Genomic DNA, 72089 nt, shown 5'->3' on the forward strand with positions numbered 1-72089 from the left:
TACTGCACACAGAGTGTTCCCACTTGAGCTGAGGGTGTAGAGGTGGCTTCCTGGGGTAAAGTGCTTGCTGCCACACTGATGACCTGAGTTTGGCCTGTGGGACCTGACATGGTGAAGGGAGATAACTGACTTCAAGGAATGCCCCTACTCTAGAAAATAAACAGAATAAACAAAGATTAAATATCTGCCACCTGTCTAGAATTATGACGTATGTATGCATATTAATGTCTTCCCTACTTTGCATGGTTATTGAATATAGCAATACCTATTGACCATTGTCCTTTACAAGTCACTCCTAGATGTCCAGGGCTTTCATGCTAAAACAGTATAGTATAGAAAATTTTCATTTAATGCTTGTGTGAAGTTTTGATGGTCTGAAATGAATGAGATGAGAATGAGTAAGGTGCTCATGGGATAGCATAGCTTTTCCCCACACTAGGGAAAACACACTGTACAAACCCTCGCACCCCATGAAGTGCTCCACTTCCTGGAACAAGGCAATATAGGCTTAATCAGTCATGATTTCAGAACCAAAATCTTTCAGTACCTGCATCTTAAGACCTCCCCTTTCTAAATTATTTTCTAAACCAATGCAAAAGGGACATTGAAAAGACTCAAGTGTTCTTATGAAAAGACAATTCTCCTGCCCAGGCTTCCAAACTGCAAGGAATTAATGCATTAATCCAAAGCATTATACAGATCTTGCGTCAAAAGAGAAGTTCAAAACAGAAATCCCTTCTCTTTGAATCATTTTAGTATAATAATAATTACTTGGCAGAGAGGAGTTAGTATAGTAAATTGTAGTTGAAGTCTTGTTGGGTAAACAATTCAACTCTTGTTTCTATTAGTAAAGTAAGATGACATGGTTTTCTACAGGTGATGGTTTAATATTAATTGGCTGTATATTATTAAATATTTCCTTTTATTACAAGGAATATTACAAAGAAATATGAGGTAGAAACACAGAGAGAACGAGAGAGATAAAGAGGGAGCGAAAGATAGAAAAAGAAAGAGAGAGGCAGAGATAGAGAGATCATATTATGCTACCCACACTGATTAAGTACAGAAGCTTGTATTTGAACCCATGTTTACCTATGGCCTGGAAATGCTAGTGAGAATGAAAAGAATCATTTGCTCACACTTATGAGACCTGAGAAATAGAGAGATAGACTTCAAGGAAGATGACAACATAACCTTCCTGACAGGAGGGAAGTATTTTCAAGTGTGGCATTTCTATGCCTCCCTTTGGTTAGCAGGTAAGTGAAAGAATGATTTTTTTCCAAAATTAGAAGTACTCTAAGACTCTCATGGTGATTGGAGGAAAAACCTGGAGCTTGGTGCCTTCTAAGGGAGAAACTTGTCTCCAATGAGAAGGAGATCTCATATAGTTATGACAACTTTTTTATTACTCTGCAGAAGAAAGCAGAAGAGAGAAAACGTGGGTCAATGATGATTATGGCCACTGATTTACCAGGACAGTTTACTTATGGACAGTTCTTGCCCTTTATTTAAACGTAGGGCTCACATCGGTATACAATAGGAGGCTTGGTGGTCATTGAATTGTGACATTTGTCCCTTTTCCCAATATGGCTACACTGAATAAATCTCTCTTCTCTGGTTTTCAAGGTCCTTGCCTGTAACTGGCCTATTGAAGAGAGAGAGAGAGAGAGAGAGAGAGAGAGAGAGAGAGAGAGAGAGAGCGCTGTCTAGATTAGGAGGGCTTCCAGGGCCCAGGCTCTGCCCTTAACAGCTTCAATAACAAGAATCAGATTCATTTGGCAACTTAAACATCCAGCACATTTCACTTCAACATTCATTGAAATAGCAGAAAATGGAATGTTAAAAATGACAGCTACTCATGGCAGTGCAGGTTTACTATCTCAATGCTTTGCCTTTTCTTGGGTACTTTTACTTCTGTTTTTATTGTCCAACTCCAACATGTTAGTTTTGGTTTTATCTCATTGTATTTTCTTCTATTCCATGATTATCACTTAGAATAGAGATAATAATGTTCCTTACCTCATAAGAGACAGAAAGTGGGTGGATCCAATAGGAGGAGACATGTATCTTGAGAACAAAGAGGAGTTAGAGGGAAGGGACCCATAATCAGGATATATTAGATAAAGGGAACAATAAATGGGAAAAAAGATTGTGAGTTCAAAACTAGCCTAAGCTATATCCTGAAATCATGTTTTAAAGCATACATATAAATAAACAAACAAATAAACAAAACTGTAAGATTATCAGAGTTCAATAGAACTTACAGGAGGAGCTCTGTGGACCAATAGCCAGGAGCTATCTATGTTTCTCATCTATTCCAAATGCAAGTTGAAGAAACTAAGTTCATAAGGAAGGATGTATAAGTGGGATGGCTCGTTTTCTACCCAACCCTCATCATAGATAAAATTTCTGCCTTTGGACTATAAGGTGAGGGTGATCTTGGTCCTTTTGTATTTAGCCTAGCTTGCAGAAGTTGCCAGGAATCTCAACCCAAAGGGAGCAGAAACCTCTCTCCTACCTAGGGTCCAGAGTGCTCTCAGTAAGAAAGAAGGAATTTAATATCATAGTGAGCTCTGTCTCTCAGAAAGAGGGAAGAACTGTCATTAATGATACAAAGTGTGGAAGGTCCAAGGTGAAGAGATCTTTCTGTAAATAGTCCTCTTAATAAGAGTAAAAACGGGAAGTTAATACATCAGCCATTTAGTTTACTATAAAAATCAGAAATGGTTCAAAAGAGTTCGGTGGGAAGGTAAAAATGCTCAAAGATGGGTTTTAGACATTTTCATCCTTCAGAGATTTCTGTGAGCAATTTATGCTGCTAGACACTAGGGAAAACAGTAGAGGAACCAGCTGGTATCAGAGGAATCTCCCAGGGTAAGACATAATAGTAAGGAAGCAAAAGATGTAGCAGAAAGACAAGGCGGACGTACTTAGAACCGTAGGAAAAATCACTGTGATCTTAGAGTGAGTATCCACATGCCCCAGCTTCATTCTGAAAACACACACCAAAGGCTTCACACTGTGAAGAAAACAGTTTGCCAAGGCAGGCTAGTTAAGTCAGAGAATGCATGTACTTGCAAACAACCACAAAATCAGTCCCCACGGAGAAGAAGAAACTGCTTCGGGGTATTGTACAAATGTCTCACACTTAAGAAAAGGAATCATGAGACATACATGGAGGATAAAAGCCAGCAACAAAAACTGCCTGGGAGCACTGAATAATTGATTCAACAAACATGTGAAAGGAACCATGGGAAGTTTGAGGAGCTACAGCAATCCATGTGCAAAAGGAAAAGGAAATGTGTGGAAATACAACTTCATGAAGCAACATGGTATTTATTCAAAAGACTAGTTGGGAATTCTGTATCTGAAAACTTCCATACCGAAAATGAGAAATGCATTAGATGACCTAACAGTTGTCTGAGCCCGGAGGAGGAATCTGAAGATGAATGGATGGAGACTGAAATTCAAATCCCAGGAGAGGAGGCACGAGAAATGATCACATGATGCACATGAAGAACCATTCTGGAGACTCTGAGTACTGGGGGAGATTTACTTTAGCATTCAGTAGAGCACATGTCAGCCAGGCACAGCTCTGCGTGCTGTAGGAAGTGGAAAGATGGAGGACACAACTAAACTCAAAGAAAATCATAAAAGCAAAAATCTCAAAGATGATATATAAGACATTCCTCAACTCCCCCAAGCTCTTACAGTCAACCTAGCAGAAGCCGTAAAGTTTAGAAGGTGAGGATGACATACTTCAGAAGTTCAAAGGAAAAAGAAATTATTAGCTAAACATCTTATATACAAGAAACCCATCTTCAAAAACAGGAAAGGAGGAGAGAGAGAGGAGAGAGATGCAAAATCAAACAATTAAACAGAAATCCACCAGAGGGAATCTATTCCTAGCAGACAAATTTTCTAAGAAAAGAAAGGGGGCAGTATCAGAATGTAGTAAGCAAAAACAAAAATTGCTATGAATAAGAAAAACTGAAAGAGAAAAATTTTGGAGTATCAAATAGGAAAAACTGAGCAAGGTTCTAGGTAGTTAAGATGTACAGATATGCAGTGCAAGCCCTAGAATGGTAACCAAGAAAATAACAATATATCAAAAGTCACTGAAGGATTAAAGTGCTGTGGTTGGGACCTGATGCCCTTCTAAAGTCAAAATGACAGAGGCGTTCTCAGAGAGGAGGCAACAGGTAGAAGGGCTAGAACTTTGCATTGCGGTCTCAGTAGGAAGTGCTATGTCACTGGTGACACCCTTTATGAGATGACAGAGGAACTTAGAGCCTCTTTGTCTTCATCCTTTCTTTTCTTTCTTTTTTTTTATTAACTTGAGTATTTCTTATATACATTTCGAGTGTTATTCCCTTTCCCGGTTTCCGGGCAAACATCCCCCTCTCCCCTCCCCTTCTTTATGAGTGTTCCCCTCCCCATCCTCCCCCCATTGCCGCCCTCCCCCCAACAATCTAGTTCACTGGGGGTTCAGTCTTAGCAGGACCCAGGGCTTCCCCTTCCACTGGTGCTCTTACTAGGATATTCATTGCTACCTATGAGGTCAGAGTCCAGGGTCAGTCCATGTATAGTCTTTAGGTAGTGGCTTAGTCCCTGGAAGCTCTGGTTGCTTGGCATTGTTGTTCATATGAGGTCTCGAGCCCCTTCAAGCTCTTCCAGTTCTTTCTCTGATTCCTTCAACGGGGGTCCTATTCTCAGTTCAGTGGTTTGCTGCTGGCATTTGCCTCTGTATTTGCTGTATTCTGGCTGTGTCTCTCAGGAGAGATCTACATCCGGCTCCTGTCGGCCTGCACTTCTTTGCTTCATCCATCTTGTCTAATTGGGTGGCTGTATATGTATGGGCCACATGTGGGGCAGGCTCTGAATGGGTGTTCCTTCTGTGTCTGTTTTAATCTGTGCCTCTCTATTCCCTGCCAAGGGTATTCTTGTTCCCCTTTTAAAGAAGGAGTGAAGCATTCACATTTTGATCATCTGTCTTGAGTTTCATGTGTTCTGTACATCTAGGGTAATTCAAGCATTTGGGCTAATAGCCACTTATCAATGAATGCATACCATGTGTGTTTTTCTGTGATTGGGTTACCTCACTCAGGATGATATTTTCCAGTTCCAACCATTTGCCTATGAATTTCATAGTCATTGTTTTTGATAGCTGAGTAATATTCCATTGTGTAGATGCATCCTTTCTTTTCTAATGAGGAGATGAATAGTTTTTCTCGACCGCATTCCAAGCACAAGAGAACATTACAAATGGGGAAAACGAAGATGAAAATGAAAACAACAACAAAAAGTAATCATGGATGCAGGTCTCTGAAACTGTGGACCAAAACAGCCCTTTTGTCTTTAAATTGGTTCTCTCGGCATTTGTTGTAGTGAATTTAGGTTAACTAACACAGAAATTGCCATACTGACATATGGTTCATGGGAAAGACTCAGCTGAGGAGAACTAGTCTTATGGTCTGGATCTGAATTGCTTAACGCTTCTGTTTTAATGTTTGTCCCCAGCTGGTGACACAATTTTAAACAGACTTTGGGTACTTAGGGAGCTGAAGTCTAACTAGAAGTAGGTCACTGAGGGTGGAAGTTTGGGAACATGTGATTGCTGGCTGTTTCCGTTCACTCTCTCCGCTTCCTTCTTAGTTATGAGGTAATTCGTTTCCTTGGTCATGTTCTCCACCTGGCAAGATGTAGGAGGCCAAGACACAATGGACCAAATCTTCTGAAACTTGAAGTCAAAATAAACCTTTTATCTTAGATGCAGGTCCAATTGTGATCTTAGCTAGCTATAATTTCAACATTTGGGCTTTTTATCACCTTAACACAAAAGTAATCAATACACAAAAGAATCCCACCCCACAAAAATCCCTCTGTATCAGAGACTAGAAGATATAAAAGCACAGATGAATGCCAATGGGATGACTTCAAGCCTTAGACACCAGCAGAGTCTAAGACAATATTAGTACAGAAAAACAAAGAAACAGGATCTAACTCTGCTTTTTCTAGGGAAGGTAGCTTGTAGAGGTAAAATACTGAAATAATAGGGCCAAGCAGGCAGGAGAAACAACAAAGACAGAGCGCTTGTAGAATACTGGACAAGTCAGGCAGTTGAGGTCCACACCTTTAATCCCTACACTCAGAAGGCAGAGGCCGGTGGATCTCTGTGAGTTCTAGACTAGCCTGGTCTACAAAGTGAGTTCCAGGACACCCAAAGCTACACAGTGAAACCCTGTCTTGAAAAACCTGATAATGATAATAATAACAATAATAGTAATAGTAATAATAGTAATAGGCAAATAGCCTCAGAGAAAAATAATTTTGACTTGTTAGATTGATTCAATTGTTGGCTCAATATTTTCCTTTCTGAACTAAGATGCAGTTTACATCTGTAGCACTTTGTGGCTGTAATCCCAATACTCCAGAAGGTGACATAAGTGGGTTCCATGAGTTTCACACTAACCAATCTAATCATGTGAGTTTGAAGCCAACTTGGGCCACAGTGATATACTTTATAAAACAAAACAAAACAAACAAAAAAAAAACAAGAAAAAGAATTGAAGAGAGGGAGAGGAGAGGAGAGAGAAGAGAGAAAGGGAGAGGAGAGAGGGAAAGGAAGAATGAGAGGGAGAGCGAGAGAGAGGGAGAGCGAGAGAGAGAGAGAGAGAGAGAGAGAGAGAGAGAGAGAGAGAGAGAGAGACTGCCCTCCAGAGGGGCATGAATTTCCAAGTAATGAGCTTTGTTTTGTTTGTTTGTTTGTTTGTTTGTTTTAAGGGAGGAAATGGTTTATTCAGTTCATACTTTCAGGTCACTGTCCATCACTGAAGGAACCGAGAGTAAGAACTCAAGTAAGAGCTGAAGCAGAAACCATAAGGGAGTACTGCTTCCCGACTGGCTTCTTCTCTAGCTTCCTCCCAGACTTTCTTACACAACCCAGGACCACTTGCTCAAGGATATCATTGTTGGGCCCTGCCCTCCTACATCGATTACCAATCAAGAAAATACTCGAAGATATGCTGTCAGGCCAATCTGATGAGAGGTAATTCCTTAATTGAGGTTCCTTCTTACAAAGGTGATTTTAGCTTTTGTCAAACTCACAAATACCAAGTAGTTAGTACAAGGCCCAAGGCAGGAAGCATATAACCCCAGTAGTCTCCAGAGAATGTTGAGTGTTGAGGCCTGTGAGGTTGAAGGCCAGCAAACTGGAAAAGGTAGCTCTCATGGAGTCAAACCAAGATCTGGCTATGAGAAGAGTCTGGTGTGCTTTAGGTTGCCTCCATGACTTGAACCCTGGGCTGCTCAGAGGGCACGCAATTAGATGCTACTTGCAGTCTGAAAGCCGTAGCCTGGGGTATTAGATCACAGTTTTTGACTGTGGTCAATCCAAAGAGCAGGGACCTCTCGGCTCTTTAGACACAGACTCACAGGCATAGTTGACCTCTACTCACTTGAGGACTAGTTACTCTCAGTCCATAGGCAAATAGCTGGTGCTGCTGGTGTGCATAGCATTTGCAGGTTTGCAGGGAGCCCACACTCTTTCTTTCCATAATACCGCTCAGGCTGAGGTAAAACTTGTGTCTCAACAGAGTCTAGTAGGCATTGCTGAAGGACACTCAGAGAGGAGGTCAGGGAGGCAGCCAGGTTGCTGAGAGGTACTGGCGGAAGTCATGGGTAGCGTATTAGTCCTAGTGAATTTGATATGCAGCACTTACCAAAGCCTGTAACCTACAAACCCAATGATCAGCTGCACTGGCTGGTTTTGTGTGTCAACTTAACACAGCTGAAGTTATCACAAAAAGGTGCCTCAGTTGAGGAAATGCCTCCATGAGACCCAGCTGTAAGGCATTTTTTCAACTAGTGATCAAGTGGTAGAGGGTAGGGGGAGGACCCAGCCCATTGTGAGTGGTGTGGTCTCTGGGCTGTTAGTCTTGGGTTCTATAAGAAAGCAAACAAGCCAGTAAGTAACATCTCTCCATGGCCTATGCATCAGTTCTTGCTTCCTGCCCTATGTGAATTCCAGTCCTGACTTCCTTTGGTGATGAACAACAGTGTGAAAGTCTAAGCTGAATAAACCCTTTCCTCCCCAACTTGCTTCTTGGTCATGTTGTTTGGGCAGGAATACAAACCTTGACTAAGACACCAGCCCTGGCTGAGAGGTCCGTGAGTTCAATGGCACAACTTTGGGGGTCTGTGCTACCCATTACAATGGAAGGTCCAGGGGTGATCTCAGCATAGAAGGCAGCTCTGGGAGCCAATTATCCTTTGCCTAGAGCCTCTTGCTTCTAAACCTGAAGTCCCGAGACACCCACATGGATCAGCAGCCAGGTCAGAGAGTGCATTAATGAAGTACAGTTGGGGGTTAACTAGAAGGCATTTCAGCAAGGCCCAGGGGGAGTGGTCAGTGTAATGTGCCAACCTGGCCATGGGCATAGAACTATTTACTCGGGTTCCTGGAATGATCAACTGCCCATGGGTCTGGGTCTCCAAGGCTTGGAGTCCTCTGATGGGTAGAAACCTGCCCTAGCTACTCCACAAAGTGCTGCACAAAACATCCACAGGTTCATTCAGGCCTGACTATAAAAGAAGTCTGAAGCTTTTTGTCAGTCATGGAGGCTAGGTCCTGTGTGAGGGGTGTGCATGTAGCAGACCCGGGGGTTGGTGTGCTTGTAGGTATCTGCAGCCCATCAGCTGGGGTCTTGAGAGCTCTGCATTTGGGCAGAGCATGCTGCAAATGGTGTATAACTGCTCTGCAGGGCATGATCTGTATATTTGCTGGCTGTCCTGCTTACAAGGTGCTGTAGGGGACATGGCTAGGAACCGGCCTTTGGGAGAAAGACTGGTCAAATTCTCTGTAACTCTGCAAAGCTTTCTGTTTCTTGACCCAGTGTTTGGTAGGTGCTTCATTGGCCATCTTCAGTCCCAGACCCTCCCTGCATCCTGGCTCCAAGATCTTGAATGTGGGTCTCAGTGTCCTGTCTACCTAGGGGCTCTCAGACCCTTTGATTAGGATGGGTGTGTTCTCGACTTCTCTCCATACCATATGTGAGGACTCATTCACACCAGGAGCAGGAGAAGGAGTGGCAACAAATCCAAAGCCACTCACTCTGGGGGACTCCTGGGGAATAAGTTCTTTGCCATCAGGGCCTACCTGGACAATGCTCAAATAGCCAAGAGACTAAGACTAGATAGCCCAGGGACCTGAAGAAAAACTAGTACTTCTGTCCTACTAAAAAATGTAGTAATAGAATGATTCATTAATATTCTGTTATAGATCAGTGCATTGCTCAAACATCACCAGAGACACTTCCTCCTATATCAGATGGGAACAATGCAGAGACATACAGCTGGGTAATGTCAAGAGCATGAAACCTTGGAACACTCATTTCCTCATGGACATGTCTCCATCAGTCTCCCTGTGAAGCAGGGTGTTGGAAGGGGCGTGTTATCAGGGAACCATGTAGAAAAGGAGGCAGCAAGTATATAAGAGCTGGAAGGGACGGGGAGCAAACTGGAAACAAGGCCTTCTCTATCTATATGAGTTTCTTGGCACTTTCCTTTGGCCCATCTTCTTTTATTTCTTTGTTTTTTTTTTTTTTTTGTCCTATTCTGTCTTTTTTAAAAATCTAGTTTCAGCTATTATTATTATTATTTTAGATCTTATTTTGTATCTTAATGAGAAAGAGAAAGAAATGGTATGAATGAATTTGGGCCAGTGGGAATATGGAGGGCATCTGGGAGGTGTTTGGGAAGGGGTAACCAAAATCAGCTCATATTGTATTTAAATGCTTCTTTTGAAATTGCAGAAGATTATTCAGATGATTTCTGATTACAAAGATATTTTAGTGGATAACAAATACTGTCATTTATTGAATCTCATTACTTACATTGCTTCTTGGAGAATGTAAGCTATGAACAATTAAAGTATCGCATAAATGCCGTAACTAAAAGAAATAAGGAAGTCACATTTTGACACACCAAGTTTGGGCAGTGCATCACCATAGGCATCTATGGGTAAAGAGTTATCTGCAAAGGCATTTAATTAGAGAGGTAAGTTGAACTTCTGCTTTGCTCCAATGAAGGCATTTTTAATCATTAACAACACTGTTGAATCTGCCCTCAATTTCTTCATGTATACCAGATGCATTTATTATCAAAGTTTTACTCAACTTTCCAAAGATTTATTCCAATGTCCAAAGAAAACAGTTACCTTTGTGTGCTTTTGCTATATATTTTCATACAATCCTGCACTTTTAGATATACTGGAGCAAAACATCTGACGTTTAGTCTAGTTTAGTAAAATAATGTGTATGTAATGAATTAATCAGCCCTGTTACATAATCCTTAATGTACATAAATGTCTTAACTGGTTAAAGTTCCATACTTATTTTGTTCTGAAGCAGAAACCAGGTCTAGAGGGATATGATGTGTAATGAAAGATATGGTAGATATTTAAACATGGTGTATTCCGAAATTTCTATGGATTTTACTGATGAGATGTGCTATGGACTTCTGGCCAGGAGAAACAAGAGTGGCCTTGCTTTAGAGTTTAAAAATCATATGATTGCTGCCTTCATTATTTTCTTTTTATTCCTTTATCTCAACAGAACCCATCAGTCCTCTCTGGTTAATACAAACATAATATAATTCTTCCTGGTGCTGGAAATGTTCCTGATATCTGGTGACCATGAGATGGCAGATCAGATATTCGGTCCTTTGTAACCTTTTCCTACAAGAAGATTTTGTCTTGTATGTAAGCTCCCTACCATTTACTTTTTCCTTTATTTTGATTTTCCTACTCGTGTGTGTTTTAATTGCATAGCATAGCATTTTATAGAAAAATACATACATATTAAGTAGTTCGAAAACAATGGTGCTAAAACACAGAAGAATGTGCCCATGTCAATGAAAAAATGTCCAACATTTTTGATGACATTGCACGCAACTGTAAACCATCTTAAGCTTCCAACCCCAGTACCAAACTTTCCTGACTACTGTGGGAATAAATTTATTATTTGGTGATTCAGAATGATTTACATATGCATACACATTTAATTCTTCTCCCTTGCCTTTTATTTATGCACATGAAATTATAATTTAAGTAAATAATTGTACTTGCTTTTCTTGGTTAAAATACTATCTGGAGAATTCAACCATGCTTTTGCAAATAGTTCTATCTAAGTTTTGCCTTTCTTCTTGCATTATATCCATTGCTCATATGTTTCCAATACATCTTTAAAGTTATTCTATGCTTCATTTTATGAATATATCCAACTTACTTTTACTTTTCAAGAGGGTACCTTTTAATTATTCTGCCCAGTTCAAATGATCCACAGAGCCCTTATAAACATTACAGGGTGTTGCAATTTTGCTCTGGTTACATTCCAGTATTTAATAGTAAGGATCCAGTATTTAATAGTAAGAACTTATTGCTGAATATTCAAGATACTTGAGACACAAAGAAATCAAGCTGGCACTGACTGGAAATTACATCCCTTATGACTATATTCAATACTGTGTTAATGTTCCATATACACAGTCAGAAGAGAAAAATAATAAACATTCTTACCAAGTCGTAAACCATGGGAGGCAGAATAATGACTAGGCTTGGAAGTTATGGCCAGTGGCACAACACTGGTATAGGTGTTAAAGGAGGAATCAATCCTTTCTGGTACGAATGCCATCACTAGGTCATAGGCGCTAAGGAGAACCGAACATTAATATTGTTGGCATCTGAAGTGGCCCTACAGCCTCCAAATCCAGCTATAATGACAGGGACCTGAGTCTGTTGCCATGGAAACCGCTACACATTCCCAGTGTTCACTTTACCTGTATGAGGTAGTGGGTGCGATTACGTCATGGCCTGAATAAAAAGCATAACCCACTGACCCCTCCCCCCTTTTTTCTTCTTCATCTCCTCTTCTCCTGTCCCTTCGTGCTTTTCTCCCTTTCATCCTCAATAAAACCTCCCCTCGGAGGTGTGCTGGCCTGGTGTGATCTGTCCAGGTATGAGCTGCTTTTAACATAAAAACTATTCTACTGAATAAACATTGTATTAGACTTTCCTTAAGTTTTATCCTTGTATCCATAGACTAGTGCATCCTCATAAATCATCAGAGTAGCTCTTCTTTCCCCAGTAGATTAATACAGAGATCCTCAACTGGTCAACCTTCAGTTATAGGAGACTAAAGAATAGTCATTTATAAATGGGGCAACTGTACCGCGTCAATCCCCTCAAGGCTTGCAAATTATTAAAGAAGTTTAAGTGGAAAGAGTGTTAAGTGCCAAAGAAAGTAGACATCTGCAGTTAAACAGCCTTTGCCAAAAGTAATGATGCCGCCTTCAGGAACTCACGGTGTCTGTAACTACAGACGAAAGACCTGGAGAAGATCAGATCAGTCTAGCCAAAAGCCCAGTGTGGAGGAGAGACACTAGTGAAGTCTTGTGGTAAAAATATAAAAGTGGACTGACAGGTTTCTTCATGTACCCTGGCAGTTGCACACTCTGGCTAGTTCTGGCTCAGACAGGCCATTGGAACTAGCCCTAACCTATCTCAGCCACTCCATGCTGCCCCCATCTACTTTCTGACCCACTGTTCCTAGAGTCATTCCAACACGGCAACCTGTCAGACCACCCAGCTCTCACTCACAGCTCTCTTGGATGGTTTCCACAATGCCAGGCATACACATCCAAATCCCGTGGCAGGCCAATTCATCCTGTCGCTGTACACTCTCCTGAACACAATTAAGTTGCCACATGAAAGACCAAACACATCACATAATATCCTCTGATCCAATTGATAAGATATAATTTGCCCATCTAGATAACACCAAATCCTTACACACCCATCCCTTTAAAATAGTCATAACAACCTGTAACTATGGGCAGAGAAGAATCTTAACATCTGCCATGTTCTCTCAGCTGCTTTCCTTCTCACTCCAGCCTCCTGTGCATCTCTAAAAATTTTGGCCAACCCATCCTTCCTTCTCATTCAATGACAGGCCTCATTCTATCCTGTAGCTGCCTTCACCTGCATAATGATATCAACCTTCAAAGTTTCATCTCTAGATAATGAGCTGTTGGTATTTGATGGCTCCAAGGGCAAGGAGAGTTGGTTTCCTTCAGCGTTCTGGTCCCTGTAAAGCTACACGTGGTCCATTAGATGGGTTTACACCCATACACATACAAGGAGCACTAAGTAGACCGCATGAGTTTAGAAACAGAAAAGCACAAAGTGTTGTGAGGGAAAAGTGGTATGGGCAGTAAAAAGGAGAATTTGAATATGAAGGAAAGGGGTTCAATTTGATCAAAATATGTTATATGCATGTACAACTACTCAAGAAAAAATAATACATTGCCATTCTGAAATGAGGATAAATCCATAAAACATCTGTCTCATTATTTGTATGTAATTGTTAGATTGACATATATAACAGGGTTAGAATTAAGGCATTCTATAAAAATGTGTATGATTTAGGAGACTGCTGTTAAAGTGGCTTTCAAGTCTAGAAAGTAACAAATTAAATTCATCTTCTCAGAGATTTGTCATGAAAACTGTACACTATGATAGTGTGACAACTACCAAGTTTTATTCTTTTCTCCATTGTCATCTGTGTCTCAAACCAAGTTTATCGTGAGCTAGTACTCTGGGATTTGGATTAACTGGAGGTGCAGTTTGGTGGACCAAAGTCCAGGCAGACCTCAGATTCAACTACCAACAGAAAGTGTTTTAATTTAAAGCAGATCAGATGTTCCATCGTTGGCTGAGCCAAGAACTCTGTACCTTACACACAGTGAAAAAAAAGCTTTTCTAGATTAGCTACTAGCAGGACTAAAACAAAGCACATCATAGCATGAGGAAAGAAGATGGAATTAAATATTCACCTCCACAATAATTTTGGAACCTAACCAATCATCAATATAATTAAAAAGATAAATTAAGTGGGATTATACAATAGCAGTTGCGATTGCATTGTAGGAAAAATTTAGTGTACATAGAGATATTAATAATTGATTTAAAAAAGCAGTGATAAACTGTACCATAGTGGGAAATCACCATTTGCGTAATATTCTGCCATATTTAACAAAGTTGCCTTTAATAAAATAACAAGAGTTGCCAACATGGAGCAATTAGGTCGGACAAACTAGGAATTAATTACTGTAGACAGGCCCATATGTCACAAAAACATTGTACTTGTTCTCTAAGCATGGAGAGAGAATGATTTATTCTGGGAAAGCTCTTGAGATACGAAGAGGAACATGACTACAGAAGTTAGAGTGGGGGGTGGCTTTAAAGAATCAAAACCATGAAGGCACAATGTAAACTTAAACATAATTTAGGCATAGTCCATCAGCTTTGTTTAAGCTACTAAAAGTAAATCAAATCATATCTAAATTATATGATTTCAATACCTACAATGGCTTTGTCATATACCATGAACCAACTGCAAAAGGTTCTCAGCAAATGAAACTCTCCATCACAGACCCATTCAAGCTATTCCAGGATTATTGTAATCTTTTGATTGTATAGTTGTTTCCTAGATTCAGAATTGGCTCCAGTTTAGTAAACAAAATTTAAGCATCTGTTTTGCTTCCTGAATATTCTCCAGTGCCAGCGTTTTAGACCTAAGCAGTATCCCTATTCATTTTCAATTATCTATCCATCCACTCATCCACTCACATCCATCTATCTATCTATCCATCTATCTATCTATCTATCTATCTATCTATCTATCTATCTATCTATCTATCCATCCATCTATCTATCAATCATTCATCTATCTGTTTGTGCATATGTGCATACCTTTCTATCTTTCCTTGTGTTGCGTGTGTGTGTGTGTGTGTGTGATATGTATATGTGTGAGTGTTGGTGACATAGAGTAAGTGTGAAAATTGAGAGAACAAACTTTTATTGTCTGTTCTCTCTTTCCACCTTTCTGTGGTTCTGTGATTAAACTGTGGTCCCCAAGCTTACACAACTGGCATCTTTATTCACTCAGACATTTCACAGTGTCCTCTTAGGTTTTTTACATTTTTATCACTGTTTTATACCAATTTTATTTTCATCATTTAAACATATCACATTCAGAAAATGTATTTTCACCATGAGAATTTATAGCAGTGTTTTATACTTCAGTGTAACAAATCGAAGACAATATTTTTTGTCCAAGTTGTTGCTTGCATATTTTAAACATGGCTGCATAAATTGGACACTACTGTAACTCCAGTTAAATGCGCTCACGTTTAGGCATTGTAACTGACATGACATGCTATTCGTTTACTCTCTTCGAGATGTTTCATGTTTCAAAAGGTCTGAATTTGATGGAGGAACCTTCTAAAGAATCATTGGTGTTCTGTTTGAAGTTTTTGCTTATTGTTTCTAACATATATATTCTCATATTGCTAACAAATCAAGGGTAGGGTTATTTTCATAATAAAGAATTCATTTTTGCATTGGACTGAAAAGAACCCTCAGACCTCAATTGTTTCCAACACTATTCGGTAAGATTTCTGTCTGACACTTTTGTTTATCTAAGCATTTCAACATGTGAGTACACACTTTCAGGGGATGAATTCAACATGAGACATGAATGGGTTCCTTAAGAGAGTCAGCTGAGATGCAGGCTATCTGTGTACTATCATTATTCTAGGATAAAATGTAAATAAAATTTTTGTTATATTTTAAATGGCAATAATACCTTTATTACTTGGATAGTAAATATATTGATATAACAATGCCATGAATCAAAACTGTTCAAAGTGGTATCAGAATTCTAACTTTTTAACTCAATTTGAAAACTGTGTGCTTTACCCATCACTCTAAATTATACATGTGTTTTGTCATAATCTGCCTTGATTTTGGCAGCCACACACGTCATTCTAATCAGCTGTTTCTGCTGGCATCTATTCTGCTCAAGGCATTTTTAGCCCTTGGCAGGCAGGAAGAGGAACATTATACCCTGTTGCCTTGGAAAGCCCACTATCAGCATCACAGCACTTTGTGGCTCTTCCTCCTTACTTGTCACAACCCATCTTGCCAAATCATGAGCTAGATAGAGGATTTTGACTGTTCTCTGTGCTCCTCTTCTAATCTGCTGCCTGATATGAGACTTTTTCTCCATTTCCAGGTCTCTGTAATTATTTTCCTCCTTTCTCCCTGTGCCAAGCCCACAGCTGGAGTTATTTAGAGGCCACCTGCAGTACATCTTTAGTTTTCATTCTACAGCCTAGGAAGTCAATCCTGTCCCTAAGCCTGCAGCCTCAGAAATGATTGCCAAGTTCATCACACTACTACCACCTCTGTGTGAACCTCTCACTCCTGAGGTGATGAACCTGCTCTGCTCTATGCTTTCATCTGGATACCATGGTGCTTAAACATAGGATAGATACAGTGTAAATGAAAATAAGATGGCATCCTAGTTCTGATACCAAGGTGTTTTCACTATTTCCACCACTTGTCTTCCTTGTCAATTTAGTTGTCAGGTATCTTTAGGAGTCCTGTACTAAGCTCCTGTCTTCCTGACTTAGTGTTCTCTAGAGTCGCAGAACTTATAGAATGTTTCCATATGTTAAGGGAATTTATTTTAATAACTTACAGTATGTAGTCTAACTAACCCAATAATGGGCAGCTGTGAATAGGAAGTCCAGGAATCTAGTAGTTGCTCAGTTCAGGAAGGCTAGTTGTTTCACCTCGTCTTCTGTAGAAGTAGGTTCCAACAGATGTGCTGGCAAGTAAGTGCAAGCAGCTGAAGAAGACTGAATCTTCCTTCTTCCAATGACATTTTATGTATGCCTCCAGCAGATTAATGTGGTCAAGATTATAGGTGTGTACCACCATCCCTGGATCTCAAATTTGCTTTGCTCCAGGCTGACCTTGAACTCAGAGATTTGCTTGCCCTAGTATCTTGGAATTAAAGGCATTTACCAACTTGCCTGGGGCTAAGATTTTCAGGGCCACTATCCCTACCCTCAAGATGTCCATGTTAAGAAACCTGTCTTTGGCCTCAAGATCTGGATCACAGGTGTGCCCTCCATTTCTGAATTGTTCATTGCAGATGTAATCAAGTTGACAACCAAGAGTAGCCATCATAGGTCCTTTCCAGGTGCCACAAGTCCCACACATGTCAGATTTCTGATTTGCTCTCCTTTAAGTGCTGCAAGACACCAATATGGATGTGGAATCATAATCTGAAAATTCACAACAAAGCTTTCATGTAAGTCTTAGTGTACTTCTCTACCCTTTATCAAAAGACTATAGAGAGAGTAAAATGGTGATGTAAGAGAATTAGGAGGGTTCCCACTCTGTACTTGTCACTCTTAGACTTTGTACTGGTTTTTCAGGCTTCCTGCCAACTTAAGTATCATGCACTGGATATCTTCAGCAGGAGTATTTTGTTCATGGAAGGTATCAGTTTAAGGTCAAACTAATCATAGGGTAGACACCATATAGGGATCAGAAGAAGAGTTGTTCTATCTCCTATCTTTGGTAATTTGCAACTTATGTATGTCTCCCTACTGCTGAGAATAAAGGTACCCTCGGTTGCCTTCTGCTTTTTTTAGGAGGATGTGCATAATATTGAATTGGCCTCTAGTATGACCTTTCTTAACTAATTACATCTTCAATGACCCTATTTCCAAATGAAGTCATATTTTGTGGAATGTGGAGTTAACACTCCCATATATGGATTTGAGCATAATGTACTTTATCTCATATGAGGTAGTGTATACATAGTTTATCTTATCTAATACTCCCAATTGTTCTATAAGTATTTTTCTCTTCCATAAAATTGTTCGTAGGTTCTATCTCGTCAGAAATCGCAGACAACTTAGCCAAACATGTGCTTATAGAACGCGTTTTTTCCCACTCAATGCATTATAAAATTCTATTTCTTAATAGAACTCTTCCCTGTGAATCACTGTGATGGTATTTTTGTCCTATATTAGTTTTCTTGGCTGCACAATTGCTTTTGGGGCCAGGACATTGGCAATGTCAACTAATTAAAGAGATAACAAGATATAAGAGTTCATAGGAATTCATACCAACTACTCTTAACCTTTGTTTGGAGGGTTGCTCTCTCTTTGTTAAATGCCCATTTTATTCTTTATACAGTCAATTTCCAGCTCCTCAGATATTCAAAAGGTTTAAAAATTATCAGGTAAATAGCATCTTCCTGATCAGTTTATATTTTGATGCATACATGTTATTGATTTTCTATCTCCTTTGTCACAAGGTCACTGTTCAGACAGATTTTGCTAAAGAACACTCAGAGATACTTTATCATATCTATGTTAGTATTTCTTGGGGCTGAGTTAGATAATCCTTTATCAACAGATAATTTTTACAGAAGATTCTATTTTGAGCTTATCTTTGTTTTTATTTAATACTGATAATATATAAGACCAATATGGAACAGAAAATTACGTAGTAAGATAAGAGGTTACTAAAGTGGTTTAGAGAGAAAAAAATCTGAAAAGTGTATTATAAACAAAAAAAGCTTCTCTATGCAATTAGAACAAGATGTTCTGCTCAGAGATACAGTGTGTATTCATGTTCACTAATATGGAGTGATATGCTAATAAACCTATTAATTGTTGAAAATACTGCCAGGTATAAGCAGGAACAGAAATTAAAAGCATGCTAACCTTATTCAGAGCTTTGACAAAAGTTGAAGAAGATCATTTACAACATAAGCTATTATTTTAAATAAATTGCACAACAGCTCCTCTACCTTATTGAATACTGAAAGTGGCAATTGCAATATTTGTGTGTGTGTGTGTGTGCATTTGCAGCACCATAAGTACAAAACCCTTGACCAAGATCAAGTGCAAATTGGGAACCACCTATTATTGAAGTCTTCTCTGACTTAAGCTTAAAGATTACCATCTTACACACTTAACCATAAGGAAATGCATATTAAAACAACTCTACAATTCCACATTAGCCAAGTCAGAATGGATATCACCAAAAATTAATGACAAGTGCTGGGATGAAAATGGGGCAGAAGGAACACTTCCATTCTGGTGGAAGGAATGTTTTCTAGCATAATTAATGGTTTTAGAAATGACACTCTGTGTTCCTCAAAAAGCTAGAAGAGACTTATCATAGGGCATAGCCAAATCACCCTGGACATAACCTGAGAAATTAATATCTTACTACAGAGATATTTGCTCATATATGTTTAGTGTAGCTGTATTCATAATAACTAGGAAATGTATCACCGCAATGTTTATCAACTGATGAACAGATGATGACACCAACCAAATTTAGGAAAAGGGATGGAACTGGAAAGAACCATACTAATCAAAATATCCAAGCTAAGAAAGATAAATGCTACATATTTTCTCTCACATGTGCATGTTAATATTCAGTCTTCAGTTTTGGAGTACCTTAAGCATTCAAGAAACTATAATAGGCTAAAAAGGACTTGGGTTAAAGCAGAAGAGATAATATCACGTAAGTCAAATAATGCTGGAGGCAGAGTATATTGGGTACAGAAAAGCATAGGAAGAGAAACAAGTGCATGAGGGAAAAGTAACACAATATATATATTCATATATCAAACTTCTCAGAAATCTGCCATCTGGTAGCCTCACTACAAAGCTTAGAGTTTGAAAGCAGGTGCCTTACATTACTATACAACAAGTGTCTTAGAAGCAATGGTATAGGACACCTCCATGAGTCTTTGGTCAGAAAGATTCCAGAGGCTTCCCAATAAATATGGGCTCTTGACATTCCCTTTGATTACTCACTGGAATGAATTGATAAGATACTAGCTTTAGAGACCACACATGTTGAAAAGAAAAACTGGAATTGCAGAAGATTCCTTTCTGTTGGTTGGTTAGCATGGTCCTAGATGGCGCCATACTGGCTGCTGTGGGATAAGGACATTAGTGGCCTAACCCAGCTTTAAACTCTTCAACTGCAATATAAACTTGCCAGGCAAGATGTGCCTGTGATAGTTTGTATATGCTTGGTCTAGGGAGTGGCGCTATTAGGAGGTGTGGCCTTGTTAGAGTAGGTGTGCCTCTTTGGGTGTGGACTTTTATACCCTAGTCTTAGTTGCCTGGAAGCCAGTATTCTGCAAGCAGCCTTCAGATAAAGATGTAAACCTCTTAGTTTAGCCTGCACCAGGCCTACCTGGATGCTGTGATGCCTTGATGATACTGGACTTAATCTCTGAACCTGTAAGCCAGGCCCAGTTAACTGTTGTCCTTATAAGAGTTGCCTTGGTCATAGTCTCTGTTCACAGCAGTAAAACCCTAACAATGTATTGAAGATATATTTGTACTAGGGGTTACTAACTGCTCTCTAATTGAACTTTGGGCTTGTTCTATAAAAGGGAATTTGTGATTAATATTATACACATAATATAAAACCTTGGACTGAAGGTAAATTACGTTTGAGAGGAGAGTAGATGGTGGCCTTGCTGATGACCTGGCACCAAATCATGCCCTAAATATGTGTTTCACACCTACAAATAAACAGCTATGTGTCTTCAAAAGAGAACACTCTTTGTAGTGAATGGAAAAACAATCCATGCCACACAAGATAATTAAATATAGGGCAGTTGTAGGTGCAGCTCTAGACAAAATATTTATACTAGCTCCTCCAAGGCTCAGGAGAAGAGCTGATGGAAAGAAGAGAGGTAAGTAATAGAGAGAGGGCCTCAGACCATCCATGGAAGTCCAGCCATCCTAGCAGTTATCTACAGAGTGGGAAGGGACTCATGGTCCCTACTGCATAATGCTGACCTATTGGCACCCTACAGGTGCTGGAAGGGAAGAGGCATGGGACACAGCTTTATTTCCACATGTAAGCATACCAGGCTTTGACTGTTAGTTCTGAATTCATGATCATACAGCCAGCTAGCTTCTGTGACACTGAACAAAGCCCAAACTAGTAAATAGATGGAAGCAATTAATAAAGAGGGAATGTTGGTAGAGAAGGGATGTTAAAGGTTAGGGGGAAATGGACTAGAATATACAATGTACATATGGGGAATTGGGAAAGAGCAAAGTTTCTGAATAAAAACAGTACTCTCTTAGAATAATCATACGTGGAGTTTGTGGTAACAGAAATCACGGGGAGTTCATTTTTGGCTTCCCTAGCAAATATGAGGATTAGAAATATTAAAGATACAGATAAATCTGTTTGGATAAAAATAAGGCAACATCAAGCTAACATGGGAAAATGCAGTCAAATAAATTAGTATTTCCTCTGTGCATTAGTTATATTTCCCTTTTAACCTCTCAGATTTAGCTGGATTTAAGTGCTTTTATTGAAGCTTTCATCTCTGTTTCTTTTCATTTTGTTTTTTTCTCTTCTCTCTCCTTCCAAGTTTCCTTCATTTTCTTTTTCCATTATGTCTTTATTGTTAACCTACTTTCTACAAAATTTGTTAACGGATGAACAACGTTTATAAAAGTAAAGTTAAAATACTTAATCCAAATCACAATATTATATTTTAATTTATTCTAAAAATAATGTTTAATTTGTTCTTTATGAATTTCAGATGATAAATGAGAAAACATTCTTTCTCCCACGATCACATATTTTGATGTCATGGAAATTTTGTTTGCCATTCTTCACAAGTGTAAGAGCAAGTAGGCCATAGTCCAAAAGAGAATCTATATTCATTTGTGCCAACCACTGTGATGCCCCGTCATTTACTCATTCATATGTTCAGTTGAATCCTCTTAGTACATTGCCAGGAATACAGGATGTCAACAAGTGGGGTGAGGCCCCTTTCCCATAATCATAAAGTCTATAAAAAACAGATGTATGCATGTCTGTATGAGAACTGTGTGTCAACATGTTGAGACCACAGGTAAAACTTGGGTATCTGTCTTCTGAGACTATCCCCCTTCTTTACCAAGGACTTGTCTTTCAGTGGTCTGAACTGTATGATTAGGCTATCCTAACTGGGTAGTAAACTCAGGGACTCTCTTGGATCTATCTTCCCAACACATGGATTACAAGTGCATGCCACCATACCTGTCTTCATTTTAAATAGGTTCTGGGAATTAAACTTAGGTCCTTTTGTTTCCTCAAGTAGTATTTTACTGACTGAGCAATCTCTCCAGCAGTTCCTTTAAAATTTAAGCAAATGTTATAAGGATAGTTTATAAGTTATTGAGAGTTTAGATATACAACATTCATAAATGCAGATTTTTTTCAGGCAGGACAGATTGTTTACAAGGAAATATCCAAAGTAAGAGCCAAAGCTGAGACACCAGACACTCAAGTAAGACATGTGGCTTCCTTGACTGCAGTGAGGAGGGCACAGGAGGCACAAAGAAAGATCAGAGACAGTGCTCTGGGGAACTGGAAAGAGGTCAGGAAAAGATAACCCATGTGCAAAGACGGCAGTCTTTCACAACTCCTACCTTGATGAATCTCTGGCAGTTGAGTCAAAGAAGTAAGCTAACTAATTCCACTTTTGTTCAAACCCCCTGACTCTTCATTCTTGTAATATCTCTTCTGCTCTGGTCTAGACCACTTTGAAGTAGCTTCTTGTTATTGTATCCAGCTTTTGGTTGGTTACCAGTGTTCCTTTTATTTGATTTCAGCACATCTCTTTTAACTATTACATTTTCTCCTTTAATCAACACTGGGTTCTATATTTCTATTTCTGCAAATAATAAAAGACCTTCAGAGGTATTAAGGTATCTCAGTCAATGATATATTGCTGTGAAGAGACACAGTGACCATGGTAACACTTATATAAGGAAAGCATTTAATTGGGGCTTGCTTACAATTTCAGACATTTAGTCTATTATCACCATGGTAGGAAATCAAAGTTACACACAGGTGACATGCTCCTTGAGAGGTAACTAGTCAATTCTGTATCTGGATAGGCAGGCAGCAGGAAGAGAGGGAGAGGGAGGAAGGGAGGGAGAGAGAGAAAGAGAGAGAGAGAGAGAGAGAGAGAGAGAGAGAGAGAGAGAGAGAGAGAGAGAGAGAGAGAGAGATTGGACCTGGCTTGAGCCTTTGAATGCTCAAAGCCCACCCAAAGTGACACACTTTGTTAAACAAACCACCCCTACTCCAGCAAGGCTATACCTTCTAATCCCTGTGAAGTAGTGTCACTCCCTGATGACCAACCATTCAAATATGTAAGCCTACAGAAGCTATTCTTACTCAAACTACCACATTAGAAGAGTCAGAATCATTCTGAAAACAGTAATGTTTCTGTATTTTAATCTATTGTGCACTTAGTACGTGTTGACCAGAGAGTCATCATGTTCACTGAAATCCGAGGAATAAGATAGAGTCTAAGACCTGAGGACTACTTAACAGACTCCTGTGAAGCCTGATATGGCTGTTCCCAGAGAGGTTCTACCAGCACCTGAGCAATACAGATGCAGATACTTACAGCCAACCATTGGACTGAGCCTGGAGACCCCGCAATGGAAGAGCTAGGGGAGGGACTGAAGGAGTTGAAGGAAACTGCAACCCCATAAGCAGAACAATATTAACTAACTGGATCACGCAGAGTTCCCAGGGACTGAACCATGAACCAAAGAGTATACATGGAGGAAGCCAGGACTCCAGATACATAGGTAGCAGAGGAAGGCCTTATCTGACATTAATGGGAGGGAAGGGAGGCATGGTGCCCCAGTGTAAGGGTATACTGGGGGGCGAAGCAGGTTTGGGTGAATGGGTGGAGGAGCACCCTCATAGAGGCAATGGGGGGGAGATGGAATGGGGAATTAGTGGAGGGCTAACTGGGAAGGGGATTATCATTTGAAATGTAAACAAATAAAATAATTAATAATAGTTAAAAAAGAGACTCCTATGAGCATCTCTGCACAAAAATAGGAAGGCTAAGGTGTAGTGTGTTTTGAGACTCAAAGTTGGATATGACTGTAAGGCAGGGGAGTTCTAGTTGTGACAACAATTAAAGGTATAAGAAGAAAAGGATATTCTGGAGTGATTCTCAGGGAGCTCATCTGAGCCAATCGTGGGGGATTATGCTATGAGATGGAAAATACAAGAGGCTCTGTCCAGAAGTAAGTAAAAGATGAACTCAGGGCCAGAGTGTCTGTCTAGTTCATGGTACAGCAGGTCGGAGATGTTCAGTGACACAGTTACTACTAGTCTACAGCGCAAGAGACAAGAAGGCAGATCTCTACTAGAGAGACAGACCCAGGAGTTAGCAACAGCACACACACACACACACACACACACACACACACACACACACACACACACACACACACATGCACACACACATGCACACACACACACAGAGTTTAAAGAAATATGCATAGACATTGCTTTTTGAGAGTTAGTCCTGAATTTAGTCAGATTTTGGGATCCTGTAAGTCTCAATATTAAGGCAGATAGGTGTGTATTGACTGTTATAAAATAAGAAGGGTAGGTTGGGATGGGGGCATCAAACCAAATTATAGGCAAATTTATAGTTCGACAAAAGCTAACCTACATTTCTTTCTTCAGTCTTGTGGCCATTTCTAAAAACTCATGACTCTTTTGTTTTCTTTTGTTTTGTTTTGTTTTGTTTTTCCTGACATTTATTTGCTGATGGTTCTGCTTATGGATAGAGATGGAGCTGACTATCAAGCTTCAGAGAACACAGGCAAAGAAGCCATATTCCCTTCTCGATGACCACTGCACCTCTGTTCCTTATGATTGGCTCTGGTTAAAGGTAAAGGGAGGGAGATGAGGTAAACCATTGCTAGCAGGGCTCCTGGGAAAGCTGTACTTCCCCTACTGTTTCTATGTACTCCCAGCAACCAGCATTTGGTGGATGGCAGAGAAAACAGAAGTGTCTTCTTTAGACTCAATATGCAGGAGGAATCCTGGTAGGCAGGATCTCGCACTGGGTCTGTTTGCCAGGACAAAACACAATGAATTATAGATGAGAACTAGTTTTGGTATAAAATTTAGAGAGTTCTGGCTCATATAAACCAAATACACTGCATTTTATGAGTCTCTTCATTGAACTCTCTTTTTGTGTTAAACTCCATTCTGAGTTGTCTAACTATGCATCTTTAATCGAATATGTCTTAAGGAAGAGCATCCAACTGTTTTTGTAAATTACCATCTGATAACTCACTCCATATTCCACTCTAAAGAAAGATGTCTCTGCCAATCACCTGGTCCCTCTTATGTTCAGCTGTGAAAGACTGCCTTAAGGTTGGTCACAGATTCTCGGAATAGATTTAATCCTAGAATAAGTGGGTCAAATGATTGTTGTCACTCTAAGTTTGTACTGCTTTTTATCTCTTTACCCAGAATAAAAGAAAACGCTTAGCCCACTTCCTGAGAAGGAAATCTAAACTGATACTCATTGACTTTTTTCTTTGTATAATATCTTTGAAACCCTCCCATTTTACTCAATAAAACAGACTCAAGTTACAGTATACTATATTAACATGTTATTTAATATACAGTCACAGGCCTCTCTTGGTGGCCAATTCTTTCCCTTATGTGAACCGAGTTTGTACATACAACACTCTGGTAGAGACAATTTCTAATTTAGTAAGTCAATTTTTTTCTGAACATTTCTCAATATATCCAACTTTGTTTTGATGCTGTTTTTCAGATTAGCTTTGTTTCCCTTTAGCCTGGCTACACCCCTCTGGAGACTCTGAATGTCTAGCTACCTGTCAATGATCTCCTTTTCCTAGTAATAACTACTTGGCTTTTCTTGGGAAACTACTTACCAATGTGTTAGGTCACGTAATATCATTTCCATTTTCTCCTTGAAATTGACCAAATGCTGGCCATAGACTCAGAATTCTCTGGTCAACCAGTCCAGTAAGATTTCTACTCATAACAAAATCATAACTAATTGTTGGCTCCTATGAGGTCTTTTGAAACAATAACAGAGAAGGTAACCTCTCTAAGAAGGAGGTAGAGAAAGACAAGAAGATAGAAGAGGGGGGGATGGGGAGACAAAGATTTTAAGATCTCTAATACCATATCTAAATGTAAGTCCTGATCCAAACTGTTTCGGCTTTTCAGTATCATGTAACAAATTCATTCATGTGCTATGTAACCACTTATAAAAATGTTGCTAACACACACTTCTGCTATTGCTCAGGGTATTTGGTCAAATGAAAGTTTCCATTTCTCTCTGTTCCAAAGTCATCTTCCTTATTTTGGGACTATACTAAAACTTCTCATTTATATTCAGATATCATTTTCTTACCAACCCCATGGCACTCTAATAAGTCATTTCCCATGATGACATTTGCCTTTATTTATAGGTTCAAGTAGAAATCAATAGATCCCTGTGATTGTTTTTATTTTCTTTTACTTTGGCCACCTGCTTTCCTTTCAGGTAAAAATAATACCCATTTCTGCATCCTGTAGACCATAGCCTTTCTAGTGATTTTAACAACTGCGTCAACCAGCCTACTGCTGGTGGATATGAGAGATCTTTCATTTGGACATGACAGAAAATTAACATCTACCAAGCTTATTGAGGAAGAATCTGTTCACCTGTTAATTGGAGAACGATGGAAGAAACTTAAAATGAGACTGGAATCAGGGTTCAAATGGCTGCTTGGTCACTCTTCTTTTGCTCTCCTCATCTTTCCCACTCTCTTTGTTTCCATGTCACAAATGGTCTCAAGTAAGATACACAGCTGTGACCATCCCTTTAGTTTAACCATTAAATGCAGTACTGCAAGGTAATTGACACAGACCAGTCCAGAGGGAAACACTGGCCATGCTTGACTTGCGCCTGTCTATGAAAGAGTCACAGAGGAAAGGGGGATGGCGTTGCCCCATTGGCAGGACCTTCAGTAGTCCATATGGCTCCTGAACTGTTGTACAAATGAGCAAATGATCTCCCCACTAGGTAGAGGCAGCCCTGCAGGTGAACAGCTTGGCAAGCAGATGGAGCTTCTATGAAAATTAGAAAAAAGGTGACCTTTCTCTGGGCACATACACTCCATGCCAAAGTACACAGCTTGGGGAGCAAAGCATGGCTGTCTTTCAGTTGCCACTCTCTTGTCTTGGCTAGATACCCTTGACTAAAACAAACAGCATAAGAGAGCCCTGTACATTGGCCAGTGTAAATCACATGATTTGCCTTATTGGAGGCAGGGGATGAGGCGAAGGCGCAGACACAGTTAAAGGACAGTCACCATGACTCCAGACCTCAGGTCCAGATGTTCAAAGCAATGGAGTAGCTTCCCAAAGTGGTAAAAGGACAGCGAAAATGAACAACTATACATTTTCACCTAGCCGGCAGGATATACCTTTCCAAATTCTGTACGAATTTTAAGACCCAGGATAGAAATTAGAATGTAGATAGTATCTGGCAGTTTACTACACAAAAATATAATTAAAGATGATCTTTAAAAGTTAGATACATTTTTCTCCAACTTAAAGTTCACTAGTTCATTTTATCATCTAATTGTCTTAAATTATTTTTGCCTCAGTTGCACAATGGGAGGCTAACTGCATTACGCCATAGCAGTCCATTCCTGCTCCCTGATTTTCCTTTTTACTTTGAGATCTTTTCAGTGGATAGGGTGCATCCTGATAATTTACCCAATAAGACCAAGTTCTCAATAGTTTGTTTAAGAGACCTCTGCTTCTCACTAAAGCTATCTACTTCAGAGTTTGGTACTATTGATAGTTTCTTGTTTTTAGTAACTAGTCTCATCTTCTGTACCAAGATAATAATAACAATAATAATGATGTTTAGTCAAGGTCTGCCTACCTATGTCTCCCAAGTCCTAGGATAAAAGGCATGTAGCATCACACCCAGCATGTATGCACTTTTGACTATTTTTTTTATTAAGTTGATTTTTTTCTATGGTTATATGATCCAGAAATGAAGATATTTATACAGGACAAACTGAGTAAATGGGCAGTAAATTTTGTATTAGTTCTGTAAGTTAAATCCATCTAATAAATTCATTGTAAATCTTGGAAGAACATTAATAAAATCAAGAATACTGTTTTGAAAGGAGCTACTGTTAAAAAACTAGATCACATTTTTTTATTTATTTTCTGCAGCCAGGACTAGGATAATATAAAGGAAACAACTGAATTTTCCAATTATTTGCCTGCTACAGTGAGAGCTAAACTTTGTGGATAAATTAGAAAGTATTCAGTAATGCTATTGTTCAATGCCTGACTACAGGAAAAAGTCCTATTTCTGTAACATAAAATTCAAAAGATTATGTGTTGACCTACTTAAGACTTTCTAGAGTTTGCATTTCCAGTTTGTCTATTCTGGTATTAGCTAAACAGGGTACCAGTTCTTTCTTCTATTTTGATGGTTGGTTTATAAATTCATTTTGAATGAGTGATGCATTTAGGTACAGTACGGTCAAGTATCAACTACATCCATAGTGATATTTTCACTTTTCTTCTCTCTATTTTCCAAGTAGGATTAAATTTTATTTTAGTCAATCTATTTTAAAGTATGGTTTTCTCTATCCTAAGGCATTTATAAAATCACCTAATAGTATTTTTAGACATCGTGCTAAGATGACATACTGAGCTTAAAATTTATGCTGTCTCTTGACTGGAAGGCGCTCCCCGCACCTCAGAAAATAAATAAAATTTACCAATTTAGAAAAACAAGGAATAATTGATCAGCTTGTGTGTGAGAGGTCAGGAGCAGCAGCTGGACAATAAAAATACTTCGAGCAAAGCCTCAGCTGTCTCCGTAGCTACCACTGGATTATTCGCTCCCAGAGGCAAGTGAAATAGGAACCATTACGTCTCCAACATTTTGAAAGGTGAAAGTTTACTTTTTCTGATTTTTCTGAGATATAAACAGTCATTGAACAACACTGACTGTGTCAGAGATTCAGTCTGAGACAAGAATGAAGGATAAAATTCTTTAAGATGGCTACTGAAAGCAGAAAACTCCAGGAAGAACATGGCTGATGCTCCTCTAAAAACTGAAGTGCTACTCTAAAAATGACTACAGTGGGGTTGGGGATGTAGCTCAGTGGTAGAGCGCTTGCCTAACAAGCACGAGGCCCTGGGTTCGGTCCCCAGCTCCAAAAGAAAAGAAAAAAAAATTACTACAGTAAGACACACCCAAATTTTCTGATTTCCAAGTACTTCAGGCCAGGTCTCTCGGTTCCTGAAAACACGAGTGGCTGCACACATTCTTTTTACTTTATTTATGTCCTTCAAGACACATTTCATTGTGTTTGTTTATAGCAGATTAATTTTCATACCTATGTTTAGGTTCCATGCTTTGGGGCATGGTACAGTTTCTATGTTAAGTAGAGGCAGTGAGTATTTGGGATATAACAATGTATTTTTAAAAGCAATACTCAGGTTGGAGATTTAGCTCAGTGGTAGAGCGCTTGCCTAGCATGCGCAAGGCCCTGGGTTCGGTCCCCAGCTCCGAAAAAAAAAATTTAAAAGAAATACTCAAGACCTAAAATTTTCTACTTTTGGCTCTTGGGGTTGTACCTAAAAAGGAAGCAGCTAGGGAGGGGAAGTGTATCTTTGTAAAGAATTAGTCTCATATTCTACTCAGTGATATGGGGAAGGGGACATATAGTCAGGCCAATACAGGAAAATGTATAAGCTTGCTTATAAATTAAAACATGATAATAAAATGTATGTAATGTTGTCCTATATATTGTATTATCAAATGTTATTTGAAATTAAAATTAAATGAGGCACTATTTTGTTTGATAATTTGAGACTACCTAATTGTGTATGCACTCTACTTTTTAACCATTAGAGAGAAAGGCCTTGAAGAGTAACTGGAGAGAGTATGATATATCCCATGACTAGAGAAGACTGGCCTAACACAGGCTGAGAGTCAGAGGGGTCTGAAATTCAGGTTGTTGGACTGGGTTTTTAGAAGAGAGAAGAAACCAAGAGTATTGAACAGGAAGAGTATGGAATTTCGGAATTTTTTGAATATTTTTGAACACCAAGATCTTCGTCAAATTCAGTCCCAGAAAGGAATAGGCTTTAAAGCACAAGTATTTAGTAATGAATGTGGAAACGTTTATAATCGACGTTCTGTCAGGAAGTGTTTTCTCAGATGTCCACAGTGGAAACAAATAGGACTATGTTTCCCACAATGCCCACTGCAAAGATGCTGACAAACCCTGATGCAGCATTTCCTAGGCATAAGCCATTCCCTCTTACCATTTTGTGATATGGGAATTCTAAACTCTTAGATGTTTCTTGGCTTAGTGTTGTGTCAAGTATTTTGGCTGACACAAATAGAAACACCCTTCCTACTGGGACAGTTTTAATTACCAGACTTCAGAGTTGCAGACCCGTGAATATGCAGACACCGTGTGCTGGCTCAGGCTCTTCTGCAATGTGTTCTAGACCTTAGTCTTGTTTTAGCATGTGCTGTATAAATATAGCAATTATACAGCAGCAGTTTCATTTATATAAAAGTATCGAAAAATAAATTACTCATTTAAAGAGACTCTTTTTTTTTCTTTTTTTCTTATAAAGAGAAACTAGTAGCAAAACTCAGTCTAGGATGTGGCAAAGATTTTTCCCACATGCATACCAATTAGAAGACAAGAGCTTAGTGTCTTTAGCGGAGACTAGCATAATATTTTTCCATCTCACAAAATAAATCATTTGGATCCAAGAAATAACAGAACTTCGCTATCTGAAATTTCCACAGAGAGATGCCCTCGAGGTTCTCTTTCTAGGGCAGACAGCTGCGTGTTTACTTCATGATGAGTAGAGCATGTGAGCCACGGCAGAGGTTTGGTTTAGCTGAGCAATGGTAAAATACGTGCCTGATAATTTCAGTTTCCAACTGCCTGTCACAGTTGTAAGGGATGGACCACTTCATCAAATATCAAAACTGTCAGCAATAAGCGTATTCTTCCTACTTATTGAACAATAGCTCTAATTAATTCCCCTCATCTGAAAAAAATATACCTTGAGTACCAGCTCTCCAACAGTGTTCAAAATATTGTATTATTGTGTCCAAGTTTGTTTTCTACTAATAACAAAAGACTTAATTTCTGTGTGTGTGTGTGTGTGTGTGTGTGTGTGTGAGAGAGAGAGAGAGAGAGAGAGAGAGAGAGAGAGAGGGTTAAATGAGGCTTCTAGGAGAATACATCCTTAGAAATAAATATCTAGGTTTTCATTACTTTACATTTTCATCTATCTTAACAAGAGATAAGGTGTGATTTCAGTATTGATTTAGCACTAACACAATATGTCTCTCTGTAGAATGGAGGCATATGATTTATTACTGGAATTAAGAACTGCATATGCAAAGAATATTTCCTATATTTTTTCTAAAAATGAAGATACTTGCTTATTGACCTCCTCTGAAGTCTGTACAGAGCAGTCTAATGACACGCAGGTGAGTTTTCAAATCCTACCTCACATGCTGCCTCATGTTGGAAAGGGTTTCTATCTCTGTACTTTACGCGTGATGTGTGACTAATTAAAATTACCAGTGTGATCATGTAACATTTACTGAACTTGAAATACATGTCTTCTTCTTTCAGGAATGTTGTGTTACAGGTAAAACAATTTGGCAAATTAGAAGTCACAGACCCATTTTACTGAAGGATCAGGAGATTAGAGGGAATAAATAACTTGTCAGGCGCGCGCGCGCGCGCACACACACACACACACACACACACACACACACACACACACAGTAAGATACAGATTGAATCCATGCCCCCTAATTCTCAAACCATTGTTTTAATGATATTTCATTCCATTCAGTCAAAATCAAGTACTAATTTCATGAGTTATTTAGTGAAGTAACAATTTATTTTATGTCTTATACCCCCCACTCTGCTAAATTCGAACAGTGGCTACAAATAGCTATTATGTGCCTACAGGGTTTAGTTATACTCTAGGATTTAGTAATTAAAAAACACACACAAAAAAAATAATAATACCAGTGTCTTCTCCAATAGAAAACCTATTCTGTTTTCCTGTATTATAACTCCAGGGCTGATGAACTAAGGGTTCTTCCCTATCAAACAAATATTAAGCATTGATTCTATATTTGTTCCTCATCTTGTCGTGCTGCAGCCATAGCTGGGGAATGACCAGGCATCCCTTCCTCTTATCAGGGGACTTTACAAACCCAGGTCACCACACACAGTGAATACAAATATGAAGATTCAGTATTTACAAAATATAGCCAAACTATCATTTGATGAGCTTTGGCACTATGCTATAAAAATAAAATAAGTAAACAGGCATGTTCTTTACATCCTATTGTGTTTAGTTTTGTTTCCAGGTTGAACATGAATGATCTAAATTCCACTCTTTCTTCAAAAGAGGTTTAGAATCTAATCCCAATTTGTCAGCCATGTACACTAGGCAACATAAATAGATTGACCAGGGTGTGTGTGTGTGTGTGTGTGTGTGTGTGTGTGTGTGTGTGTGTGTGTAAAACAATGCTGACTAAATAAGAGGTCATAATTATGACAGGAAAGCAGGAGACACAGGAATCGTAGAGGAGAGAAAGAGATAGAAATCCTATATATTAGTCCTGTGTGCCTGTGTGACATTCTCAAATGAATAAAAAAAATAAATTAAAAGCCCTACTCAGTTTGTGGTGACATCATAGTCACACTATGGACTTGTGAGTTTTGGTCTAAAAGATATTCTATAGAAATGAGGTATATTGTAAAATGATTTGTTGTGTTGTTGTTGTTGTTATGTCCTGTATAGTAGGGGTACACATCTGTAACCAGCATTTTCTAGAAAAAAATGAAGGGGAAATAATTCTTAAATCACAAACTGCAAAGATCAGTATTGAAGAAGGATAAGGTTACAGATTACAGAGATTGTTACTAAAAGTCCATTCAAGATGACGAAGGATCCAACAAAGAAAGTTGAGGGTCTAAATGCCAAGAGAAGACAGGCTTGAGAGGTCCCTGCCTAACTTCTCATGTTAACCTAAGGAAGAGGAAATAAAAAATCAGTATAAGTGCCAAATAAAATACTATTCGAAATTTACTGGATCTATGTTTTGGTTAATAATTGTTTGTCAATGGACAGTTTATTTCACATTTTGTTTCAGTGATAGCTGATTATTTATAAACTTAGTATAAAGAAAATCAATAGTATTATAATGCATATATATATATATATATGATGCAACCCAATAGATAATTTTAATAAAGAGCCCGGTACCTAGATCAATAGATAGTAATTCATTCACTACCGAAGGATAATTTAATTACTTCTTTCATGTCTCATATTAAGAAAGTGCTTTGAAAGTTGTTACTATTGATCACATGCAATTAAGAGACATTCAGGTTAACCTCATTTATTGTCACCATATCTTTTATCAGAAAAATACAGTTATCCTATGCCATTTTCTGAGGGAGAGGTTGAGGTTTTGTGTGATGTTTCTGCTTGTCTCAGTCTGACAAGCCAGAAGCATACATGGTTTGCACCAGGCATTCTGGCCTCAGAATGTAGGACATTGATACTCAACAGCATAGTGCAATTTCTGGAGATTCTTATTTTGTATATAGAAAGAAGTGTTCTCAGCTTCTTCTTCTTCTTTTTTTTATGTGCATAGAGTTCTGGGCAGAGTGCCAGGACTTTACTTTGTTTGTGACAGTGCTTCTTTTCTCTATCAGGACAGCTTCTCTTTCTTACTGAGCTATTGATGAGAGGGGACATTGTCTTTGGTTTTATAGATGGTGAGCACTGAATAAGATATTCTCAGGTATAGACTTGTGCTTTATCACCAAAAGAAAATGACTACAGCCACCTCAGTTGAGTATGTGAATGCTGCTTCAGAGTCCCGTCATCTGTCAAGTGGAGTAGTGATTTTTCAGTTTCTTTAGAATTTCCACAACAGTAAGCTATGAAAGTCACAATTCGAGGGCCATCAGTCAATGAAAGATTGCCGGGCAGAAACTTTCTGAATGCATTTGACTACACTTTACTTGCTAACTGTGCCTCTTGATGTTAAATACTTTTAAGAAAAAGAATGTCCTGTGATAAAAATCAAGTTATGTTAGTTAATCATGTTAATGCACTTTTCCACATATGTCAATTTGCCTAGTGAACATAATTAGCATCTTAGATACTGATAATATGTTAGGCTAGAAATGATATTCACAGGGAGCAATCCGTCCATCCATTCATCCATCCATCCATCCATCCATCCATCAATATATCTGATTGGAAGTCAAGACTACATTCTCATACTGGACTATTCCTGTCTAATGGATGTCTTTTCTTAAGCAAGGCACCTGGCCCCTAAGCTGCTGTCTTAGAGTTCACCCTTCAATAATTATGGCTTGGGGTCAACTCTCCTTATACTTAAAGCTGTGTTTCATCTCCCCAATACACACATGGCCTTTCAAATTCCCCCAAACCAAGGAACTGGTCTTGTTCATTCCGAGGGGTCTGTAGTTCTATTGCTAAGGGTTGAATAAGTCAGTAGGACAGCTCATGCCAGGATAGTTCTCCATGTGGCTGAGAAGAGGGAAATTTTAAAAGAATGATCTTTAATGTGAGTTTGAGTCACAAAAATCTTCCTCTCAAAGATTTAGAAAACTTCATGTTTTAAAACCTTACCAAGTTTTCTGCCAGTTTTGGTTGTCTCTTCTTGGCAGCTGTTCTCCCTGAAGTGCTTTGATGAACCCTCTTCACTGTCTTCACTCTACTATCAAGTGGCATGTCTATTCTATCACACAGTTCACTGTTTGCTCATTACCACTTCCCTGTAATGAATCACCGACTCAGGGTGACCGAGTCTTCATTCAGTAGCTACTGTGTGGATTCGGTCAATTAGCTGGCATGACTAAGTCTCAATTTATACAACCGGAGAATTGACATCTCTGTGAAGATTAAAAATGATGTCAGCAAAGCTCTGGATGATTGGAACAATGTCTTACCTCCCTCCATCATAACCGGAGTGTTACAGTGCAGGCCAGCATAATCTCCAGCAGGGACCTCCTGAGAAAACTCATCTTGCTAGGACCTGCTCCCTTCCACTGTGTCCCATTCATCAGTTCTGACTTAGAATCCTAGGGTCTTACCTAATGAATAGAACCTAAAGGCAGCTTACTTGGTTCTATATAATATGTCAGCTACTTCTCATACCTTCTGCTGCTCAGCACAAAAGTCCTCTTCCCAATATTTCCAGCTAATTTTGAATTACTTGCCTTTTACTGCTTGTACTTTAAAGAAAATGGGTAGAAAGAAGGTAATTATAGAGAATTGAAAATAAAAACTGTAATTACAGAATGAAAATGGAAAGAAATGCACAAGATAAAAGAGCAGGTGAATATGTCCGTATGTACATAAGAAACACTTCCTACGTCTCCTATATTGGCCAATACATAAGAGTGAGGATAGATGTGCATGAATATCTTCTTAGGAAATGAGCTTCTTAGGAATTTTTTCCTTTTTTTGTGGGGGGGGACTTTAGTGATGGTATTCAAGAGAGTAAGGAGGGCTCCCTAGACCCCTACTGTTATTATGTGGGGGTGTCTGGGATAGAATTGTGAGGGAGATGCTCAGTGTTGGGGGCTGAGTTGGGATGGGGACTTCTCAGCAACTGAGAGCTTCTCTTTTTCTCTCAGTACCCTTGCTAGTCTGGGGTGGTTGTTCCAGGGTTTCTTATTCCTTGGAGGCCACATAGGCCATAAGGTCTACCACCCTGATGCTGTAGCCATATTCACTGTCATACCAGGAAATGAGCTTTACCAAGTTGTCACTGAGAGCAATGCCAACCCCAGCATCAAAGGTGGAAGAGTGGGAGTTACTGTTGAAGCCTCAGGTGACAGACAACCTAGTTCTCAGTGTAGCCAAGGATGCCCTTTAGTGGACCCTTGGATGCCTGCTTCCCCACCTTCTTGATGCCATTAAAATTGGTAGGTTTCTCCAGGTGTCATGTCTGATCCACAGTGGATACATTGGGGATAGGAACATGGAAGGCCATGCCAGTGAGCTTCCCGTTCAGCTCTGGGATGACACTGCCCACAGCCTTGGCAGCACCAGTGGATGCAGGGATGATGTTCTGGGCTGCCCCATGGCCATCATGCCGCAGCTTTCCAGAGGGGCCATCCACATTCTTCTGAACGGCAGTGATGACATGAGCTGTGGTCATGAGCCCTTCCACGATGCTAAAGTTGTCATGGATGACCTTGGCCATGAGGGCTAAGCAGCTGGTGGTGCAGGATGCATTGCTGACAATCTTGAGTGAGTTGTCTTATTTCTCATGGTTCACATCCATCACAAACATGGGGACATTGGTCTAAGGGGCGGAGTTGATGACCCTTTCGGCCCCACCCTTCAAGTGAGCTCCAGCCTTCTCCATGGTGGTGAAGAGGCCAGTAGACTCCATGACATACTCAGCACCAGCATCACCCCATTTGATGTTAGCAGGATCTCGCTCCTGGAAGATGGTGATGGGCTTCCCATTGACGACAAGCTTCACATTCTCAGCCTCGAATGTGCCGTTGAATTTGCCATGGGTAGAGTGATACTGGAACATGTACACCATGTAGTTGAGGTCAATGAAAGGATCGTTGATGGCAACAATCTCCACTTTGCCAGATGCAGAGGAGAAGGCAGCCTTGGTAACCAGGAGCCTAATACAGCCAAATCTGTTCATACTGACCTTCACCATCTTGTCTATGGGATGAGGCTGGCGCTGCACGAGAATATCCGGCTGTCTCTGGAACAGGGAGGAGCCAAGATTTTCCAATGAATGAGCACATATATCCTATGTAAATTATGAAAATTAGCTCATGGAGGGGGTCTAATAGTGCATCTGTAGTCTTTACTCTGAAGCAGGCTGAGGCAAAAAGACTACATTAGCAAAATAGTTTGTGGTCAGTTTTAGCAACATGGTGCTATACTGACTCTAACAGCATTTTACAAAACAAGGAACGAATGAGAACGAAAAGAAAGGCAGAAGTCCACATTCAAGCACTACCATAGTTCAACGAGGTCAATGAATCTCTAAAACAGAAACAAATGTTGAAGTCGTGGCTGATAAATTGTGGATTACCTTCAGCAACCAACAACTACATTCAATAATTAACAACTACATTCAATAATTAACAACTACATTCAATAATTAACAACTACATTCAATAATTAACAACTACATTCAAAAACCAACAACCTACACAGAAAGCAGAGGTGTTGCCAAAGGCAGACACTGGAAGATAAAGGACTTCTAAGTTTCATGGTGGTAAAGTAGTGCTTAGTTCATTATCACTGTTGCTCAGAGTAACATGGTTGCTGGGGAAGGGTTCCCATAGACTCAAGTGTTTGAGGCTGGCTTCCCAGTCTTTGGTACTTCTGTGAGCTAACAGAACCTTAGGAGGTGGAGAGAATGGGAGGAAGTTGGGCAAATGAGGGGGTAATCTTGAAGTGAATATTCAGATCTTATTTTCTTTATTTGCTTCTCAGAGGCCATAGGCTGCAGATTTTCTCTAACATCTTCTTGTAGGGCAATTCCTTACCAAAGGTCTACACACAATATGGATAACTAAATATGGTCAGAGGTCCCCAGATCTGCCAGTCAGAATAAGCTTTTTCACTTCATCAGTTAAGCTTGTCTGTTTTATTTTACTTCCTTGGTCACAATGACAAAAAGCTGACTATCGCATAATAAATTCATTTAGTTGTGGTGTTTAGCTTTCATGTGTTTTCCCTTTCAGTCCTTCCCCATTTTTGCTGATACTGTTGTGTTGGCCAGGTTCATATTATTCTTTTCTATTAGTCAAAATCATGATTGTATGCATATGTTCATATATTCATATCTGTAAGCCAGTGTCTAGAATGGACAGTGAGAACACTAAGGCTATTTCTAAATGAATGAGTAAATTAACAAAGAGTGGTGGGTCTCAAAATGTTCTGTCATTGTAAATGCAAATGATAATAGCTACCACATGTTAACTGTCTTGGCTTTGTCTTCATCCTGAGATGGTAAACAACATTTCTCTCATTATAGTTACTATAGTTACTACCGCCCTAGTGGGTGCCAGCACTAGCGTGGGATAAAAGGTTCAGCCATTTAATATTTACAGCAAAATCTACCTACAATTATATCCTCCAACCAAGAACACAATTACTCCCAATCTCTCCCGAAATAACATTAAATAAGGAAAGTTGAACTTATGACAAAATAAAGTACTTGAAAATCAAACATGACAGCTAATAAGAATCCAGCAGATATAGTGGTGTGTGTGTGTGTGTGTGTGTGTGTGTGTGTTCACACACATGCATGTATCTGAAGGTCAGAGAAGAAGCTTAGCTATTTTGAGACCTTTTCATTTAAGATGGATTGTTTGAGTTGAAGTATGAAATCTGCTCTTTCTTCCTCAAACTTGCTTTTAGTCATTATGGATATGAGAGCATCCAAAAGAAAAGTAAGATACAGTTAGGTCCTGTAATTCTGATGGTCTCTAGGCAAATCAACAGATTTCTTCAGAGCTTTTAGACGTGACAATGGCTTCTTGGTGACTCCATGACAAATCCAGAGACCCAGGTATGTTTTTATCCAATGGTTTATCAGATAATTAGTTGTTATAGTTTAAGCTATAAAGCTTATGGTAGTTACTTAAGCAGCAATACACACCTTGCAGAGAAGAGAAGACTTAAGACTTAGTGTGAATAGTTGGGAAATGCAACGGAAGTATAATCTCCATTGTAGAGTGCTCCTGGAATGAAGGAGATCAACTTGACTGGAGTGGATTTTAGGGCCAGGCCTTCATGTCACCACAGCTGATACCCCACAGTGCACACTGAAGAGGAGGGGGATACCTCACTCTTGAAGCTGCAGTAGTTCACAAGGGCAGGTGATGATAACAGCAATTTCACCACTTAACTACCTTGGATGCCGGTTCTGTGAAATTGCAACTTCTACCCATAATCACAGATCAACATATTGAAGGCCGTAAAAGACCTAAAGATTTCACTCTCTTTGGGCCTCTGTCTTCTGACAGTCTGTTACTGTCTTCCTATAAACAAAACATAGTAATACAAGGAAGCAAAGGGCCATCATCAGCCCTAGTCATCAATATGGCAGACAATCTGAAGTGCAGAGGGAAGTGACATATTTACCTGAGTGTCTTCAAACAGGGAAATTCTCATCTACCACCACTGTAAGTTTAAGATGAGTCTGTTATCTCTTCTGCTACCATAAAGCATTTGAAATGTTACTTTGAGATTCAAGTAGTGAGTAGAACGTATTGAGAGCTCAGATATTCTTTGTAAATAAGTCTTCTAAATCCCAGAATAATTTGAATAGCAGAAAGGTCTCTAGAACTTTATGATTGCTTCTTTTTGGTCTTACTTGGGTTTTCTGACCAAAAATTGCCTGTGATTTCTTAATGATATTTATTGTTTACTTACCCAGTATGAACCTGACAAAGAATCATACCATGAATAAATGAGGTAAAGAGATTAATCTCATATATCAATGCTTGTCAATGGTGCATGATCAATTTCTAACAGTGAAAGAATGACAACCTTAGCCTTGTTTATTGTGTGGAGAGAGAATAACAGAAACATGCTAATGGGAGGTTGTAGTTATGCCATTATTTATGGCAGATCTTGCTGATCTTTAGGATGATTAGAAACACCATTATGTATCTGATGTCATTCATTTCATTTCTGTCAGAGTAGCCTGAGGTCCCAAGGGATATATATCATCTCAGCACGCAGAATGCCTGATACCTGAGCTGGTTAGAACCTGGAGCAGAGCGTCCTTAAAGAAGAGAACATTCTTAGCAGTGAGAATGTGATCATTAAGGAGAATGCCCTTGCTAACTGTGCAATAACACTGCAGTCATCACTAAGACCAGATGTCACCCTTGCAAGTAAGCATTTAGAAGATATATAAACGTCTATGTTCTGATGTCTGTCTGACCTGGGTTTGAATTTCTCTTAACTTCCTTCCTCTTTTCCTTTCTTTCTGTCCCTCAATCTCTACCCTTTTAAGTCCCTTCATTGTTCCATTTCTTTATCTCTCATCATTTCTCCATTCATACTTTTTCATGTAATTCCCCATGTGCCAACTCGTTAAGATGCCAAACCATATTAAGCAGCCAGTGTGTGATGTCCACTTGCAATAAACATGGTGTGATTCTATACCACAGAGCATTGTAAGAGTTCACATAAATTGTTCGATATCTCTGAATACCTAGTGGTGGGTTAGATATTGAAAAGGATTAGACCAGAGGTCACTGTCATTTGTTCTGATGTAGAATTCTTTGCTTTGGAAATAAACATATCAAAACCCACTCCTTCCTTGTGCCAATCGTTCTGGAAAATGTAGAGTAAAAGTGAGGGAGATAAAAACCCTACCTTCTGAGCTTAAAGCTTAAACTCACCAGATGGTGTCTACTTCATTCTCCACTGGTTTCAGTGAAGGAGAGAAACCTGGAACGAGATCCATCTTTTCCTTCAGAAGCAATGCTGTAGACTGAGAAGCAGCTGCTTCAATATTCCCAGCCGTGATTTTAGGGCCTTTATTCCAGGGTAGAGGTGTACAGTGGTTATCTTCTGCCCTTGACCTAGAGAATCGGGTAGCTTTATAGTGGCACTCATTATATGACAGCCCTCTTTCCCACTCATAAAGCCACGTCCTCTGCCATCCATAAAAAAAGATGATATTTTGGAACCTGTCTGCCTTTCTTGCTTGGTTCAGAGCTCAGGTGGGGAAGATCAGTGATATTTATTATGCCACTGTGAATCCCATTAAATAGTAATTATTGTTTCCTTGGGACTCCTTTGTAGAATATAATTTTTAAAAATGCCACTTGACCCTAATGACTGCAGATGCTGGCATAATAGATCCAGGTTAGGTCACAGGCCTCTTGTTCTCTGTGAGAGGGTCCATGACAGAATGATCCCTTCTCCCCTGAAGAGGCCGTGCAGGCAGTAAGGAAACTGCTCCTGTATGCTTTTATTTTCTCTCATTCCCTTACTTAGAAATTAATGGCCTTAGTTCCAAAGGAGTTGTCAAAATTTCCTGCTCATTTTCTTAATTACTCTTCTTAATGGAGTAATTGCACTTTGGGTATGTAATCATTTTAAAATTTGCTGGAGTTTACTACACCCTTGTGAAGGAAGACATCTTCATTTTCAGATTATGAATCCACTAGGACCATGGAAGTCGCATTCCTAACATTGCACAGCAAACTTGTGAATTAGCTGGGGTGTCTGCAAGCAGACTAAATTAGAGGTCACACGTTAGCTCTGTTCTACAGGAAGCTGACCTGGAGACCATCAACTTGAAAATATGGGGAAGACATTTGTGTTGTGCTCATTATAATTGAATTTTTGAGGCCATTCACATGATAATTTGGCATTCTGGTTTAAAGTTCTACCTGCAAGGGAGTCCCATCAATAGTTCTAGGGAAAAAGAAAACCTCCAAAGGCATTAAAATTCAGTGTATCTGATATAAAACTTGTAACTATTTCTCCAGCTATTTATTATCACCTGATATGCCTATGCATTAAAATCACCTTGCAATAAATTGGGAGAGACAACTTAGAGTTTGCCAATTATCAGATAGTATCATTGCTGAAAATTCAATTACACCCACCTAAATTTTTAAAATCACATTGAAATATAAATAAGCATTAAATTCCTCCAAACTGTTCACTTCCTCTTTATCTTTCAGACTTTACTATGATTCCAGGTGTGAAGTTATTTGCCGTTGGTGTACTTTTATGGTAGAAATATAGTAATGTGCTATAGCATCCCTTTCCCCCAAATCCAACATTTAGAGTCTCATATTAATGGTTTGCTTCAGACATTGTGGGACTATTTGTAGCAAAGAAATCAGTAGATACTATGGTTCAGAATGACATTTCTTTGTTGATTGAGTAGACTTGAATAAATAATGAAGAAAAAATTTTAATAAGATTAAATTTTAAAATGTTTCTCTCCCATGCCTTACATTTTGCCCAGTAGCTTAAGCTAATTAAAGAAAATATCCAAAAAACAATTTACTCAACTCAGCAAAAATTTGTTTATGGCATAGTGGGTGGTTTACTCTCCAATATTTGTCTTCATTACTCCTCCTTAGCTTTATGTGTTAATGGGAATTTAAACAGCGATTAACATTTCTCTTAAAATTACAAATTGAAACTGACATTTTGCTGTGGTCCTAAGGGGTTAGCGAAATTCAGTGAAAGAATCCTGTGAGGGCCGATTCGCATGGGATTAATATTGTCTCGTTTATTCGATTATTTTTAAGTTGTGATTATGCTCTCTTCTAGTGGTAATATATTTCATAGGCTATAATATACACCCATAGCCACGTGACAGCCTCCTACGGAGATGTAATGGGTGAGATAAATCGTACTTGCACCCAGAAATTATGACGGAGTTCCCAGTATTTGTACCTGTCAGATAATACGGATTAATCAACGTGGTTGTCGGAGAGCTTGCTGCTGCTCCACCACCAGCATTGCTGAGGAACGAGTGCCCAGACTATGAGTTCTGGACAAGCGACTGAACTGTTGCTGCGAGATTTTACCTTCTGTCACCTTCCAGTGGCTCTCTTTCCTCCAACATGTTCTTTGCTACCACTGCCTGGGTAGCCTTTCTCCTGCCCTTTGTGACAGACAGAGATTTTAGAGCTTCTTGGATTATTAGTTTGCGACGTCTGTATTGTTCCTCTCTCTACATTATTGCTATTCTCAATAATGCAGTGCCCTGGAATTTTGAAGGCCTTACCAACTCCCGGGACTGGATTGGTTCACTGATTTGAGCTTGTTTACCTTCCCTAGGACTCTATTGCATTGCTGTAATGATTCGCCTCTATAGCTTCTTAGTCTGTGTCTCAATATGCTCCCGCCTTCTGGCTGTCGGGGTGATGTTGATTGAGTTTAGTTTGTCCCATGCTGTCTTGGATCTCTCTATTGACCTTACTATTGAAAGAGCTGCCTAAGAAAGGAGGTATTTTCAAATTTGATTAATATTCCCTCATACAGAATCTCAGTGTGCTAAAGCCTTTACTGTCGCTAAAGGGGGAAAAAGAATAATTCAACACAACGTGGTCAGCACAATCAGTACTCCTGTGTTTGTAACCAGCTAAAAAACCATAAACCAAAAGCAGTTTCACCACCCCAGTTTCTCAGTCTCCCTTCAGCAATTAGTAGTATCATGAGTGTTATTAATTCATGTAGATTTTATATATGTAGTAATTTTTGTGCATCATCTGTGCTTGCAAGTAAACCTTAAGACCATTCAAACAATGGTTCAGACTCCTTCTGGGGACACGGAACTGAGTGTTAAGGGTAGGGAGGTCTAAATATTTTGGCAATAGTGAAGGTTATCTGGAGATATAACTTTCTCAAATATTAATTCATATTCCAACGCACAATGAATTGGGATATTTTCTGGCAATGCTTGCCAACGTTGCAACCTGCAAGTTCACTGCAGCCTGGCTTCTGAATACACAGCACATACTTCTCCTGTCTCAGGGCCTCAGACCATAAGATTCCAACAAACACTTCTGGGAACACCTCAGCTCAAAGACTAGTGTAGTTATGAACCACAGTGCTTTACTGTATAGAACTGACATTACCACTCATTAAAACAAAAATGGTTCGTTTATGCAAAACAAAAGGCTTCAATATCATTCCAGTATCAATTTAGTATACTTTTATTACACTGTTTAAAAATGTATGATCTTTAAAAAAAACTGTTACTTGATTGATGATTTTAGTTTTTTTTTATTTTATTTTTTTTTTATTATCTTGAGTATTTCTTATATACATTTCAAGTGTTATTCCCTTTCCCGGTTTCCGGACAGACATCACCCTCCCCCCTCCCCTTCCTGGTGGGTGTTCCCCTCCCAAACCTCCCCCCATTGCCACCCTCCCCGCATAGTCTAGTTCACTGGGGGTTCAGTCTTAGCAGGACCCAGGGCTTCCCCTTCCACTGGTGCTCTTACTAGGATATTCATTGCTACCTATGGGGACAGAGTCCAGGGTCAGTCCATGTATAGTCTTTAGGTAGTGGCTTAGTACCTGGAAGCTCTGGTTGCTTGACATTGTTGTACTTTTGGGGTCTCGAGCACCTTCAAGCTCTTCCAGTTCTTTCTCTGATTCCTTCAACGGGGGACCTATTCTCAGTTCAGTGGTTTGCTGCTGGCATTCGCCTCTGTATTTGCTGTATTCTGGCTGTGTCTCTCAGGAGCGATCTACATCCGGCTCCTGTCGGTCTGCACTTCTTTGCTTCATCCATCTTGTCTAATTGGGTGGCTGTATATGTATGGGCCACATGTGGGGCAGGCTCTGAATGGGTGTTCCTTCAGTCTCTGTTTTAATCTTTGCCTCTCCCTTCCCTGCCAAGGGTATTCTTTTTCCTCATTTAAAGAAGGAGTGAAGCATTCACATTTTGATCATCCGTCTTGAGTTTCCTTTGTTCTAGGGATCTAGGGTAATTCAAGCATTTGGGCTAATAGCCACTTATCAATGAGTGCATACCATGTATGTCTTTCTGTGAGTGGGTTAGCTCACTCAGGATGATATTTTCCAGTTCCAACCATTTGCCTACGAATTTCATAAACTCGTTGTTTTTGATAGCTGAGTAATATTCCATTGTGTAGATGTACCACATTTTCTGTATCCATTCCTCTGCTGAAGGGCATCTGGGTTCTTTCCAGTTTCTGGCTATTATAAATAAGGCTGCGATGAACATAGTGGAGCACGTGTCTCTTTTATATGTTGAGGCATCTTTTGGGTATATGCCCAAGAGAGGTATGGCTAGATCCTCAGGCAGTTCAATGTCCAATTTTCTGAGGAACCTCCAGACTGATTTCCAGAATGGTTTTACCAGTCTGCAATCCCACCAACAATGGAGGAGTGTTCCTCTTTCTCCACATCCTCGCCAGCATCTGCTGTCACCTGAGTTTTTGATCTTAGCCAATCGCACTGGTGTGAGGTGAAATCTCAGGGTTGTTTTGATTTGCATTTCCCTTATGACTAAAGATGTTGAACATTTCTTTAGGTGTTTCTCAGCCATTCGGCATTCCTCAGCTGTGAATTCTTTGTTCAGCTCTGAACCCCATTTTTTAATAGGGTTATTTGTTTCCCTGCGGTCTAACTTCTTGAGTTCTTTGTATATTTTGGATATAAGGCCTCTATCTGTTATAGGATTGGTAAAGATCTTTTCCCAATCTGTTGGTTGTCGTTTTGTCCGAACCACAGTGTCCTTTGCCTTACAGAAGCTTTGCAGTTTTATGAGATCCCATTTGTCGATTCTTGATCTTAGAGCATAAGCCATTGGTGTTTTGTTCAGGAAATTTTTTCCAGTGCCCATGTGTTCCAGATGCTTCCCTAGTTTTTCTTCTATTAGTTTGAGTGTGTCTGGTTTGATGTGGAGGTCCTTGATCCACTTGGACTTAAGCTTTGTACAGGGTGATAAGCATGGATCGATCTGCATTCTTCTACATGTTGCCCTCCAGTTGAACCAGCACCATTTGCTGAAAATGCTATCTTTTTTCCATTGGATGGTTTTGGCTCCTTTGTCAAAAATCAAGTGACCATAGGTGTGTGGGTTCATTTCTGGGTCTTCAATTCTATTCCATTGGTCTATCTGTCTGTCTCTGTACCAATACCAAGCAGTTTTTATCACTATTGCTCTGTAATACTGCTTGAGTTCAGGGATAGTGATTCCCCCTGAAGTCCTCTTATTGTTGAGGATAGCTTTAGCTATCCTGGGTTTTTTGTTATTCCAAATGAATTTGCAAATTGTTCTGTCTAACTCTTTGAAGAATTGGATTGGTATTTTGATGGGGATTGCATTGAATCTGTAGATTGCTTTTGGTAAAATGGCCATTTTTACTATATTAATCCTGCCAATCCATGAGCATGGGAGATCTTTCCATCTTCTGAGGTCTTCTTCAATTTCTTTCCTCAGTGTCTTGAAGTTCTTATTGTACAGATCTTTTACTTGCTTGGTTAAAGTCACACCGAGGTACTTTATATTATTTGGGTCTATTATGAAGGGTGTCGTTTCCCTAATTTCTTTCTCGGCTTGTTTCTCTTTTGTATAGAGGAAGGCAACTGATTTATTTGAGTTAATTTTATACCCAGCCACTTTGCTGAAGTTGTTTATCAGCTTTAGTAGTTCTCTGGTGGAACTTTTGGGATCACTTAAATATACTATCATGTCGTCTGCAAATAGTGATATTTTGACCTCTTCTTTTCCGATCTGTATCCCCTTGATCTCCTTTTGTTGTCTGATTGCTCTGGCTAGAACTTCAAGAACTATATTGAATAAGTAGGGAGAGAGTGGGCAGCCTTGTCTAGTCCCTGATTTTAGTGGGATTGCTTCAAGTTTCTCTCCATTTAGTTTAATGTTAGCAACTGGTTTGCTGTATATGGCTTTTACTATGTTTAGGTATGGGCCTTGAATACCTATTCTTTCCAGGACTTTTATCATGAAGGGGTGTTGAATTTTGTCAAATGCTTTCTCAGCATCTAATGAAATGATCATGTGGTTCTGTTCTTTCAGTTTGTTTATATGATGGATCACGTTGATGGTTTTCCTTATATTAAACCATCCCTGCATGCCTGGGATGAAGCCTACTTGATCATGGTGGATGATTGTTTTGATGTGCTCTTGAATTCGGTTTGCCAGAATTTTATTGAGTATTTTTGCGTCGATATTCATAAGGGAAATTGGTCTGAAGTTCTCTTTCTTTGTTGTGTCTTTGTGTGGTTTAGGTATAAGAGTAATTGTGGACAGGTCTTCCTGGTTGCTGCCGCTGCAGAGAGCCCCTGGGCAGCACCCCTCGAGCGAACTTGAGCCTAGGGACCACAGGTAAGACCAAATTTTCTGCTGCAAGAAAGCTGCCTGGTGAGCTTGGGACACACGGAAGCAGAATTTCTCTAGAACCGGGCACGTTCTGTGTTTACCGGAAGTCCCACACCCGCGGATCCCGGCCCGCAGCAGCTCTCTGCTCCCAGACCCGGTGAGAGAGAGACCCAACCGCCTGGTCAGGTGGGCACTCCTGAGGCTGCAGAGCGGAAGAGACCACCAACACTGCTCACCCCTGCCCACATCCCTGGCCCAAGAGGAAACTGTATAAGGCCTCTGGGCTCCCGTGGGGGAGGGCCCAGGAGCGGCAGGACCCCTGCCCGAGACACCGCCGGACCCTGAAGGAAACACACCAGATAAACAGTTCTCTGCACCCAAATCCCGTGGGAGGGAGAGCTAAACCTTCAGAGAGGCAGACAGGCCTGGGAAACCAGAAGAGACTGCTCCCTGCACACACATCTCGGACGCCAGAGGAAAAAGCCAAAGACCATCTGGAACCCTGGTGCACTGAAGCTCCCGGAAGGGGCGGCACAGGTCTTCCTGGTTGCTGCCGCTGCAGAGAGCCCCTGGACAGCACCCCACGAGCAAACCTGAGCCTCGGGACCACAGGTAAGACCAAATTTTCTGCTGCAAGAAAGCTGCCTGGTGAACTCAAGACACAGGCCCACAGGAACAGCTGACGACCTGTAGAGAGGAAAAACTACACGCCCGAAAGCAGAACACTCTGTCCCCATAACTGACTGAAGGAGAGGAAAACAGGTCTACAGCACTCCTGACACACAGGCTTATAGGACAGTCTAGCCACTGTCAGAAATAGCAGAACAAAGTAACACTAGAGATAATCTGATGGCGAGAGGCAAGCGCAGGAACCCAAGCAACAGAAACCAAGACTACATGCCATCATCGGAGCCCAATTCTCCCACCAAAACAAACATGGAATATCCAAACACACCAGAAAAGCAAGATCTAGTTTCAAAATCATATTTGATCATGATGCTGGAGGACTTCAGGAAAGACCTGAACACACTTAGGGAAGCACAGGAAAACATTAATAAACAAGTAAAAGCCTACAGAGAGGAATCGCAAAAATCCCTGAAAGAATTCCAGGAAAACACAATCAAACAGTTGAAGGAATTAAAAATGGAAATAGAAGCAATCAAGAAAGAACACATGGAAACAACCCTGGATATAGAAAACCAAAAGAAGAGACAAGGAGCTGTAGATACAAGCTTCACCAACAGAATACAAGAGATGGAAGAGAGAATCTCAGGAGCAGAAGATTCCATAGAAATCATTGACTCAACTGTCAAAGATAATGTAAAGCGGAAAAAGCTACTGGTCCAAAACATACAGGAAATCCAGGACTCAATGAGAAGATCAAACCTAAGGATAATAGGTATAGAAGAGAGTGAAGACTCCCAGCTCAAAGGACCAGTAAATATCTTCAACAAAATCATAGAAGAAAACTTCCCTAACCTAAAAAAAGAGATACCCATAGACATACAGGAAGCCTACAGAACTCCAAATAGATTGGACCAGAAAAGAAACACCTCCCGTCACATAATTGTCAAAACACCAAACGCACAAAATAAAGAAAGAATATTAAAAGCAGTAAGGGAAAAAGGTCAAGTAACATATAAAGGGAGACCTATCAGAATCACACCAGACTTCTCGCCAGAAACTATGAAGGCCAGAAGATCCTGGACTGATGTTATACAGACCCTAAGAGAACACAAATGCCAGCCCAGATTACTGTATCCAGCAAAACTCTCAATTAACATTGATGGAGAAACCAAGATATTCCATGACAAAACCAAATTTACACAATATCTTTCTACAAATCCAGCACTACAAAGGATAATAAATGGTAAAGCCCAACATAAGGAGGCAAGCTATACCCTAGAAGAAGCAAGAAACTAATCGTCTTGGCAACAAAACAAAGAGAATGAAAGCACACAAACATAACCTCACATCAAATATGAATATAACGGGAAGCAATAATCACTATTCCTTAATATCTCTCAATATCAATGGCCTCAACTCCCCAATAAAAAGACATAGATTAACAAACTGGATACGCAACGAGGACCCTGCATTCTGCTGCCTACAGGAAACACACCTCAGAGACAAAGACAGACACTACCTCAGAGTGAAAGGCTGGAAAACAACTTTCCAAGCAAATGGTCAGAAGAAGCAAGCTGGAGTAGCCATTCTAATATCAAATAAAATAAATTTCCAACTAAAAGTCATCAAAAAAGATAAGGAAGGACACTTCATATTCATCAAAGGAAAAATCAACCAAGATGAACTCTCAATCCTAAATATCTATGCCCCAAATACAAGGGCACCTACATATGTAAAAGAAACCTTACTAAAGCTCAAAACACACATTGGACCTCACACAATAATAGTGGGAGATTTCAACACCCCACTCTCATCAATGGACAGATCATGGAAACAGAAATTAAACAGAGATGTCGACAGATTAAGAGAAGTCATGAGCCAAATGGACCTAACGGATATTTATAGAACATTCTATCCTAAAGCAAAAGGATATACCTTCTTCTCAGCTCCTCATGGTACTTTCTCCAAAATTGACCATATAATTGGTCAAAAAACGGGCCTCAACAGGTACAGAAAGATAGAAATAATCCCATGCGTGCTATCGGACCACCACGGCCTAAAACTGGTCTTCAATAACAATCAAGGAAGAATGTCCACATATACTTGGAAATTGAACAATGCTCTACTCAATGATAACCTGGTCAAGGAAGAAATAAAGAAAGAAATTAAAAACTTTTTAGAATTTAATGAAAATGAAGGTATAACATACCCAAACTTATGGGACACAATGAAAGCTGTGCTAAGAGGAAAACTCATAGCGCTGAGTGCCTGCAGAAAGAAACAGGAAAGAGCATATGTCAGCAGCTTGACAGCACACCTAAAAGCTCTAGAACAAAAAGAAGCAAATACACCCAGGAGGAGTAGAAGGCAGGAAATAATCAAACTCAGAGCTGAAATCAACCAAGTAGAAACAAAAAGGACCATAGAAAGAATCAACAGAACCAAAAGTTGGTTCTTTGAGAAAATCAACAAGATAGATAAACCCTTAGCCAGACTAACGAGAGGACACAGAGAGTGTGTCCAAATTAACAAAATCAGAAATGAAAAGGGAGACATAACTACAGATTCGGAGGAAATTCAAAAAATCATCAGATCTTACTATAAAAACCTATATTCAACAAAATTTGAAAATCTTCAGGAAATGGACAATTTCCTAGACAGATACCAGGTATCGAAGTTAAATCAGGAACAGATAAACCAGTTAAACAACCCCATAACTCCTAAGGAAATAGAAGCAGTCATTAAAGGTCTCCCAACCAAAAAGAGCCCAGGTCCAGACGGGTTTAGTGCAGAATTCTATCAAACCTTCATAGAAGACCTCATACCAATATTATCCAAACTATTCCACAAAATTGAAACAGATGGAGCCCTACCGAATTCCTTCTATGAAGCCACAATTACTCTTATACCTAAACCACACAAAGACACAACAAAGAAAGAGAACTTCAGACCAATTTCCCTTATGAATATCGACGCAAAAATACTCAATAAAATTCTGGCAAACCGAATTCAAGAGCACATCAAAACAATCATCCACCATGATCAAGTAGGCTTCATCCCAGGCATGCAGGGATGGTTTAATATACGGAAAACCATCAACGTGATCCATTATATAAACAAACTGAAAGAACAGAACCACATGATCATTTCATTAGATGCTGAGAAAGCATTTGACAAAATTCAACACCCCTTCATGATAAAAGTCCTGGAAAGAATAGGAATTCAAGGCCCATACCTAAACATAGTAAAAGCCATATACAGCAAACCAGTTGCTAACATTAAACTAAATGGAGAGAAACTTGAAGCAATCCCACTAAAATCAGGGACTAGACAAGGCTGCCCACTCTCTCCCTACTTATTCAATATAGTTCTTGAAGTTCTAGCCAGAGCAATCAGACAACAAAAGGAGATCAAAGGGATACAGATCGGAAAAGAAGAGGTCAAAATATCACTATTTGCAGATGACATGATAGTATATTTAAGTGATCCCAAAAGTTCCACCAGAGAACTACTAAAGCTGATAAACAACTTCAGCAAAGTGGCTGGGTATAAAATTAACTCAAATAAATCAGTTGCCTTCCTCTATACAAAAGAGAAACAAGCCGAGAAAGAAATTAGGGAAACGACACCCTTCATAATAGACCCAAATAATATAAAGTACCTCGGTGTGACTTTAACCAAGCAAGTAAAAGATCTGTACAATAAGAACTTCAAGACACTGAGGAAAGAAATTGAAGAAGACCTCAGAAGATGGAAAGATCTCCCATGCTCATGGATTGGCAGGATTAATATGGTAAAAATGGCCATTTTACCAAAAGCAATCTACAGATTCAATGCAATCCCCATCAAAATACCAATCCAATTCTTCAAAGAGTTAGACAGAACAATTTGCAAATTCATCTGGAATAACAAAAAACCCAGGATAGCTAAAGCTATCCTCAACAATAAAAGGACTTCAGGGGGAATCACTATCCCTGAACTCAAGCAGTATTACAGAGCAATAGTGATAAAAACTGCATGGTATTGGTACAGAGACAGACAGATAGACCAATGGAATAGAATTGAAGACCCAGAAATGAACCCACACACCTATGGTCACTTGATTTTTGACAAAGGAGCCAAAACCATCCAATGGAAAAAAGATAGTATTTTCAGCAAATGGTGCTGGTTCAACTGGAGGGCAACATGTAGAAGAATGCAGATCAATCCATCCTTATCACCCTGTACAAAGCTTAAGTCCAAGTGGATCAAGGACCTACACATCAAACCAGACACACTCAAACTAATAGAAGAAAAACTAGGGAAGCATCTGGAACACATGGGCACTGGAAAAAATTTCCTGAACAAAACACCAATGGCTTATGCTCTAAGATCAAGAATCGACAAATGGGATCTCATAAAACTGCAAAGCTTCTGTAAGGCAAAGGACACTGTGGTTAGGACAAAACGGCAACCAACAGATTGGGAAAAGATCTTTACCAATCCTACAACAGATAGAGGCCTTATTTCCAAAATATACAAAGAACTCAAGAAGTTAGACCGCAGGGAAACAAATAACCCTATTAAAAAATGGGGTTCAGAACTAAACAAAGAATTCACAGCTGAGGAATGCCGAATGGCTGAGAAACACCTAAAGAAATGTTCAACATCTTTAGTCATAAGGGAAATGCAAATCAAAACAACCCTGAGATTTCACCTCACACCAGTGAGAATGGCTAAGATCAAAAACTCAGGTGACAGCAGATGCTGGCGAGGATGTGGAGAAAGAGGAACACTCCTCCATTGTTGGTGGGATTGCAGACTGGTAAAACCATTCTGGAAATCAGTCTGGAGGATCCTCAGAAAATTGGACATTGAACTGCCTGATGATCCAGCTATACCTCTCTTGGGCATATACCCAAAAGATGCCTCAACATATAAAAGAGACACGTGCTCCACTATGTTCATCGCAGCCTTATTTATAATAGCCAGAAAATGGAAAGAACCCAGATGCCCTTCAACAGAGGAATGGATACAGAAAATGTGGTACATCTACACAATGGAATATTACTCAGCTATCAAAAACAATGACTTTATGAAATTCGTAGGCAAATGGTTGGAACTGGAAAATATCATCCTGAGTGAGCTAACCCAATCACAGAAAGACATACATGGTATGCACTCATTGATAAGTGGCTATTAGCCCAAATGCTTGAATTACCCTAGATCCCTAGAACAAAGGAAACTCAAGACGGATGATCAAAATGTGAATGCTTCACTCCTTCTTTAAATGAGGAAAAAGAATACCCTTGGCAGGGAAGGGAGAGGCAAAGATTAAAACAGAGACTGAAGGAACACCCATTCAGAGCCTGCCCCACATGTGGCCCATACATATACAGCCACCCAATTAGACAAGATGGATGAAGCAAAGAAGTGCAGACCGACAGGAGCCGGATGTAGATCGCTCCTGAGAGACACAGCCAGAATACAGCAAATATAGAGGCGAATGCCAGCAGCAAACCACTGAACTGAGAATAGGTCCCCTATTGAAGGAATCAGAGAAAGAACTGGAAGAGCTTGAAGGGGCTCGAGACCCCAAAAGTACAACAATGCCAAGCAACCAGAGCTTCCAGGGACTAAGCCACTACCTAAAGACTATACATGGACTGACCCTGGACTCTGACCCCATAGGTAGCAATGAATATCCTAGTAAGAGCACCAGTGGAAAGGGAAGCCCTGGGTCCTGCTAAGACTGAACCCACAGTGAACTAGTCTATGGGGGGAGGGCGGCAATGGGGGGAGGGTTGGGAGGGGAACACCCATAAGGAAGGGGAGGGGGGAGGGGGATTTTGCCCGGAAACCGGGAAAGGGAATAACACTCGAAATGTATATAAGAAATACTCAAGTTAATAAAAAAAAAAAAAAAAAAAAAAAAAAAAAAAAGAGTAATTGTGGCTTCATAGAAGGAATTCGGTAGGGCTCCATCTGTTTCAATTTTGTGGAATAGTTTGGATAATATTGGTATAAGGTCTTCTATGAAGGTTTGATAGAATTCTGCACTAAACCCGTCTGGACCTGGGCTCTTTTTGGTTGGGGACCTTTAATGACTGCTTCTATTTCCTTAGGAGTTATGGGGTTGTTTAACTGGTTTATCTGTTCCTGATTTAACTTCGATACCTGGTTATGAACCACAGTGCTTTACTGTATAGAACTGACATTACCACTCATTAAAACAAAAATGGTTCGTTTATGCAAAACAAAAGGCTTCAATATCATTCCAGTATCAATTTAGTATACTTTTATTACACTGTTTAAAAATGTATGATCTTTAAAAAAAACTGTTACTTGATTGATGATTTTAGTTTTATATAAAAAATAATTATTAAAATGTGAGCAGATGATGGCAGCAGGGGCTGCGTGACAGTGTTGCTGGTCCCAAATGGTGTCCGCTAGAGAGCTGCTGCAGGTCCTGAAGGACATGTGCCTGCAGTAGGACTTAACCCCAGTGGATAAAATATGATCTGAACTTCCAGAGGACCCTGCTTGACCTCACTCCTGCGGAGGTTGCCAACCTGCCTAACAATGCCAAACTGGAGATGGTGTCTGTGTCCTGGAGCAACAGTAAGGGGCCTGAGAGCATGATTTGTATTGTGGGACACTTTTGTTCCAGCCAGAACCAAAGGGAGCTTCTGGGGAAAAGCCAGCCCAACCCCCAGGCTGGAGATTGTTTGGAGGAATGCTGGGACAAATGGCCACCAGGTCTGCTTTCGTATGTGAAGTAAACACTTCAGCTATTATTCCCGGGTTTGAGACTTGACAACAGGTAGAGCTGCCTTACAGAGCACAGTACTTCAGTCACTGGGACTGAAAAGCAGCAGTAGTGCCTTCAGGTTTGTCATAAGGCAGTGCGATACCCTGAGCAACCAGGAGTTCTTTTTTTTTTTTTTTTTTTTTGGTTCTTTTTTTTCGGAGCTGGGGACCGAAACCAGGGCCTTGCGCTTCCTAGGTAAGCGCTCTACGCAACCAGGAGTTCTTAACAGTCTAATTTCCTCCAGCGGCCGCTTGCTTCCTGTGAAGTCTGGTGAGTTCAGTAGGAGAGACCAGAACCATCAGGGCACAGGGTTGATGGTGGCTCCAAACCAGCAGATACTCAGGGGAAGCAAAGCACAAAGGAGTCTGCCTCTGCCCTAATCTTTTCCTTCCCTGTCAGGGGCCAGTGGCTAGGGACAGAGGGGCCCATTTGAACCCAAGAAATAAAACCCTGGTGATGGTCGCAGCAGGAGCCTGGAGCACTGGTTGACTGAGATCTTGGAGTGTGCCGCCTGGAGGACCTGTTGTAGCCCTGGCTAGCAGAAGTACCTGATGAGTTCTTTAAAGCGATCTCAGATGATCTGAGGAGACACCTGGCCCACCTCAAGAGTGAGCGAGCAGAAGCGCCTGGAAGAAGCCCTTTTAGTGACCAAGTCCTTCAGGGAGGCTCAGACGAAAGAAAAACTGGAACACTACCGAAAAGTGGCTGTGTTCCCTGACATTCTGTAGGTCTTCCTTCACCCATGAGACATTGGGGGACCTGCGAGACTGTTAGGAGCTGGCTGATCATCATTCGTCTCAAAATGTTTCTGGATGACCACGTGCTGGCTCTCTTTCAGTCAAATCTCTTCCCTGCTTCCCTTACGTGCTTTGGAACTGAAGAACCTATAGGTCTCTACATGGAACCTGGGCTCCTAGAACACACTCTCCCCATGCTGATGTGCTGGTGGCCAGATGTATGCTCCAGGCCACCTGGGCCCGACCACTTCTACCAGTCCCTGACCCTCTGCCCCTGGAGTCCAAGCCAATCACTGAGGAGGGGACACCAATGCCCCCAAAACTCTCCTAGCATGTCAGAAGTAACCTGCGTAAAGTGCCCAAGTTGCTGAAGATGACAGCTGGCAAAAAGTGAAAGCTACCACCCTAAAGATGCCCATCTTCAGCTATAAGCCATCCCCTACCTCCAGAGGATAAAAACGACGACGACGACGAGGACGATCACAACCACCACCACTCTACTACTTAAATTTAGCTTGGGATCAGGACAGAAATTTCAACAATTCCTATAATGGCCTTACACATGTTTCTACTACTTTTTGCAATGTATTTAGGCAAAGGGGCAATCTCTGAATTGATAGTTATAACATCAAAATATAATATCAAACAACTCAAACAACAACTGTGGCAGAACCTTCCCCTAATGAATAAAGATTTCAAGGAGCCAATCACTGTGTGAGTAGGCGGGACTTCCGGGTCAGAGAGCGTGAAGACAGGGAGCAGTAGAAGAGATAGGGCTTTTGGGATCAAAGATGAGAATGGAGGCTAAAATATATGTAGCGGGGACTCCCAGTTCAGGTGGCGGATATGTTGGGATCCACTACTGAAGGATTTAACTTAGAGTGGCTTACAAATTAGTATGCTAGTCCTTGTGTCCTGCAATTGTGTTACCTGCTGATTCTAAACTAAGTTCGTGTGGTGTTTTCTTTCATGTGGTGACTCAACTGAGTTCTGCGGCAGAGGGCGGGTTTATGAGAAGTACACCCCAAAAATCCGTGGGAATTTGGAAGTGTGGGACTGGCATGGCAGCAACGGTCCATGGGAACTTAGCGAGCCAGGGGAAGAGATTTCCGTGCTCGGGATCAGAGAGTCTGCCGGGCTGAGAACACGACAGGCTGGCCTGTCTGCCAGTGTCTTGCCTGCCTGCAGTAGCATGGGATTCTTATTTATAGTCATGCTACAAACAACAACAACAGCAGCAGCAGCAGCAACAACAGCAACAGCAACTCATTAAAGATGCCTCACTTCTGGTGGTTGAATGAGAATGTCCACCATAGGCTCATGTATTTTTATACTTGGACCCAGTTAGTGGAACTCTTTGGGAAGATTTAGAAGACACACAGGAAAGTAAGAAAGACACCAGGGCCCAGTTTTGAGGGTTTTCAGCCTCTCCCTAGTCCTAGTACTTGGTTTCCTGCTCCAGCCACCATGCCACCCGCTTGGTGCTGTGCCTTCTTGGCGTGATGTACTCTTATCCTTCTGGAATCATAAGCCAGTGTAAGTCACTATTGGTAGTGGTGTTTTATCACAACATCATAAAAAAATAACCAATTCAATCCTCTTGCTGCAGCACATGTTCTGCCAAGCTTCAATTCTTCACATAGTACTCGATAAGCACACCCATCTCGTTAGTATGAAAAATCTCATTTTGTCCTTAAAAAAATTGTAAGATTATTTGCATAACAAAATATTTTAAAGTGTGACTTATCAGTAATATATATATATATATATATATATATATATACACACATATATATATGGAGGTCACATAATTTCTCTATCATAAAGGGGTCACCAGACAAATAGCTTAAAAACTCTTTCTAAAATCACACAATGTGATTAATGGTCTACCAGGCTTCCCTCAGCACAGGGCCATTTCTATGGCTGCTCTTACAGTGCTCTAGACTCCTAGCTCCTGTGGATGTCTGCTGTTACGGAAGTTCCTTCTCATTGTACCTCATCATTTAATCTCTCTGTAACTGCTTCTTCAGTTACTTCCAAATGAATGTGTTTAAGTTTTTCCTGCAGTCGAAAATATGTTCCTTTCAGTTGGTAGTTTGGTAATTTTCATCCTAAAGGCAAGAAAAGCAACACTTTAAGACATTTACCACTTCCTGATTGTGCCTTTCAATTCACAGATCGGTTTGCAGCTAGATTTAATGATGTTTTCCCCTTATGTTTCCTGTGATTTTGAACTCTGTAATTTCTAGAAAGTATTGTTCTGTTGTTTTGCATTTGTGTTTATAGTATTCCCTTCCAGAACGTGAAATTATCATTTTAACTTCATCTTTAGACTTTCTGCTGCATAATTTTAGCTTCTTCTCCAGGATGAGGTTGGGGGGGGCGTATAAGCTATGTAGTAGGACACTGTCATAGCAGAGCCTATGATTATAATCATCCTATTACTTGAAAGATTTATGCAGTGACATTTTTTGAGGATAATGGGCAGGCATCGCACTGCACAACATAACCTGTGGAATGCACAGTGATGCATACTCGTCTATATAACAGTATCTCTTTCTGTCTTTCTTAATATATACAAACAGTATTGGATTTTTGGGAAACAGGTCTCCTTGTACTAAGAGCAATAATTGTGTGTGTGTATACATATATATAGTATCATAGGTCATACATCACATATCATATATATTATATATCACATATCACATAACATATACCCTATATCGTATGTAACATATTTCATATTATATTATATATTACACATTACATATTACATATATATGTCATCAATAACATTTGTATGTAGAGAGAAATAGATCTGTATCTAGTGAGATCTGTACAAATCTCACCATACTTCGAACTGTGACCATCTTTATTACCCCAACACTTATTTCCTCTACTTTTTATTCCATCATTTTGAGTCTTAAGCATTTTCAAATAATTGTCAAAGTGATTTAACTCCATACACTACATTTTTCTAGTATTTTAGATAAAGTACATTAACACTATTCATGTTTGAGGAGGAATGTCTCTTGGCCATCAGTGTAATAAGTTTGCTAGTAATTCATGTTATACATATCTTTTTGCTCATTCCTTTTTATTGCTAAATGTATTCCAATTACATGGGCATACCACAATTCATTTATCCATGAGCATCTAGGTCATTTCTGGCTTGTAGATATTATAAATAGTATTGTTATTATAAAGTTTGAATTTGGGGGCAGAGGTGGCTTAGTCATTAAAGGTAGGACTCAAAACCAAAAGAAAAGAAATTTGTATTCAGGTCCTGAGGAAATTTGCTTTCATTTGTTTCTGGAATACAGTGTGAATGAGGTAAATGAGTCATTCATAGCTGTGTGTTTGCTAAAGTGATCATAATAATTCTATTGGCGTTAGTGAACTTGAGTTTTTTCTTTTGACTCCAGTTTCCATTCTTTAATGTGGTCTCTGCTACTTCATCAGCAGCATAATAGTGATAATGGAATGCTTCTTCTGGGCTTTATTAAATATTCCCTAGTGATGATCAATAATCATCACTGGAATAATCCAGTCCTCTAATTATTTGACACTCATATAACTTTCATAAAGTGTTGATTTAAATCATTCATTCATTGATAATTGAATTGTTTCAAATTGTTAAGCTAAACATATATTATTATACATATGCTATATATATGTATATATATAGTTTGCAACATAAATCCTCAAATATATATTTTAAGATTACTTTTCAATTATCAGCATTTTTTGCATTTTCTTATGAGTGTCTTCCACAGAAAAATATATACTTAGACGTATAAAATCCATAATACCATCATTTTACTCCACACATCAAACTTTTTTTGTTGCCATATTTAAGACATCTTTTCCAATAAATGATCGCAGATCCTTCTTGAGTGAGCTTATTTCTGTGAGTGGTACAGAATTAGATTTTTTTTTTTTTGGTTCTTTTTTTCGGAGCTGGGGACCGAACCCAGGGCCTTGCGCTTCCTAGGTAAGCGCTCTACCACTGAGCTAAATCCCCAGCCCCACAGATTTAGATTTTATAGTAAGCCCATATTCCGTTTTTAGAGCATGGCAAAGCTACATCTTGGCTACTAAATTTCCCGCACTAACATTTTTCCAACTCAAACACATCCTGGTTTCCTTCGCTTTTGCAGTGATAAATACCATGATCAAAATCAAACCAGAGAGAAAAGGATTTATTCATCTTACATCCAGGTCACAGTTCACCACTGAGGAATATTCTGCTGGGCTTCACACAACAGCAGTGGAGGAACCATGGGGGAAGGCAGCTCACTGGCCAAGAATGGCACTGTGTACTGGGCACTGAGCCCCCCACAATAAATAGCAATCAAGAAAAAGGTGCCACAGACAGGCTGACAAGCGAGTCTGAGAGAGACAATTATTCAGGTGAGATTCCTCTTCTCAGGGGCAGCAAGTTGACAACCAAGATTAACTATTACTTGTCTCCAGAGTGTCAACATGACGCACAAGCTTATCACTTGTTAAAGTATAACCTTTCCTTTCCTCCATGATTTCATGATAATATCACAATATAAAATAATGCATTTTACTGGAGAGTATTTATTGACAATGTTACACAAACTAAAACTGTTCGTCCGTCCGTCTGTCCGTCCGTCCTTTCTTCCTTCCTTTCCTTCCTTCCTTCTTTCTTTCTTTCTTTCTTTCTTTCTTTCTTTCTTTCTTTCTTTCTTCCTTTCCTTTTATTGCATTGAATTTTTCTTCCAAAAAAAAAACACCTAAATTTTAATGTCAAATATCCTTTCTATTTTTTTGGCATTGTAACAAGAGAATTATATCAAACCCAAGGTTATATATATGTTCTCCTTTGGTATGTTATAGAGTTGTATATTTTTGTGCTTAAATTTAAGCTTCTGCTCCATTTAGAAGTAATTTTTGTGAAATTTATAAGGTCTCTGTCAATTATCAGCTCTTCTCTGTTTTTATATAGATGTCAAGTTATTTCCAGAATCTTCTGTTGATGAAGCTGTCTTATCTCCATGGCACTGTGAATGCTTCTTTGTCAGAGCGTGCATCTGTCCTTCCTCTTCTAGTCAACTGATATACCTGTCTGTACTTGTATTCAAATCATGCTTTCTGGGTTAGAGTATGTTTTGATGTTTACTATTGTAGACTCAGTGGGACATATGTCTTTAGAGACAAATGCTCATCTTAATGCTCCTTTAGATTATCTTTTTCCTTCCAAAAATTGCTATTTGGGAAACATATTTGGATATGTACAAAAGTATTGCTGTCCACCATATTTATAATGTAAGCTTGGTATGCCCAGAAAAGCTCCTGTCTCTCATCCTAATCTTCTGAAGATGTGCTTAATTTATGATTTTAAGCAAAGTATGCCAGTAATACGTCTGCCATTTTTTCTTAAACTATTTCATAATATTGAGGATTTCAGTGTGGTGGCTTGAATCAAAGTGATGCACATATGATCAAAGATTTAAATGACTGGTAATTAGAGACTTACACTAAATATGGATTAGGAGATGTAGTCCTTTTGGAGTATGGCCTCGTTGGAGGAGGTATGCTACAATGGTTGGGGTTCGGGGTTTCAAATGCTCAAACTGGACCCAGTCTCTCTCTCTCTCTCTCTCTCTCTCTCTCTCTCTCTCTCTCTCTCTCTCTCTCTCTCTCTCTCTCTCCCCCTGCTGCATGCCAATTCAATGTAGAGCTCCCAGGTACCTCCCTAGCAACCTATCTACCTCAAGCCATTATATTTCTCATCATGGCAATTATGAATTAAACCTCTGGATATAAGTAAGCAAGCCTCAATGTTTTCATTAATAAAATGTGTTGTGGTAATAACATCTCTTCGTAGCAATAGAACACTGACTGAGACACTCATTAATACATTTTAGTGAGCATTCTCAGGAATTTGTCTGCCACCAAAGTACTTTCCTATATCATCATGTATTGGTTACTTGAAGAAAATCATCTTTCTTTTACTTAAGAATACACATTAATTTTCAATCACCACAGTGTTTTCTTTACTTGATAAAAATAATAACCATTTACCATTATTTTAATATCTGCTTTTTCTAGTTGACTTCATTTTTTGTCAAAAGGAAGACATACTGTGTTTGGTTACTCTGGCTTTTTGATATTAATTTTTTTATATAAGGAATTACCACAACTTTTAAGGTAAATTTTAAAAAGAGTTTAATTCTGGACTTGATTTTAGTCAATGTGGTTGAGGATTTATGTACCCATGAATCAGATGAGCTGTTTTGGGAGTATGTGAACTTCCAATAGTTAAAGAACATAACACAGTCATGAATCTTTGCATTTCCATAATATGTTGGTCAGGCATCAGATTGTAGACTATTGCCATAGCAGAGCAGGGAAAGCCTCTTCCTTAGTATTCTGATATCGTCACATTATTAGTTTGCATGAAAGTTGACTAGCATACAAATTAGCAATGTAATTCAAGAGTTTTATCTAGACCTCATGGAAATATTATGTTAACCATAGAAGCTGCAGGGGACCAAGGATGGTTCAGTATGACTTTTGTCATTGATTTATGACTTTCTATTTTTTTTCAAAATTATGAATATCTATTCAGTTATGCTTAACAGTCCCTGGGCTCTTGTATATGTGCCTTTCTGAACTTTAATTCACGGTATCACATTAAATTGTTTAGGGGTCTTTGCCTCAAAGTAAGTAGTTTGCTCATTGATCTCTACCGAGTAATTTCGTGATATTTTGCATAAACTTACATTAAGTTTATAGATAAAAGTGGAAAGCTCTCTTGTGGAGACAAAAGGGAGTTCTTCCTATTCGTGAATGTGGACTACCTCCCCATATCTTCAGTAAATTTTTAATTTATTTTTGCAAACTTTTTTGCCCTCCTAATTATTTTGTCAGACATTGCTGGGTTTATACAAAAGTATTTAACAGTGTCAAGATCTAAGTGGATTGTACTTGACTTTGTCGTGTGTCTTAGTTAGAGTTTCTACTTCTGTAATGAAACACCACATCCAAAGTACCTTGGGCAGCAAAGGATTCGTTTGGCCTATCCTTCCCTATTATAGTCATCACAAAGGAAGTCAGGACAGGGACTCAAAAAGGGCAGGAATCAGGAAGCAGAAGCTCATGTGGAGGCCGTGGAGGTGTGTCACTTATTGGCTTGCTCCTCCTGGTTTCCTCACTCTACATTCTTATAGACCCTATGTCCATCCACCAGCCCTGGGATGGATCCAACTGCAATGGGCTGGACTCTTCAGTACTAATCACTTTGAGAAAATACCTTACAGGCTTTCCTGCTGCTCAGTCTTATGGAGTCATTTTCTTAATTGATGTTGCCTCCTCTCAAATGACTTTAGCTTGTGTTAAGTTGACATAAAACTATCCATCACATGGTATTAGCCTTTAAATTCTTTAAGTTCAGTAGCAGTTCCTTTTTATTTGCAAAAAAATTCTTTCATCAATTACGTTTTCTTCCTTTATTATTAGATTTTCCACGGACAAAGACAAGTTCATTGTATCTTTTCTATCCCCCCTCTTCCTTTTTGGTGTTTCACTAAGGTATGTTTGTGTATTATAATAGATTCTATGTATATTTTGTATGTCCTGAGAATTTTGTATGGTGTCTGAATGTATTCTTGAAAGATACTTTGCATGCTCAAGGTTCTTGGAAATTGTTGATTCATTTAGCAATTTGTTCTTAGTGTGGGCATTGTTTTGTGCATTATAGTGTAGAATTGGATCAGAACTTAGTTCTGTATGAACTTCCCCAACTGCTTGATTTTCTTTAGATTAGGATTTTCACTCAGAGGATCATGAACTGCCCTGACCAAGTCTCTGTCATATGCCCTCTTCACTGTGCATAGTTTCTCAGTTTCAGCACTGTAGTCATTTTAACTGAATAATTGAGTGTTGTGGGATCTTTGCTGTGTAATGGGGATGTCTATTCATCATATTTCCAAATATAGCTCAAAGAGAAGAACTGATTCCCACTGAAAGCCTCTACTCTAATGTTTTGACGCAACCCTCCTTTATCCCTGGTAGTTTCTCTCATACCCTTGTTGGGATATCCTCCCATATATGTTGAGGAAACCTCTGAAGGTATCGGGAGTGCATTTATCTGCACCCATTTCTTCATTTCCTTATACTATGGACTCTAGCCCCACTGTTTTCCCTATCTGGGTTCCCGCTTTTTATTTCCAATTTGCAGAATAGGCAAATGTTTGTTCTGGGTTCATCCCTCCTGTCATACATCCTGGAAACCTGCGGTTGGTAGGGATTTGGATAAAAGTAGGACTTGGCTCATTTATTTTCATCCTTATATGTCACTCTCATTTGTTGTCTGATATTTAATGAATCCAAAATTTCTATTTGTTTCAGATAAGAAAATAAATCTAGTTTCTATTATTTAATTTCATCAAGAAATAATTTGCTATGAATATAGTCATATAAACATGATAATGTTACACTTCTCTAATGCATAACGAGAAAGGAGCGAGTTGAGGGAAATAGGGAAACAGGGAAGTAGATTTATTTTACGTTGTTCTGGTGTTACTGAAAACCTTTGGTGTTAAATTTTCTTCTTGGTTGGCTCTCTTCGAGAGAAGAGTGTGGAGCATTCGTTTTGACACGTGACCATCTAACTTATTAAAATATTTATCCAAGGAAAAAAGACCTACAAACTTAACTCAACTTGAACTTACATATAATATCCTAAGGTTTGTAGCATGACTTACCTTATGCTTAGCAATGGGATAATGGAAAATAAGAATTAGCAGGACTTAAGCAAGTATTTGAAACTGGTATGCACTCTCCCCTCTCATATTAATAAATACATGTATGGTTTGTTTTCTTTGGAACATCTAAGCCTTGTAGTGTCTTCTAAGACACTAGTAAATCATTTATCCTTTGTCTTTTTCTACTCGCTAGTGTTTTCCAACTGTGCTCTACACTGCCTGACTTGGGATCCCTATATAGTCTTTTTGCTTTTGACAAGCTCCAATATGCTTCTCTTCTATTCAAAACTTAGATCAAGGTTTTCTATGAAGGACCCACTTTTGATGTAACAGACTAATCTGCCTGCATTTGTAAATAGCAGTTACAACAGTTACAATAGCAGTCTTTTTCTGCATGACTCACTGTGTTTGTGTTTTAGCAGTGATTCTTGGCTGTTGACTCTGCCCCAGCCATCAGTTCTTGTAAGTGTAGTAAATGCTCAGCAAACTTCGTCATGTCACCACATGATACTCATGCCCTGGAGCCACAGGGAGATGTTTGTAGCTTTGGAGACATCTCATCTAAATCGTTTTGTTCTGCTTACTATAGTAAATAAAAACTTGTGGGGAAACCAATTAAGGGAAGAGCACTTATAGAATGATACATGATGTTTTATCTTTGTAAAATAAATGCTTTCAAAAAGTTCTTCAATCCAATTTTTTTCTCTCTCATGGAATTGAAAGAGCAGTTTTCAGAATGGACTAAACCGTGTCAGAAATGGCAAAAATATAAAATTGTCTTTTATAGGAACAAGCTCGGTACACACTGCGCCTACATGCAATCTGTCGCCACAGCACAGCATTTTACAGAGGACAGGATGCGCATCTGTGTGTTCATAACACAGCGCAGTTTCATCGTCCCACATGGCACCTGGGAGCTTGTGGAGTGCAGGAAATGTGCGAACCCGGAGCTGGCATACCCAGGTAAGGTTTTTGCCTTAGACACGTTCCAAGTTGCTATGCTTTTATTGGAACTAAAGATCAAGTAGCTAAACCACTGGCAATTGCTGAAGTTCTGCCCTCCTAGATCTAATTACTTTGTTCTTTTGCTTTTTATTAGTTCTGTGAGTTGTCCTTCGTATATGTTGTGATCCTGTATACTCTTCTCCTCACAGCGATCCTCAGATTCAACCTACCTCTCCTTCACATCCAACTTTTCATTGTTGTTTGTTATTTATTATTATTGTTGTCTTGCTTTTGCAAGATGAAAATTCGTGCTGCACAAATATATGTGGGTGTGTGGCCTTCCACTGAAGTATGAATCACTTATTAAGGACTAAACTTCTAGAGAGAACTGAACTTTCCATGCAACTAAGTGTATTTCTAATTACCCAAGAGGCATGTGGAATATTGTGTGAAACTTCTCTTCCTTGGCTGGAATTTAAGCTGATAAAAGTTTACATAGGTCTTATGCATGGTGTCATACCCATGGTGAGATCAGATGAGCAGCTGTCCTACTGTGTCCATAAGATATTCTTTCCTGGTAGTCATCTACTACCTCTGGAACTTACATTCTTTGAGACCCTTCTTCAGCATCAAACCCTAGCCCCTAGCCTTTCCAATAAGGGTTGCATATATTATATATCATTTATGGCTGAAATGCTGCAATATTTCATTCTCTGCATTTTGGTTAGTTGAGGTTCTATGTGTTGATTACTACTCACAGAACTACTCTGATGAGATTTCAGAAATCATTTTTATAAGCATAATGATAAGTTATTATTGATTAGTTTAAGTGTCCATTTAGCAGAATAATTACCATTTCAAGAACCTTTGACTAGAAAGATGATAGAACCTAGGAAAGAAACTGATACTATTTTAACTTGTGCTAATTACCTTAATATGTCATGTTTTGTTCTATCAATACAGGGTCTTACTAATTATCTTTGACTGTCGTAGAACTCACTGTGTAGAACAGGCTGGCCTCAAACTCAAGATATATACCTGTCTCTGATTCCTAAATGCTGAGATTAAAGATACACATTGCTCTATTTTCTTAACAATTATTGTTTCAATCAAAACTATAAAGAAAATTTTCAAATGAATATTTTATTCCTTCTATGAATATCACTATTTTGATAGTCCTTAATTAAATTTAAATTGGAAAGTTCAATTATATCTAAAAGAAACATTTTTGTTCTTGTTTTAGTTTTCTTTTTGTTTACTTATTTAAAATGCAGGGGTTATTTAAACCAAGTTGCCTTAAAATTCATTGTGTAGGTAAGCATAATCATGAACACCTGCTCCTTCGATCTCTAACTGCCAACCACTAGGACAACAAGCACAGGATATCACATCTGGATGGAAAAAAGTCTTCTGTTTAATACCTGCAGAGATTTTGGTCTTTATCTTTCTCATATCATTATATTAGCACATTTATTTACTAGCTCAAATTACCATTACATCAAATAGACATTATTGATATTTTTTCAAACTTATTCTAATTTCTTCCGCCAGCTGCATCCTCTGTCAGACAATTTTGTTTTGATGTCCTTTATTTTATTGCTATTTAAGAATTTATCATATAATATATAATATATAATTTTCATGTAATATATAATGTATTTATTATATATTAAATATTATGTACTAAAAGTGGTGTGTATATATGTTTGACATATATGCAAGTGTCCTTACAGACTAGAGAATGTGTCAGATCCCTAGAGTGGGGTTACAGCATTTTGCACAATTGAGTATGAATGCTGAAAACTAAATTCAGGTCATCGGAGGAAACAGCAAGTTATCCTAACAGTTGAGCCATCCATCTCCTCAGCCCTAATTTTTACCTAGTTTAATTGGTATAAAATAAGTTGACAGTATTTAAGGGGAATTCATATGCTTATATTTTCACACTGCTAATAGTAGAAAGTAAAAATGATAGAAAAATTTTCAGAATATTGGTGTTTACTCAAGTAAATGTGGCTCTAATCAATCATATAGGCTTCCACATAATTTTAATTGAGCTCATCATCATTTAGGTATACTGGGGAAGTTCTTGATGGTTTACTAGCGTGGAAATCCAGTTGCCCTTCAGATTAATATGAGATGGTACAATTCCTTGCTTGATGTCTCACTGAGGTCTGGGGCCTAGGAGATGCTTTTTACATATACAACTTGCTGTGAGACAGATTCGTTTTCTATACTATCTCTTTTACTCATTTACAAACTTCCAAAGACAGATGGCACTAAAGATCATTGGGAAATATGAATTCTGGATTTTGTAGTTTATATATTATATAAACCCAGAGTCTATATTATTTTTAATTAAGATGATTAAAATTAACCCCAAACAACAAAGTCATGATTCTCCTGCCCCAGCCTTCCCAGTGTCTGAATAATAGACACTCATCTTTAGACCTTGTCCCAAAAGCTCTTGTAGATTAGACCAAAACTAGACACAAGCATATACACAGGTACAGACACACCACAACCACCATCACAGTACACTTCACCGAGTTGAAGCATTTTAAGTTAAGTTAATACATAGGATGTGATACACAAATATATTCCAGAATTCACTCTTTGACTTAGGTTTTGTATTTTATTCTATTTATTTTATTTTATTTTATTTGTATCTTGTTACTCTTATATCTGCAGTTTCCAATAAAAAGCAATAGAAAGCTTTGCCTCCAGCTTGTTTCAGTGTTGTGAGGTGGTGGGCATAGGATTTGGGGAAAGATCACTGAGAGCATGTATTTGAAGAAACACCATTCTCTCTCTCTCTCTCTCTCTCTCTCTCTCTCTCTCTCCCTTCTTCCCTCCCTGTCCACCATCCCTTGCTCTCTCCTTCCCTCCCCCAACTCTCTGTGTCTTTGTCTGTCTCTCCCCCTCACTCACTCCCTCCCTGCCCTCCTCTCCTCTTCCCTCTCCTTTCCTTTCTCCCTTCCTTCCCTCCCCCACTGTGCTTTGTGTCCCTAAGATGTTAGCAACTTCCTCTACCACCTGTTTTTACTGACATGATTTTCTACCCTTCCTGTACTGCCAAACTGTGGAAAGCTTGAGCAAAATTCGTTTTCCATGGGACTGTTCTTGCAGAGGAACTGGATTTGGGTTGCTAACACCTAGCTCATAGCGTGGGGGGTGGGGGAGGTGCTCACAAACTCCTTTAATCCTAATCCCAAGGATGTCCATACCCTTTTTTGTCCTATGTTGGCCCCTGACATTTATGCAGGGTATATTCACACACACGGGCCCTCACATATAGGCATGAAACTGAAGTGAAAGAACTCTACTACTTTGATTTTCTTTGACTTGTGTTTGACACAACGATGGACAGTTGACTGATATATAGATCCTTCATGCTAAAATGTTCACTTCTAATCTATTATCAATCACTGAAATTAATCTAACCACCTAGACTCACATCCAAGACCTGTTCCAGTTCACCTACTGAAATGTATCTTTATTTTGTATTTATTTATTTTGGAACACTGTCTTACTCTCTACTCCAGGCTGTCCTGAAATTTACTAGGCAAGCTAGGCTGACCTCAACCTCATGGACCTACTTCTGGGAGGATAATTGCGGCACCATGTATAAAAAACTTCATGAACTTTAGCCTTTATTACTCCCAAAATGATGATTTACTTCGTATTCTTTACCCCTCATCTCAAATATTATTTTTCTCTATTGCAATAAAAAATTGTTTAATCTTCCCTTGTGCTGATAGCTCCAGCTTTCCTTTGCTGTCCCTCACACTTTGATGTGGCCAACTTAGGTGCTCATTGGCCCCCAAAAACCATGTGTTAAATGGGAACAAAGGGAGAATGGGATGGAAAGCAAGAAAACACTGGAGAGTTTATGGGAGGGAAGCAGGGAGTCTGACAGCTGGAGACAAAAGTCCCAATTTAAATCACAGTGACAAACTCCAGGAACTCTTCAGCATCGCAGGGTGCCATTATTGTACAAATAACAACTTGAGAAAAAAATCACAAGCCAAAGAAGACTCTGAAATCTATAGAAACAAAAAGTGCAAATGTGAGACAGAGTTCATTTTCCCTGTGAATTATCTTGGCATTCTATGATCTTTTCCTTTCCTTTCCTTTCCTTTCCTTTCCTTCCCTTTCCTTTCCTTTCCTTTCCTTTCCTTCCCTTCCCTTCCCTTCCCTTTCCTTTCCTCTTCCTTCCTTCCTTCCTTCCTTCCTTCCTTTCTTTCTTCCTTTTTCTTTTTGTGAGAACAGAGGATACCAACCCCGTGAACCCTTAACACAAGGTATTTCAAAGCTAATCACAAACTCTCCCTTCCCGAGGCATTTATACAGTTTTAGTAAGGGAGAATAAATACCATATGCAAATTCCATGTTTAAGATTCCTTAGTGTAGAAACCCAGATGGCTTGCCCTTTTTATATATGTATTCCTCCCTGATGGATTAAGGAGAATTGGTTTAAAAAGAAAGGATGCGAAAGGAGAATTTGCATGGACATAGCCTGCCTGCGCATTAGCGGGTGTCTAGACACCCAAGCCTTCTGCTGACAAAGTGAAGGTGCTTAGAATACTGCTTTCCCTCTACTTTTGTTCTGTTCCTTCCTCCTTCTCCCTGATCATTATCATCAAGCAGCTGTTACAGAGAGTGCCGGATTAACCCACAGAACCGAAATGCTCCCTCTTCAAGCAGAGATCTGAAGGCCTCACAGGCAATATTAGGTTGTTACTTGAGCTCTTACAGGGAGTGAGCGGTTCTGTGATAGCCTTTGATCAGTTTATACCTGTTGTTCCTCTGAAGTGTTTTGTTCATCGTGATTAGATGAATCAAAGCACTGTCTGTCCCAGAGAGAGAATTGTCTAGATGCTAGCCAATTTTAAAGCAGAGCAGTTTGTAAAGAAGTAGAAAAAAAAAACCTAGGCTGTGAACTAGATTTATCCAGAGTCTCTTCTGGTGTTTGAGAGTCCTCTGTGGTACAAGTTGGAGCAAGCAGCTGCCAGTGGCCACTCTGGACACATTGTATGAGGAAGGAGTGCACCAGATAAAAAGACTTTTAGAGATGAGGTAATGCAGTCTTTGGATTAGTTTTAAGGATGAGTAGAAATTACTCACGGATTAAATATTATATGTATGGTGAGGTTATTAGGAAAATAAAGCATTGTCTACCACATCCTGTCATAGACTTTCCTTTCCAAAGAATTATTTGATTTTATCCAATAGAATTTTCAAAACCATGTATATTGGCTAACGTTTAAACCTTTAACGTCTCTCCTCTCAAGCCAGATGTACAAATGTGTCCTTTTCCAGAGAGCTGACACTCAGGGCCTGCTCTGAAACTTCTTACTCTGGGAGAGAAACAATAGGATGATATCCAAACACATGCCAATCGTGAGTAGTGCCCTTGTGTACTTGACGATGTTTCCCCATCTCACATCTCACTGTAGTCAATTGATTCTGCCACTCTCTGAGCCGCTGAGTAATGACAGTTCATGAAAGAATGAACTGCAACCAAAGGACCACTCTAGGCAATACTCTGGGACTATATTGTCGTTAATCTTCCTGACTTTTCTTGACTCTCTGTATAAATAAGGTAAAGTGCTCAAGGTTCAGTGATTAGGATTCCTATGTAGTGCATGAGCTAAACAGGCTTTATGTTACTCAAAATAGATCCCTGAATACCTGTCTATCTCTTTCCCTTCTCCATCCAAATGAAAAAAAAAAGAGAGGGCCAAAGAAAGGTATGGGGAGGGGAGACGAGAGAGAGAGAGAGAGAGAGAGAGAGAGAGAGAGAGAGAGAGAGAGAGAGAGAGAGTTAAGATAAACCAAGAAGCAGTCCGGCTTAAAAGAAAAAGAAAGAAACAAAATGGATTCCAGATAGGATCTCATTTATTCACCCACCCACTCACTCACTCACTCATTCATTCACTCATTCATTCATTTATTCATGTATTATTTTTAAGGAAAAAAATCTTCAGTTGTCTGCAGTCAGGAGTTTCACAGGAGTGGGAGGTAAAATACAGGTACAAAGGGACTAAATAGAGATGAGGTGTTAACTGTCTGGTCACTAGACTGGACTCTACTATATATAGGAATGAACCTGGCGACTCTGCTAGTATTCATTCTAGTCTAAAATATGTCACTTTATTGAAAGTAATGTTTACCTTAATAAAACTAATTAAAAGGCTTAAAATACAAGTAATAATGTTTATTCAAAGTTTCCCTAAATTTAGAAACCGGTTCCCCAAGTACTGTCTTCTCTGAACGAGAGATTTTGTTATTTAATGGGAAACTTTCAAGCATCCATTTGTGGCATTTTGATTAGAACTATTGTCACAGTTTTAAAAGCCACCTCCACTTAATACTTTTCTGCTGACATTTAAGATTGCTTAGCTTCATTTACGTCCAGTGTAACTTTCCTAGGACGTATACCTAGGCCTTTATTTTGGTTGGCAGTCGTATTACTACCTAAAATTAATAGCGCATTATTCAGTGAGGAGTGAGACCTGAAGTAATAGAGAGGCCAAAACCATATCAGAAACTACTCACACTTGGTTTTAAAGAAGATCTGTTTTCAGTATTGTTTTCTCCTGACTTATTAGTAAATATCAATATCTGCTTCATAGCTCTGGTGTTTATGAAGACTTTTAAGGCTCTCACAAAAAGGCAGTGGTGTGTGTGTGTGTGTGTGTGTGTGTGTGTGTGTGTGTGTGTTTTGTGTGAGTCTATGTGTGTTGAAGTACACATGAATTGAGCACCTGAGGTCAATCTAGAAACTAGCCATTATTAGTTGCAAGACAGTGTCTATTGATACCTGGAGCTCATGATGAGCCAAGAAGACTGGCCCATGGGGACTAGAGATTTCCTGTCTCTTCTTTCCTAGTGTTGTGGTGGCAAGTAGTCACCACACAGAGTTTTAATGTGGGTGCTGGAATGGTGTGGGAAGTGTGGCCTAGTAGGAGGAAGAAGGTCACAAAAACATGCCTGTGATGCGTATGTCTTGCTGCCAATTTTTATTATCTGTCTCTGCTCACTGGTTACTATGGAGATGAACTACTTCTCCTCCTCCCCCTCCTCCTCCTCCCCCTCCTCCTCCTCCCCCTCCTCCTCCTCCCCCTCCTCCTCCTCCCCTTCCTCCTCCTCCCCCTCTCCTCCTTCTATCTTTTTCCTCCTCCTCCTACTCTTCACCCTCATCCTCCTCCTTGTCCTCCTCCTCTTCCTCCTCCTCTTCCTCCTTCTCCTTCTCCTCCTCCTTCTTCTTTGTCCTTCTCCTTCTTTTCCTGTTCCTCCTCTTCTTCTCCTTCTATTCTTCTTCCTCCTCCTTCTTTACCTTCTTTTTCTTTCCTCCACTATCTCCTTCTTGTATTAAACCATGCTGTTCTCTCATGATGCTTCTACTATGCAGCTTAAGTAAAAACAATGATCCAGCTGACTGTGGGCTGAAACCTACATGGTCTTGAGCAAAATAAGTTTTCTTCTTTAACAACTTAAA

General features: G+C 39.4%; 1 non-coding gene and 2 pseudogenes across 1 annotated transcript; 2 read left to right on the forward strand and 1 right to left on the reverse strand.

Annotated features, from left to right (window-relative positions):
- The first annotated feature begins 28937 nt into the window (after window positions 1–28937).
- On the forward strand, window positions 28938–29008 carry Trnav-aac23 (transfer RNA valine (anticodon AAC) 23). The gene has a single exon. It is a non-coding gene; the product is annotated as a tRNA-Val (tRNA).
- A 6561-nt stretch (window positions 29009–35569) lies between these two features.
- On the reverse strand, window positions 35570–36581 carry LOC147996584 (glyceraldehyde-3-phosphate dehydrogenase pseudogene; annotated as a pseudogene).
- A 17212-nt stretch (window positions 36582–53793) lies between these two features.
- Window positions 53794–55233, forward strand: Aspscr1-ps1 (ASPSCR1 tether for SLC2A4, UBX domain containing, pseudogene 1; annotated as a pseudogene).
- The last annotated feature ends 16856 nt before the right edge of the window (window positions 55234–72089 follow it).

This window comes from Rattus norvegicus, chromosome 2, assembly GCF_021556685.1.
Source record: "Rattus norvegicus strain SHRSP/BbbUtx chromosome 2, alternate assembly SHRSP_T2T, whole genome shotgun sequence".
In the NCBI taxonomy this organism is placed as follows: Eukaryota; Metazoa; Chordata; class Mammalia; order Rodentia; family Muridae; genus Rattus; species Rattus norvegicus.